This window comes from Monodelphis domestica, chromosome 8 (assembly GCF_027887165.1).
Source record: "Monodelphis domestica isolate mMonDom1 chromosome 8, mMonDom1.pri, whole genome shotgun sequence".
NCBI lineage: Eukaryota > Metazoa > Chordata > Mammalia > Didelphimorphia > Didelphidae > Monodelphis > Monodelphis domestica.
Window position 1 is genome coordinate 53,323,615 of NC_077234.1, and position 72,089 is coordinate 53,395,703.

The 72,089-nt window shown below is 35.4% G+C and overlaps 1 long non-coding RNA gene across 1 annotated transcript; it reads left to right on the top strand.

Annotated features, from left to right (window-relative positions):
* The first annotated feature begins 21,354 nt into the window (after nucleotides 1-21,354).
* On the top strand, nucleotides 21,355-28,188 carry LOC107649777 (uncharacterized). The gene is made up of 3 exons (XR_001624002.2): nucleotides 21,355-21,673; nucleotides 24,307-24,457; nucleotides 26,648-28,188. It is a non-coding gene; the product is annotated as an uncharacterized LOC107649777 (long non-coding RNA).
* Nucleotides 28,189-72,089: the final 43,901 nt, after the last annotated feature.

The window sequence follows — 72,089 nt, forward strand, 5'->3', positions numbered from 1 at the left end:
ACCCTGATTGGCATTACTTTATATCTAAATTGTCTTTTTCTGGCTTCTTGCAGGATTTTTTCTTTTGTTTGAGAGTTTTGGAGTTTGGCAATTACATTCCTGGGAGTTGTCTTTTGGGGGTTTAATGTAGAGGGTGTTCTATGAGCTCTGTCAGTGGCTGTATTGCCCCCTTGTTCTAGAATCTCTGGGCAATTTTCTTTGATTATATCTTGTATCGCGATGTTGAGTTTGGTGTTTATTTCTGGCTTTTCTGGAAGTCCAATTATTCTTAAATTTTCTCTTCTCCCTTTATTTTCAAGATCTGTCACCTTGTTGGTGAGATATTTTATGTCCTCTTCTATTTTCTTTGTATTTTGGCTTTGCTTTATTAATTCTTGCTCTTTTACACGATTGTTGTCTTCCAGTTGCCTGATTCTTGCCTTTAAAGCCTAGTTTTCCTTTTCAGTTTGGTCACACCGGTTTTGTGGATGCGTGAATTTCTTTTGCATTATTTCCCACTTTTTCTCCCAAAAGGCTTCCATCTTTTTGGTCATTTCTGATTCAAATTCTTGATGGGTTTGTGGAGAGTTTCCATTTCCTTTGGAATGTTTCGGAGCATTTTCTTGTGTATCGTCTTCTATCTCCTCTGTATTTTGTATTTTGGCTCTGTAGAATGTGTCCAAACTCGCCCCTTTCTTCTTATTTTTCTTGGGATTTGGGGGCTTCTGTGCTTCTGTGGAGTTTGCCATCTCTGAATGGGGAAGATTAGCTTTTCTTATCTCTGTCTGGTGTTCAGAGGCTTTAGTCCTGGGCAGATTGTACATTCTATGATCTTTCCCTGAATTGAACTGAGTATGCCTTAAGGCAGTGACTTTCACTGGAACTGGAATGGAAGAATCCGGCCAGGGGGTTACATTCGCCCCCAGCTCTCTCTGTTTCCCTGCTGTTTGGGTGCCCCCTCCACTGGGTCGGGTTGCTTTCCGGAAGTTGCCTTCGGAATAGCTGGCCCTGAGGCTCTCTTGCCACCCGGAGGGTTTCTGTTGTTTCAGACGACCCTCCTCTCTGAGGGGGGAGGGGCCGTGGCTTCCTGGAGCTCCAAGGGCAGTGCCTTTCACTGAGACTTGGTTAGAGGGATCCAGCCCGTGAGGCTGTCTTGCCAGCCCTGAGGGTTACTGTTGTTTCAGAAGACCCTGCTCTTTGAGGGGGGAGGGGCTGTGGCTTCCCAGAGCCTTGGACTCTGAGCTCCTACCCCTTAGGTCCGAGTGTTCTCGTGTTCTGGCTTTTGAGGGGGGGCCTACCTTTTGATCCAGGTCCAGGTCCAGGAGGAGGATTCCCAGGGTCTATGCTGTTGATCATTTTGGATTTCAGCATCCTAGGAGCCTATAGTTTGAGATCAGTCAGGAAGGGTTTCCGGAGATCTGAACTTTAGCTTTCTCTAAGCCACCATCTTGACCAGAAGTCTCTCACTATATCACAACTTCAATTTAATAAAAAAGTACCAATTGCTTACTTTATAGAAGTCACTATATAAGATTTGTGCCACAGAAGGTGAAAACAAATAAATGATTTGACCTTTAAGACATATTCTAAATGAGATGTGGAACATGAATCTTGATACATATAATGGCAGCTAATGTGAATAGGGAAAGAAAGCAGTAACTATTGGAACTGAGAAAGGCTTCATGGAGGAGATGATTCCTGAGCTAAGTATGGAAGAAAGAGAATGATTTTAAGAGGCAAGGATGATAACTGAATGCATGATTGCAAAGGAGGGACAGATGAATGAATCCATAGAGATAGAAATTGGAAGATGGATTTGGGGGAATAACTTTTAGTTCACTTTGGCTGAACATGGAATGCATGAATGTTAGTGTGTTGGAAGATTGATCAGGCAATCCCTTTTGTTATATTCTTTTAAATCAATGGTTTGCTTTTAATCAGTCTTCCAATCCCCACCCTTAATATGCTTCCATTTCTGCCCCCTTCCTTTTTGTTCCTTTCTTATTTTTTTGGGGGGGGTCTGTTAAGTTCCCTCCCCCTCTCTTTCCCTATCTTTTTGTACTCCCATAGTTTTCCCTTCTCACTTTCCCTGTATAGTAAGATAGAATTCAATACCCCAATGGATCTAGATGCTCTTCCCTCTCAGAATTGATTTCAATGAGAGTAAGGTTAAAGTATTACCTATTTGCACTCTCTTCCTCTCCTTTTTATAATAGTATTCTTCCCCTCCCCTTCCCATGTGCCCCTTCTTGTGATAAAAATTATCCTATTTATCTTATTTCTTCAAGTTACTCTTGGTGCCATCTTCGATTCCCCCCTCCCTTTTTCTTTTTTTGTATATCATCTTATACTACTTATTTCTCCAATCTCTTCCTGTGAATGATTCTTCTAATTACTATAATAATGAATAGAAATTTTGATAGTTACAAATAACATTTTCCATATATTGATATAAAAAATTTGATCTTATTGAAGCCCTTAAAGAAGAAAGTTAAAATTTAAAAAAAAAAAACATTTTCCCCCTTTCCCTCTCTTTCTTATTTACCTTTTCTTGTTTCTCTTGATTTTTGTGTTTGGATCTCAAACTTTCCACTTAGTTCTGGCCTTTTCTTTACAAATACTTGGAAATCTTCTATTTTTTTGAATTCCCATGCTTTGCCTTGGAAGTATATAGTCAGTTTTCATGGGTAGGTGATCCTTGGTTGAAGATCCAATTTGCTTGCCTTTCTGGATATCATATTCCAAGCCTTGAAGTCTTTAGTGAGGAAGCTGTCAGATATTGTGTAATCCTGATTGGTGCTCCTTGATATCCAAATTGTCTCTTTTTGGCTTCTTGTAAAATTTTATTAGCTTGGAAGCTCTTGAATTTGACAATTAAATTCCTGGGAGTTGTCTTTGAGAATTTATTGTAGAGGGAGTTCTATGAAATCTTTCAATGTGTATTTTCCTCCCTTGTTGAAGAACATCATAGCAGTTTTCTTGGATAATTTCTTGTATTATGATGTCAAAATTTCTGTTTATTTCTGGCTTTTCAGATAGACCAATGATTCTCAAATTGTCTCTTTGAGATGGGTTTTCCTAATTTGTCATCTTGTCAGTGAGATATTTTATGTTTTCTTTTATTTTGTCATTATTTTGACTTTGCTTTTGTTGTGAAAATAGAAACCCACGCCTGTCAAGATGGCGTCTTAGAGAAAGCTAAAGTTCAGATCTCCGGAAACCCTTCCCTACCGATCTCAAACTATATGTTCCTAGGGCACCAAAATTCAAAACAATCAACAGCATAGACCCCGGGAATCCTCCTCCTGGACCAGGATCAAAAGGTACGCCCCCCCCCCCAACAGCCAGAACCCAAGATCACTCAGACCTAAGGGGTAGGCAGAAGGAAGGTCCCAGGACCCATCTCCCCCAATCCAGAGCACCGAGTCTAAGGCAGCAGAGGGAACCTCAGAACCTCAGGGCTGGCTATTCTGAAGTCCACTTCCTGAAAACAACCTCAGACGAGGGGGCACCCAACACAGACAGCAGGGAAACAGAGAGAGGCAGGGGGTGTGGGGGGAGAGCCTGTAACCCCCTGGCTGGATCCTTCCATCCAAGTCTCATGGAAGATCCCTGCCTCAGGGCATAATCAGTTCAACCCAGGGAAAGCTAATCCTATCAGGAGCCATCCAAGCTCCAGGAAGCTGCAGAGCTAAATCAACTGTACAAAAAATCAAGCCATTCTCCAATTGATAAATGGGCAAGGGATATGGATAGGCAGTTCTCAGATAAAGAAATCAAAACTATTAATAAACACATGAAGAAGTTTTCTAAATCTCTTATAATCAGAGTGTGGGGTTTTCCTTAATGGACTTCCCTGACCAGCAGGGTCCCACAAGGGAAGGGGCTCACCTTTGTGATGGGACCCAAGGAGAGGTAGGAACCAAGAACCAGGGTGGAAATGAAAGACACGGACAAGTCAGTGGTTGGATAGGGCAGGCAATCCCTATGATACTCCCTTTGATAGGAAAGTAAGAGTACAAAGGAACAGGAGGAGGAGATTAAGATAGGGAATGCAGGCTGAGATGGTTACAGCCTCGGGGAAGGAGAAGGTCAAGAGGAGAGAGAGACATAGTCATTGAGGAGCCCAGTGGAGCTCCATGGAAGGGGAGAGAAAGCCAAGAGGAAGTTCATGGGTTTGCCTCTGAATTTATTCCTGTCCTGCTTGGGCAGTACTCCCAAGGACGTAGTATCCACATCACAAAGTATAGACAATTAAGATTGGGTGGCAAGGTAGAGGGAAGACCTTTGGGCGTGTAGATTGCAAACCACGCTTTCCCGGGGAATTGAGTCCGAGCATGTTAATGAGTTTGTCTTAGCCAAGGGCCGCATGGCCAGTTCAAGGTTACATTCACAAGCCTCATTGGTATAACCTTATGCTTGGAGACACAGTAATCATACAGTCATTTATATTTCATAGATGTGAATATGCTTGGGATGCTACACAGAGAGATGCAAATTAAAACAACTCTGAGGTATCACCTCACACCTAGCAGATTGGCTAACATGATAGCAAAGGAAAGTAATGAATGCTGGAGGGGATGTGGCAAAGTAGGGACATTAATTCATTGCTGGTGGAGCTGTGAACTGATCCAACCATTCTGGAGGGCAATTTGGAACTATGCCCAAAGGGCGACAAAAGAATATCTACCCTTTGATCCAGTCATAGCACTGCTTGGTCTGTACCCCAAAAGAGATAATGGACAAAAAGGCTTGTACAAGAATATTCATAGCTGCGCTCTTTGTGGTGGCCAAAAACTGGAAAACAAGGGGATCCCCCTTCAATTGGGGAATGGCTGAACAAATTGTGGTATATGTTGGTGATGGAATACTATTGTGCCCAAAGGAATGATAAAGTGGAGGAATTCCATGGAGACTGGAACAACCTCCAGGAAGTGATGCAGAGCGAGAGGAGCAGAACCAGGAAAACATTGTACACAGAGACTAATACACTGTGGTATAATAGAACCTAATGGACTTCTCCATTAGTGGTGGTGTAATGTCCCTGAACAATCTGCAGGGATCTAGGAGAAAAAAACACCATTCATAAGCAAAGGATAAACTATGGGAGTGGAAAAACGGAGGAAAAGCAACTGCCTGAATACAGAGGTTGAGGGGACATGACAGAGGAGAGACTCTAAATGAACACTCTAATGCAAATATCAACAACATGGCAATGGGTTCTAATCAAGAACACATGTGATACCCAGTGGAGTCACGCGTCGGCTATGGGGGGTGGGAGGGGAGGAAAAGAAAATGATCTTTGTCTTTAATGAATAATGCTTGGAAATGATCAAATAAAATATTATAAAATTAAAAAAAAATGAAAAAATGAAAATAGAAACCCAGAGACTCCATATACACAATTTAGGTAAATAAAGTCAAAAAACCAAATTTTTCCAAGTCAAGATAGAAAGTTAGATTTTATTGGAAGAGGGCCAAGTCATCCAATAAAAGTGTTCTCTTGCAGGTATTACATTGTTGGACTCTGGCAAGAGACAACACTCAGAGGCTACAAAATGAATACTTCTGTACAAGATCACAAGAATAACATCATATAGACCTTATTTTAGAAACAGTTACCCAATTACAAAGCTGATTGGTTAGTTCACTTCAGAAAGTCCATATTATTCTTTTGAATAATGACTTAGTCAAGTCAAATGACTGTTACCTCTCTCTCATGTGATCTGGGGCAAGAGATGACTAATTCCAAACAGGAAAAGGTGTGTGTTGTTTGTGCCATATTGGGGCATGAGATTCAGATAGTCATCATTTTATGATAAAGGGAAGTACAAATTTAGGGAGGCATTAGATATCCCTTTAGAAGCAGTTTTTATGCTTCAGTTAGAAATCCTTCTAAAAATTATGAATTTTACTGATTGCATTAATATTATGATGGAATTTATACTAATCACTTTAGAATCACAATACTGATTATCTTAAACATATCACTACCACTAAAATCCAATCAAGTATAATGGAATACGGGTCTTTTTTCCCCACACTTTATTAATTATTGCTGTTTTACAAAATCATTGGCTTCCAATTGCCCAATTCTTGTCTTTAAGGCTTGATTTTCTGCTACAATATTTTAATTTTCCTTTTTAGTTTGGTCTATCCTGCTTTTCATGGCTTCAAGCTATTTCTCCAATTGGGAGTTCTTGTCCTTTAAACTGTTATTTTCTTTTTGAACTATTTCCCACTTTTCTTGCCATCTTTTTGATAAACTCCAATTTAAATTCTTCAAGAGCTTGTGGCCAATTTCCATTTTTTGGAAGATTCTGGTGCCACCATATTTACCTGGAAGTTTCTGCTCAGGTAATCCCTAATCAATTGAGACCACCTAGTTTAGTTGATGAAATTACAGAAAGCAATGGAAAGAAATAAAATATAGTATTGTACACCTCCTCTACACTTGACTAGTTTCATTCACAAGATGGAAGGATATTATTCTTTCATTACTTGAGTGAGACATTTGTATGTTAAATAGCTAGAAAAATTGGCAAAATCAGCCATTACTAGAATCCTTTCCTCAGATTAGTCATTGATATGGTAATGCCAAATAGACTAAGAGTTTAATGTTGGAGTAGTGCACCATTCTAAAAGTCAGATTGGAATTGAATTGTTGGCAAGGAGATGGAGGGAACATTTATAGATGTGTAATCATAAGAAACACAAAAACAAAATATTTTCCCCATGAACCTTGTCTTTATTCTTCCATAAATAAACACTGTAATAATGAGAGGAGTAGATGCTCATAAATGTCTTTTTTTCCTTTAGTAATATTTTATTTTTTCCAGTTACATATAAGAACAATTCTTGTCATTCATTTTTTCTAAGATTTTAGAGTTCCACATTCTGTCTTCTCCTCCTCCTTGAAATGATAAACAATTTAATATTGGTTATACATGTGCTATCATACAAATATTTCTGTATTTATAGCTTTGTAGAAGAAGATGCATATTAAAAACCATGAAGAAAATAAAATGAAGAATGGTCTGCTTTGAACTGCACTCGGATTTTTCATCATAAGTCTTCAGGAACTATTTTAGGTCATTGTATTGATGAGAACAGCTAAATCAGTCACCACTGTTCATGGTTTTGTATTGTTGTTGTTGTTGTATACAATATACACAATGTACAGCAATACAATCCTATGCCACAACTTATTCAGCCATTCTCTAATTGATGGGATGCTCATAGATTCCATGAGTAGAGTAACATTCAATCACATACATAGGAAATCCATGTGATCATGGCATGAACCAAATGGTGAAGGCAATGCAACTGATGATCCTTAGTGTTATCTCACATTCCTGCTGACTTTGTCTTCTCAGTCTCAGGTCTATGAACCTTTATTATTGGGCTGCAAATGCCACTGCCTAAAGCTTCTGACTCCACTGAAATTCTAGCATAGAACATCACTATTCTCTCCTTCAGAATAATCTGCCTGCCTGACCCTGGCATCCATATGAGACTCTGTGATTCCCTTTCCTTCCTACAAAGGCTGCTTATCCCAAGAAACAGGGGCTTGGATGAAGGTGCCAAGTATTCTTTCCCCTCACCTCTGCTGTAAGACATCATTTTCTTTTCTTTCTTTTTCAAATATTTAACTTCCATCTTAGAATCAATACAGTGTATTGGTTATATAGCAGGAGAGTGGTGAGGGTTAGGCAATGGAGGCTAAGTTGCTTGCCAAAGATCACCCAGGTAGGAAGTGTCTGAGGCCTTATTTGAACCTAGCACCTCCTGGCTCTTGGTCCTCAAGCTACTGAGCCACCTAGATATCACTGTAAGCCATCATTTTCAATAGGGATGAAAACCTTTCCCCGTCTGTAGTCCTGTGTTTTGCAAGGGACACAAAGCGGGAAAAGCAAAGAATAAAACCTAGAAAGCCAAGTGCTTACTACTCATTTGCTAGAAGAATCAACTTCACCAATTCAGAGAGAAATTGAATATTTTGCCTAAGATCACACAGATACTCAGTACCTCAGATGGAATTTGAATTCATACTTTCCTTATTACAAATCCATTAATTTATCATCTACAACAATCTGGAAACATAGTGGAAGATAGGTTTTATAAGGCCTTGAATGCGAACTTAAGAAATTTTAATTTATCCTACAGACAACAGGGAATCGCTTAAGGTCATTATCTTGGAATTGACATGTCAGCAACTATGCCTTAAAATTAACCTCAGTAAAACTCAGTTTCCTCAACCCAGGAGGATGGTATTAAGCCATTTCAAGTCTGTTGAGTTAAAAATATTGTATGATTCTAAGAAGTGACTACTGATGAAAAACGTGATTAATGGCAATATTTTTTATTGACCCTGCCTAAGGGAATTTACATTTAGATTCAGCAGCATTTCACCCCTTTCAGTCTTATCAATTGTTTGAATCACCAATCCTGACTGCATGCTTTTCTTTTCCTCCCCTCCTCCTCCTTGTTTTCTTCTTCCTCCTCCCAATCCTCATCATCACCATATTCATTCATTGTCTAAGTCAAAATAATAATCAATTAATAATCATTTTATCCCCTAACCTCTGCACTGACCATTGCCTTCTTATGGTCACTTTAGATCAGTCTTTTGACATCCGCCATCCAGACTAGTTTCACTCTCTCTTAATTGACTATTGATTTACAGACTTTTCCTTCTGAAATCTATTCTCCACATACCTGCCAGAACAAAATTCCTTAAGAAACTTCAGTGGTTTCTTATTGACTGTACAAATAAAACATAATTTTCTCAGCTTGACATTTAAAATCATTTAAATTTGTTTCCAGGAATACTGAATTTTTATCTCTTTATACATTCTCTATTAAAGACGAAGTGACCTGGTTGCCAACTTTCTCCTTCTGACTTTTGAATAGGCTGTCCCCATTTCTGTGCTGTACTCTCTCCCCAGTCCTCAAAACTGCCACATGGCATCTTTGGGTTCCTTCAAGTCTTGGCTCATGGGCCATTTCCTAAAGCAGTTTTTTTTTAAATTATGACAAACTCTTATTTTCTGACTTAGAATCAATAATATATTGGCATTTTTTATAACCATTAATTGTATGTCTATTCTTTTCCACTGATCTACTTTTCTATTCCTTTCTACAAGATAGTTTTGATAATTACTGCTTTATAATATAATTTAAAATCTGGAACTACTAGACCTCCTTCTTTTACATTTTTTCATTAATTCCTTTGATATTATAGACCTTTTGTTTTGCCAAATGTATTTTGTTATTATTTTTTCTAATATAATGATTTTGGTCATTTATTTCATATGATGTTGAATAAATAGATTAGTTTATGTAGGATTATCATTTTAATTATATTGGCTCTGCCAAACCATGAACAATCAATATTTTTCCAATTATATAAATCTAACTTTATTTGTTCTAAAACAGAAGAGTAGTAAGAGATAGGGAGGAGGTAAGTGAATTGTCCAGGCTCACACAACTAGGAAGTGTCTGAGGTTAGATTTAAACCCAGGTTCCCTGACTCCAGATCTGGTACTTTATGAACTGTGCTACATAACTGCCCCTAAAGGCAGGAATTTTTAAATGTAGGCTCATTAACTTAGTTTTAAATATAGATGACTAGAAAACTGACTATTTCATTATTATGCTATTTTCTTTATAATCCTATATATTTTAAAATTATTTAAATATTTAATATATTATCTATAATTTCAAATATTTTTCTGATAAGGGGTCCCTAGGTGCCACCAGACTATGAATGGAATCTGTCCATGTTGATGATGATGACAATAACAAAACCTTGTTCTTTTTCTCTTTCCCCTTGTTTCTAACTCTGTCACTCCTCAAATTTTGATAAATGTATGTAATACATTTTGTTCCCAAAGTAGAATATAGCTAAATTTTATTCATTTTCTCTGTAAATCTTTAGCTACCAAATGAATGTCATGCACATAATAGTTGCTTAAAAATACACTTGTTGGGTGGAGTTCACTGGAAATATAATAAATATACTTTCTCTTGGACTTAAGTATTTACAGTAACTAAAATCCCTCGAAGTTATATTGGTCACTCACTTGTTCATAACTACAAAATTATTCTTCAAAGAGAGGACTTGAACCCAGTATTTTTATATCCTAATTTCATCATCTATTAGTCAAGAAGTGCTTCCCATGTTTCATTATTGGTCCTTTGGAATCGTAGAGGGCAGTTGCACATAGTCCTTTCACCTTTCAAAGTTGTTTAACTAAAATATCTTCATAATATAAATTTTTCTCTAGATTATGATTTTTCTTAAATTCTTAGTTCATTAAAGTCATAAAATTTTTTCATTTTCTTGGCAAAATTGAAGTTATAGTATAAATTATCCTACTGCTAACTTCACTCTGTATCAGGTCATATAGGACTCTGAAATCTCCTATTTCATTATGTATTAAAAGCCTGATAATATTCAGTTATATACATGAAGTAAAATGTATTCCACCATTCCTAGACTAATGGGCATACCTTTAGTTTCATGTTTTCTACACATCATAAAAAGAACAGCTATACATATTTTTGTATATATATTACCCTTTTCTATTTATTTTAGTTTTTTTTTCTACCCAGTAGTATAGCTGTGTAAAAGGGCATGATCTGTTTAGTAACTGTTTTTGGAATATTCCTAAAGGCTTTACAGAAGGGTTGTGCCCATTCACATGTCAAACAACAGTGTATCAAACCTGGGTTTCCCAAAGTACTTCCAACATTTGTAATTTTTATTCTTATTTTTTGGTCATTATTGACAGTCTACTGGGTATGAGTTGAAATCTCAGAACTATATTAATTTGCATTTCTCTAATGATAATAATAATAATCTGTAAATTTTTCATATGATTATAAATAGCCTTAATTTCTTTTTTGGAAAATTTGCTGTTTCTATGCCTAGGACATTATCAATTATAAAATGTTTCTTGCTCTTATAAATTTGAATCCATCTCTTGTATAACTTGAGAGATCTTTCTGCCTAAACTTGTTATAAAGATTTTCCCAATTAATTGTTCATTTTTCCACTTTAGTCTTGTTTGATTTGCTCATGAAAATAATTTAACTTTTATGTAATGAAAGTAAATTAACTTTACCATTTAGGGTTCTTTCTATCTCTTGTTTGGTCATAAAACAGGACTTTAAGTCCTATTTTATTATATGTTATTATATATAATAAAATATATAACATAAGTACTAGTACTTATGTCAATAATTATAGTCTTTGTATTTATCAAACACTAGTCTACTATAATAATTTTCTTCTGTATATTGTATAATCTGTTCCACCAACTGATTTCTGTATTTTAAAAAGTCCCCAACTCTTCTGATAACTACTGCTTTGTATTAGAGTTTGAAATATGGTACTATTGTTCCTTCTTCATTCCCATTTGTTTTCATTATTTCCCTTGAGATTCTTGACCTTTTTTTACCTCTGTATAGATTTCATGATTATTTTTTCTAGTTCTATAAAGTAACCCCTCTGTACTTTGATTATTATGGCAGTGAATGAGAAGATAAATTTAGGCAATATTGTCTTTTTTATTGTATTTACTCATCCTACCAGTAAGTATTAATATTTTTAAAATAATTAAATCTATCTTTATTTCTATAAACAGTAGATTGTATTTATATTCACAGAATTTTTAAATATATCTTGGTAAGAAGAATGCTAAGAATTTTATATATATTACATGGTTCTCTTACATTGAATTTCACTGTTTATGACTTCTTGCTGGATTTTATTAGCTCTTTTACTTCCCTTCTCCCACAAGCTATTGAAACATTTTGTGAGCATCTGTCATGATCACTGTACACACATAATACCTTGAACACATGTATATGCCTCTATACATTCATATCAATCATTATCTTCGTACTTGTTAATCAGAGTTCAAAAAGTCTGTTCAGCTGATTCAATAAATCATGGAATGATAAATATATAATGATAGCAATTGAACTGATTGGTAAATTCTCCCAAAAGAAAGGCTAAATGTGCTCATGGTCTTTCTGTCTACATATTCCCCTTTCATTCCCCTCTCTCACATTTGTAATCCTGTAATGAACTCATATGTCTTTATCTTTTAGTGCCACCCCTGCTATATTCCTGAAACTGAACCCCTGGGTTTCTGGTTATCCATTTTCAGGAAATAAAAAGACAGGGAGAGACTTCTAATTCATTTGTCATCAGAAAGGTTCCATCTCTTTTGTAAAAGGTCAGTAATGTCCTATCTGGTGTATGATTGCTCTAGAAAATGAGGTTTATTGCAACTCTATGTTCTTTTCACTTTTAGGAGCTACTTTCAAAGAAAGCCTTGTTCATGTTGTCAGTCCCTACCTTCAAAATATGGCATGGACACATTAGGAAATCTTGGTGGCTGTTGTAATCATTAAAGCAGATTAGGGGATGTAGGATATCTAGGAAGAAACTGGAGTGAATGATAGATAAGGGGACTGAAAGACAGGACTCTTAAAAGTTTCCTGAATGAAGAAAAAGTGGCCTCCAGAGTCGATTATAGATCAGTAGAATCTGTGCAGGAATAAACTATGGAGAGCAGAGAGATTAAGAAAAAAACTAAATTTCCAATCCCTCCAGGTATTCTGAAAGGAGATTACAGAAAACAAACAAAAACAAACAAACAAATAAATAAATAAGGAGTGCCCACTACAAGTGAATATAAAAGGGAGAGAAAATCAGGTTTCTGTGAAAAGTAAAAAAGCAAGAATTGATCTTGCCCTAATCTTAGTCACATAATTAGAACATGTTTTCTTGGTCACTTATTTGCTTTCACAGGGGTGATAAATTATGCTGAGAAAAGGACAACTTTAAACAAAACTTGAAAAATGGAGAATATTTCTATTTGAAGAAGCATTTTATTCATCTAAATTTATTCTAAGGAAAATAATCATTGCAGGTAATGAAATAAGTTGATGCTAATTTTCTACAATTTTTTGTGAGGGGGGGGGAATATCTTTTATTTCCTTGGTAGACAGAAACCTTGATTAAAAAAACAACCACCACCAAATGGAGGTCAAAATTTGCACTATAACTCAGTCTTAGTAAGTTAAACAGAGCATTGAGAAATTTAATGATTTGCTTAAGTTTATGTAACTGATATTATAATGAGTAAGACAAAGGCATTAACTACATAGAATGGGAAAGAAATACTGACCGATTTCAATTATTTTTCTAGCAGACTCTAAAGGGAGCTCTGTTGTCTTATATATGCATAGATCTTTGCAGAATGAGGTTTTTTTGGGTTTAAGAAATATTTAACAATTAAAAAAAGATAATATTCTAAAACAAAAGTTAATATTCTCCTTTATTATAGTTTTTTTTCATGTGGAGTGTCTGATCCTTTTTTCATTTATAATATTTTATTTTTCCCAATTACTTGCAAAAAACAATTTTTAGCATTCTTTTTTAAAATTCTGAGTCCCAAATTCTCTCTCCCTTTCTCCAATACTCTTTTCCTCTCACTTCTTCCCTATCCGTGAGCTAAGTAATGTGATATAGATTTTATGTTTTTAATCCTGTAAAACATATTTCCAAATTAATCATCAAGGGTGTCTAATTCTAAAGTAGAAAGGATTAAAAATAATACATATCACCACATCAAAAGGCCTCCTCTGCCTGCCTGTCCCATCAAAAATCAGCTGTTTGCCAACTGCCCCCACTAATGCCATTTCTATGCTGGCCACCATAACAATCAGAGGGGAACAACCATTGAGGTTTCTCCTTTGATGTAGTCTATTTCGTTCAGTGCCAGGGAAAGGAAGCGTGTGGCATCTAGATTGCAGCCATGATTACCTGGAAGTCCTTTATTCCTTGATTTCTAATGATCATCAATAAATCTCCAGAAATGTGACATGTTTATTATTTAAATTAATTTTAATTTTTACAGTATTTATGGGCACATATGGGCTACTACATGTTAGATGCAAGATTCGCACCTAAGGCAGTCAATCAGTCAATAAATAGAATCTGCTACATTCCAGGCATTGTACTATTGAGGATACAAGGGAAAGCATAAACCAAAAACCAGAAAGCAACACAATCCTTGATGAACTCACCATCTAATGATTGTGAGATTCTTCTGTCTCCAGAGGGTTCCTTCTCTCTAGTATATAGTATTGTCTTGATGTCACCAACCCTGTTAAGGAGAAATGGCTAAAAAGTAAAACCAAAAGTGAACTTTACCTATTGGAAATTGTTTCAAATCATGAAAAAAAAAGTCAAATGTCTTTTCCTATTTGATATAGACAGGCAGAGAGAGAAGGATAAATTGGTAGAATATTTTAGATTATTCATCTTGGAGGTAAATAATGAAGATTCTTTTTAACTATTTAAATATATTTATATATATTTATAATATATTTAAGATATTTGTAATAAACACATGAATGAATCAAAACTGGTTTGTGTTTGATATGGAATGGAGTAAATCAAAACACCCTGACCTTTCTGGTGACATAATCCAGGTGCAAATTAATCAAAGAATAACTTTCTCAAATCGAAATAAAGAAGACTTTTCCCTTGGGAATGGCCTACTAAATTAAACAAATCCAGCATTAATTTTGATAATAATCTGAAAATCATAAATAATATATAAAGAAAAAATAGGGAAAAGCATATGAACCTTTGAATCAGAGCTTTGGATACCATTTATGGTGGCTAAAACATGTAAGAGCAAAAAAGGCAACTTTTGCACAGAGGGATGTGGAACTATTACACTATAATGAGACTTGTATTTTTAAAAGTTTCAGCGATCTTAAATGTGCTAGTAGAATCAGAATCTATTATACATGTGTTTCAAAAAGAAAGTATTTATAGTTCTTTTATTGCAAGGTAAAATGCAAAACGTGAAAACTATTGAAAAAGATAACAAGAATAGCTGAAATTCTTTAATTAGGTTCTCATTCTCTTCCATGTATTATAGAAATTTATCGTAGCAGGAGAGATATGGGGTAGGAGGCTCAATATAAGGCAAAAGATGGCTTAGTGGGCATTAGATTCCAATATTTTATGATGTGCATTCATTTGTATAGTGAAAATCCATGCAATTAACACTTGATAATGTCCAGCACAGCATAGAGAAGATTGAATATAATTTATTTGGGGACACCTTGGTAACCCAGTAGATAGAGCACCAGGCCAGGAGTTGGGAAGATCTGGGTTCAAATGTGACCTCAGACACTTCCTAGCTGTGTAACTCTGGGCAAGTCATTTAACGCCATTTGCCTAGCTCTTTCCACTCATCTATCCCTAGAACTGATACTAAAACAGAAGGTTAGAAAAAAAAATTTTAAATCATATAATTATAGCTTGAATTTATCTCTAAGATCATCCAATTTTTTCATCTTACTAGGGTGAAAATTTCACAACTCTAATTCTAATTAATGAAAAAAAGATGCTAAAAATCCTACATATTTTTCAGTTGAGAAACTATTTTTACTTATTTATAGAAAAAAACAAATGTGTACATTAGGTATGAACAATCTCCAGACATTTCTCCTAAATCATTTAGCTTATCAAAAGCATAAACTCATTGCTAACAACCTAATTAATGAAGGTTGGAAGGAGCAAAATGTTTTCAGTCACTGGAAAAAATGAGCTGATGCTATGCACATGAAATGCTTTGAGATTAAAATAATTAGACTTTCAAGTGAGCATCATCAGTATTTAAGAGAATTTCCTAGCAGAAGAATTTCAGCAACTACTTTGGGTCAAGATGTGAGAATGCCTTGGAAAGGCAAACTCCTTTCTCCTCTACCAGAAGTTAGGAAGAGAGTTTGGGGGGGGGAGGTAGTGAGTAGAGAATAAAAGACATACTCCACACTCTCTCACCTCCACTAACCATATTATCATAAAGACTGAGCCAGCAACAAACAGGGAAAAGCTGAAAGAGGACCTCCTGGACACACCCAATAGGGACAGCTTTAGGGGAACTCCCTGAGGATTCCAGTGAATGGAAACAACTTCTTTCTTACAAGGTACTAGGAATTAACATTTTATAATTGCTTGCTAACTAACCTTGAGGCCAGGTTCCCTTGGACTTTGTATACGAGTGGGGAGAATGTGTTCTGTGCTTCTGTGGAGATATTTTTATAACTAGTTTTACTCTGATAACTTAATAAATGTCCCTTTACAAAAGCTAATTAATATTAATTGGTTAATAGATTTAGCTAAATAAATTTTAGAATATATCAAATAAAATCTTATGAATGACAACACTAGAATCACTCTCCATCCTATTCCTCAGGGTAACTACTAAAATCCCTAGGAAGAAATATTTATACTCTTTCTGGGGTCCTTTCCCACCACTATGAGTGGGGAATAGGTAGAATAAACCCAGAGCCATAATTACATATAGATAAGAATATTGAAGCATATAGAACTGAAATGACTTATCCAAAATAAAATGACAAGTGGAATTTGAGACTCTGTGGGAAAAAAATTTTGAAAGATAAGAGAGTGAGACAGAGACAGAGATGGAAAGAAAAGGAAAGGAAGGAAAAAAATGAATAGAAAGCCAGCCTGGGAGTCAATAAGATGGCTTCACTCCTTGAACTCAAACCCATGCTAGTTAGGTCATCATGGACTAATTACTTTGCCTCCTAATACTCTAGGAAAATGTCTAAAACTTGATTAGAGATGGATTGTCATCCTACATGGAAGAGAATTGTTTCTACAATGTGAATTCTCTATACCTATAAAGACGCCAGTCTAAGGTCTCCTCTTCTCTCCGACCCCCAAACTATCCAATTCCTTGAATCTTGTCAAGATTTTTTTTGTTTCATTATTTTAATTATTTACATTTTTCAATTGCAGTCTCTCCCTTTGAAGTTTCCATCCCATAGTTTCTAACTCCCTTGAAAACAATTCTGATAATATATTTCTTTTCTATTACACTGGTTTCAGCTGTGAATTTTCTTTAAAACATTTACTCTGCCTATGAAATATGCCACTGATTTTGGAATACATTTACTTAAACTTGTGGTGTAAAATAACAGATAATTCCCAGAACTTCAGGCGGCATGTTACATTAGGTACCTGCTGAACACCTACCTGTGCCCATGAAGATAATACTTAGTAAGTAGTGGAATGGAATCAACAACCATGAATGCATTCTTTATATGCATTATAGGAGAAAGAGTAAATGTTCTCTTACTTGGGAAAATATCTTTAAGTGTATTTTTAAAAAAGAAATCCTACACTTCTATTCTAATTTCCATTTATATAGAATCACAGGTGTTAGGACAAGAAAGGACTTTAGAAATCATCTTGATTGGTCAACTAATTTTGCAGATGGGGAAACTGAGGACCAAATGGAGGACTATCAACTATATAGAATTTACTCCAATATTTCAAAATTACCTCTTTAGTCAATATTCAGAGGCAAAGATATAACTCCTTTATTCCTTAATAGATGGTCTTGGGGAATTGGTGACTGGGAAAATCATCTCTTTGTCTCTGTGTCTCCCTCTTTACGATTTGATATTTCTAAAATATAAATTTGGGAATTATGTTTCTTCTTAAAAAGAATTTTGTTTTGGGGGCAGCTGGGTAGCTCAGTGGATTGAGAGACAGGCCTACAGATGGTTCTAGGTTCAAATCTGGCCTCAGACACTTCCTAGCTATGTGACCCTGGGCAAGTCACTTAACCCCCACTGCCTAGCCCTTACCACTCTTCTGCATTGAACCAATACAGAGTATTGATTCCAAGATGGAAGGTAAGGGCTTAAAAAAACACACACACACACACAATTTTGTTTTATATCACCTATGCATCTAAAAATGAAGTAGAGGAATTAGAACTATATTGTTCTTTAAAAGCCAGAATTTTAAACAATGGATGAAAATTATAAGAAAACACATCTAGTTCCTTAGAAGGTGATACTTTGAAACAATTAAGCAATCCAAAATCAGAATATTCAACTACATGGCATAGGTACTTCCTTTATCACTGAAAGTGTTAGAGATCAGATCATTAGGGTGTAGGAAGGAAGAAGGAACTACTGTTAAGACATAATTTGGACTAGATGATTTCTCGAAATTCTAAAGGAGAACTTGACTATTCATCAAATGGTAATCAATAGTGGATACAGTACCAAGAGATGAACCCCTTAGGTTGCTATCAGGCAATTATTCCTTTATCTTTAGTAAGTAGTGTCCTGTCATTAAACACCTCCAAATATATTGGTACCCCATCCATTTTGGTTGTACTTGTAAGAGTCCATGATAGTGTTTGTATATTGTTTCTTTTCATCATATGTACTGTTGTCACATGCCTCTTTAGTGAGGGGATATGATTTACTTTTAATCAGCACTTTCCTCATCACTTAAATAAAATTTAGGGAAAATGAAGAATGTGAAGGGTTTTTTTTATGTCAATATTGTTTTTTTCTCAGAAGAGTAATTGTAATTTCATTAATGTTGCTTGCTAATCTGTTCATTATAATGTCCCAAACAAGTAATCACAGCTCAATAGACGAGGAACTGAGTAGACAGAGGACGCCAAAGATTTATTCATGACACAGTTTTCCCTTTCATTGCTCGTGGTGTTGGCATTCGATATGACCTTACTGCCTGGAGTCCCATCCTATGATGTTGCTGGGGGAGCTAATTTGAACACCCATAAATACCAAGAGACTGAAAATATGGCAGAGCAATGCAGATGTTACAGCTGCCGCTATGGCTGGCCTTTAAGTAATAACAATACGACCTTTTGCTTTAGTAGGCATCGACAATATGAAAATCTTCTCCTGGTTCGTCAGTAAACGTGAATGATTAAAGTCCCATAAAATAACCAGGTCAGCTGTGCTCATCAGGCCATTTTTAATACTACCACACTGAACGGGAGATGACTTAAATTTGATTTGATGGCCTTGAATGGCAAGAAGCATTACTGGCATTTTTTAAAAGAAGGCTTTTCAAATATAATATGAATAGCTTCATTAAATCCCAAGCTGCTCGGCAGGTTAAACTTTTCAAAGCTGACTGAATGGCTTTATCACCATTTAGTGGCAAGTGGAGTCATTTTGGAATCTTCACAAAAAGGATGTCACAGCAAATAGTGGATCTCTCCCACGGGCTGACCTTATACCCGGCAATGTGGAACTATGGATTAAAGAGTCAGGAGGCACCTACAAGGGCAGATGTGTGGGGAAGCCCAGGCAGATTTACACATAAGTCACATTGAGTGTATTCATCTTATTTGCCATTTTTTGAATCTGTAATTGCTATAGGAAACTTGTGCTTAGAGAATTAAAAGCAGTTTTCAAACTTTCATCTTCCCATACTTCTTGTATTAATGGCTTATTTAGGTAGGCCATGCAGAGCCTAATCTGGAAAATATGATGTTATAATTAAGACTAGGAACAATCTCTATTTAAGTAAGAAGAAAATAATAATAAAACAATAATAATTTGAAAATGGCCATTTATATGGCACATTAGTTTGCAAAGTGCTTGATACATATTTTAATGAATTTATATAAAAGTCCATTGAGACAAAGGTTATTATTATTGTTATTTCATAGATGAATATACTGAGGATGACACCTTCAATAGTTTTCCCAAGAATATATAGCTAGTAAGTGTCCAAAGTTGAACTGAATCACAGTTTCCCTAACTCCAAGTCTATAATGTCATTCACTAAGTCAGACATTTATGTAAGGACAACATAAACAGATAGTTTTCATGGCACCACTATTTTTCATGTGATTTCTTAGTTTTTTTTAATAATCTGACACAATAGAATCATTGAATACTGACTTCAGAAATGAAGTCAGTAATTAAAATTCATTGAGATTCATGTTTCTAGATTAAATAAATTAGAACATCAAAGCCAAATGGAAGACTAAGGGTATTTATTTGATTATTTGTATGCAATTATCTTTAAAAATATCTAAGAAATTACTTATTAAGCATGAATTGAATCAATCAGTAAGGTTTTATTAAGTACCTACTGTGTTTGAGCCATTGTTTTAGACTGTGGGGAGAGAAGCGCAATAAAAAAACCATCTACTCTCAGGGATCTTATGGGAAAATTATTAGATACCCATTTAAAAAATCCATTTCAGAATGTTTATTAAATACCTATGATGTATAAGGTACTTTGTATTCTAAAATTTAGTATAAAAATTAAATCTCTGGTGATCTAACAAAATGGTCTCTCATCAATCTATTATACATTCAATTTCATCATATTTAATTCAGAAATAATAATAAATAATTATTAGAGGCTACTTTATTGAAATTAAAGGCATGTTTTCTGCCTTTTGAAAGTTATCACATTAAATTATTCCACAAAAATTTATCAAGTATCTATTTTGTGCTTATAGATAAGAATAAAAACTCAAAGAATGAAAAAAAATCCAACTCAGCAGGAATGTACTCTTTAGAGGAAAGATTATATATTTAATATTTATGGCAGGAATATAAAGTCAATAAATGCAAAAAAATACAAAATGATTAGATACAAGTTAGGTTGGGAGGGAAGGCAAAGTTGGCAGGAAAACTTAATACTGAAGACCATATTTGAACTATATGTAGAGAAGAATTCCTTGTGGTAGAGGTGAAGATTCATCACAGATATGAAAGAAGGAATGTCAAGCATCAAGAGCAGAGAGAAGGGAAAGAGCAGACTCAGGGAGAGTCAATAGTTGAACCTCAGAGAATTCCAGGAGAATACTATTTCCTTTGTGTTAGTGGATTTAATCCATACATCCTCTTTAACTCTTTGCAAAATGTTGCATAATATCTATTCCACTTTCCTTTACCAAATCTCTTTTTACTTTCTTCTTGTTGGCAAATTTCTTCCCCTTAAACATACTTCTTTATTCCAAAATAGCAGCAGAGCCTTACCAAAGCCCCTAGCAATACTTGAATATATATATATATATATATATATATATATATATATATTAAGGCTTATTGTGCTTTTATACCTAAGGGTCAGATGGAGAGACCAATTCCTTCACCACATTTACTTACTGTCTATTTCAAAGTAACCTTGAATCTGTAGGAGCAGGCAGTATCTTTTCTTTTAGGTGACAAATGTCTCTTTATATCAGATAAATTTAGTGACCAAAATCTCTCAGTCAACGAAGTGGATAACAATTTTTAGAATTTACATTAGTTATATTTAGAAAAAAAGTTTTCACCAGTGACATATCTCAATAAGTGATTCCAGCATATATATGGACTCTGATATGATCTCATAAAAGAAATGATAAAGCATATTTCCTTACATTTGATGAAAAAATAGAAGGACTACAGTGAAATACCATGAAATCTCACCTAAGCTGTGTACTCTTGCTATGTCTAGCACTGGGAATTTCTGTATTTAAAATATAATAATATTAATAAAAGGACAAAATGTAAGTGTGAGGCTATCAGATAATTTGGTTGTTCTGTAACCAACCTGTAAGTTCTGCTAGTAGCATCATGTACATAGCTGACTGTATTAGAAAAAAGTGAAAAATTGATATACTTTGAGTGACTAAGGAAATTTTAACTGTTGGCAGGGAAAACAAAGGTTCTTAATTCTCATTTTGCTTCTATTTTTTCTCTCAAAAGGAGAAGGAATTTGGGATTGGCGTGTCCAAAAGAAAAAAGCTATTAATAAGATATATACATAATACATGTACTGAAATAGGTGAGTGAGATGACTAAAAGAGTTTGTATAGTTGTTAAGTTGTGTATACTCAGAGGAACTAACTCTACAGGCCTAGGTAGGCCTCAGAGTAAACTTTTAGGCCAAAATGCTTTCTGACTTTTCTTTAAAATCAGTAACATAGTTTATGAATAGTCAAGTAAAATGAAATGATCCAGGACGAGGGAAATAGGAGTCACTGAATCTAAAAATATATATTCTCCACCCAACTTCTATGGGTTCCTCACGGAACCTTCTTCAGGTCTTCAAGCTCTTTAAATCTGCTCTCTATAACTAAAATTTCTACTCTGTATAATCTACACTAACCTACTTGTCCTCTAATTAAATTATAGACACAGTGAAGACTCATTAGACTAGAAAGAGGGTTTGAACTCTTTCGATGAGCTCAGCCTCCTAGACTGAGGCCAAGATGGCTACAAGCCTCTTCTTTAAAGACAGGACTTTATCTGGGTTCTGGCTCTCACTCACACATTCAGTCAGGAAAACTCTCAGGAAGCAGGAGCTTACAAGTCTCTGGGAGATGGCAACTGGAGACAAGGATGGACAGAATCTCAGGAGTCTCTTAATAGCTGGATTATTAGGAAAGGCAAGCCAGCTCCTTTAGGCATAGATAAACAGTCAACAGAAAGTGATCTTTCCTCAACAGTCTTTGGTCCTTGGTTTTATCCCTTCCCCAGATTCTGGAACTTCTCTTTCAGTTCTGTGCAGGTGACCAGACCGTTCTTCAAACCTTTGCTTTGCTGCTTCCTACTTGCAAAAGTCTTTCTTTCGTTATTTCTCTCTCTCAGTACTCACATCTCTCTCTTTCTCTCTCTCTCTCTCTATATATATATATGTCTATATATCTATAACTATTATATTTATAACATATATGTTATCACAGTATAGCAGAAATCTGATTCTGAGTTCAGTTACCAACTAAATCACACTCTATGAATGTCATTGACTTCTACTCGGTCAGTTTCCTCAAATGAAAAATGAAGTAATTGAAACAGGGGAAACATTTTGATAAAGTTTCTCATGATATTATGCTATTCTTGTGGGTTAAATGCAGAAATGTGGGTGAGAATATAATACAATTAGATGGGCTGGAGCTAATTTAAACGTAGTCACTAATAGTTTGATGACAAGGTGAAAATAATTTCCCATGATATTGCCATGAGATTTCTGTGTTGATTCTGAAATATTTAGTATTTTCATCGGTTATTTTGATGTAGATATAGGTTATACATATAAAATTTAAAGATGATACATTGCTGGCAGGGATCACTAATATACTTTTATACTTTCTCTCAAATGAGATCACTAATCTTGATTCCCTATTGTGCAATTCAAATATGCCTTCATTGACTATTAGCTCCATAAAAAGAACATATTTGGTTGTATAATTTTATTCATTTGCAAGATATTTTCTTCGATAGACAAATTATGTGGAATTAGCCTTAAGCTATCAACCTCTTCCTCCTACAGGTAATAACTAAGAATCATATTCTATCTGCAAAAATGATGTATTTGCATATTCATTTGTTGGTCCTGATTTCACTTCTATTTGCATTTATTATATAATTATTTTCTTTTGTTAATGGTCTCCTATCTTGATGTCTATCAGTAACATCATCTTTTATTCACCTAAGTTGGTAGCTTTAAAAATAATTATATAAACTAAAATTAAAAATAATATTCATTAAATGTAAAACACTTTAAATATCTTCATCCAATCCTTACAACTCTGTGATGTAGGTAGTTCAAGTATTATTATTCCTATTTACTTAACTGATGAAAAAAACTAAGTCTCAAAAGAGTTTTAAGTAACTGAACATCAAGGATAAGCATCTAATTACTAGGAGAGCAAAAGTTGAATTTTAGTCTTCTGAATGCAAATTCAGTTTTGTGTTATTCTAAAACCCTACTATCCCTTTGATTTCTTTAGTCATTTGTGCAAAAATTCTCGAAAATTCTGCACTGTTACTTTACTTATTAAGGGAAGAATGTCTATGTTTCATTTACCAAAAAACCAAACCCTTACCTTCTAGAATCTATACTATGTATTGGTTCCAAGGCAGAGGGTGATAAGGGCTAGGCAATGGATATTAAGTGACTTTCCTGGGATCACACTAGGAAGTATCTAAGACCAGAATTGAACCAAGGATATCCCTTCTGTAGACCTGGCTTTCCATCCACTGAGATACCTAGATTTGCCACTAGTGTCTCAATAAAAAAAATGTGCCATTATAAAATAAGAATATGATTGGTATCATTCTTACTTGACAAAGATACTAGCTTCTATCTCTCATGTATCTTTGGCAAATATGACAAAGAACAATATTAACCAGACCAAGGGATAACCAATCTCAATTAAAGAATTTGGAACAGATCATATTGTGTCTTTTGACAAATAGGAAATCCAAGAAATTGGTTTGGTCATTCTGTATCACAAAGTAGATAAGGTCACTCTGAAGGTGGAACAGAACTACATCTTTGACAATTAACTGACTTATTCTTTGGAGCCAAACAGAAGGTTAATTTAAAACTGAAAAACATATCCTTTAAAAATAAGGAATTCAGAAAAAAAATATTTTAAAGTCCATTTTATTGTTATTCCACTTATATCTTAGACTGATACTGCCTTATGGACCCTCCGTTTTTGAAGATACCACAGGCTACCACAGATGGTACTAAGGTAGAAAGGTCTCAACTTTGGGCCCAGAGATGTCTGTCCAGATATGGAACAATCTACTTACATTTGGAGAATCTCATCAAATCAAGGTTGGTTGTCACGTGATATATTTTTTTACCCATAACAAGTCATAAATTTACTTTCTTGAAATGTGGATGAGTCACAAAATGCTTTCTTTTTCTCGGGGTGCATTCCAAAAGAAGCAATCATATTTCTTGACATTATCTCAAGCAAAATTGTGAAGTAGGTGAAAACTCATTAGTTTCCTTTTATGTATACTTTCCCTTCTTTTTCTAGCCCCTTTATTCCTCTTATAGGAACCCTGGGTCCTGATGATATCTTCATCATTGTTTCCCTCCTGGTCTCAAGCCAAATATGTTCCAAATAGATTTCAGTTTGAAAAGGATCTGATCAATAAATTGCTACTAAGAACTAGATGACTAATAATATCAACCATATTATTCCCTCCATGTATTTTGTAAATTGGAAATAGTAATGCCATTAACTAAGGGTCTAATAATGGAGTTTCTCACAAAAATAATTGTCTGATCAGAGGTACAAAAAGGGTAAATGATTTCTCAAGAGGCTTCTCAAATTCCCTCCAATAGGCACCTGTCTTATTTGTCACATATGATTTTATCTAAGTATGAATTGCAAATCTATCTACATTGAATTAAAATGAAATCTTTGTAATATTTATTGTAAATAGTAAATCTTTCCCAGTAAAATGGTGCTAAGGTGACAAATCAAAGTATTTTACATACAACAGAGTGAATACAAATGTTTCAAAGTTATGTCAAATATTTATCAGATGTGTAGTGATAAAGACAATGACTGCTTTAGAAATAATAATTTTATGGAGATTATGAGACCCATTCTGGTTTGGTTATTTTAAGAAAACTCTTAATCTGCACTCATCAAGACACCTGAAAAATTGATTTTTAAACTGTCCACAAGGAGGCATAACAGTATTCTTTGAAAATACAGCTCTTTCAAACAAATCACTGAGGACAAAGCAGTGAAGAAATTCCAAAAGAATGGATTCCTTGGTAGATATATCACAGTAGACCAGATAATTAGGAAGAATTTATTAAGGACCTAGTATATTTCAAATGAAAATAAAATCTTAAGGGAAAGAAAATGACATACATATGAAGGTATTTGAGAAAGAAAGAAAGGAAGGAAGGAAAGAAGGAAGGAAGAAGGAAGGAAGGAAGGAAGGAAGGAAGGAAGGAAGGAAGGAAGGAAGGAAGGAAGGAAGGAAGGAAGGGAGGGAGGGAAAGAGGGAGGAAGGGAAAGGAGGGAGGGAGGGAGGGAGGAAGGAAGGAAAAGAAAGAGAAAGAAGGGAGGGATGAAAGAAATAAAAAAATGGAGGGATGAAGAGGAAAGGGGAAGAGAAAAAGGGATGGAGGGGGAAAGGAAGGATTCTCTTGATTAAAAAGTATAATTAACATTCATGGGAGAGAGATTTCATGGTTTTAATTTAGCCTGTATTTTATTTTCCCAATCAGTGGTTCAATGTGTTATGGAATTTTTAACACTTGTTTCATGACTCGTGACATATGACTTTTAATTAGTCATTATCACAGCAAGACTCATGTTCTGTTTTAGATACATAAAATTTCAGTTTCAAGCTTTAAGGAAAAGGAAATGCTGGATATCAGGATCATGTAGATCATACCAAAGTTAAGAAATCTAATCAATTGATGACACACATTGCACATAGTCCTATATGTATTTTTTTGGGAGGGGAATGAGAGATCTATACAAATATAATGCTATTTATTTTGCATAGATTATTGTTCAAATTGTGGGCTCTGGTTTTAGTTTCTATGGTATCTATTCAAAAAGCCCTTTTGGTCATCTTCAATCAATTGGTATTTGTTGCTCCATTACTTTCCACCAGTTCCACTGTATTTTTGGTTGTCTATAATGACAGCTGAAATAAGAACAATAGGATAAAGCCTTGTGTCTGAATTTTTAAAAATCAACCTAAATATTAAATCATTGGTGAAAAACCAATCCATACAAAAAATAAAAGCTTGTAAGATTTAATAAATTACAAATTGAACATGAGTCAATTGTGAAATATGACAGCTAAAAGAATGAATGAGAAATTAGGTTTCATTAAAATAGAAAAAAAGATCAATGAAGGTAGTCATTGGACAAGAATTTATTAAGTTTTTACTATGCACAAATGTCTTGTTATTGGGGAGGGGAGTATGAATATAAATAGAAAGCTAAATGCCATTGCCCTCAAGAAGCTCACATTCTTTTAGGGGAAGATAACACATAAAAAAGAAGCTGAAAAGTCCAAAAGCCAAAAGAGGAGGAAAATATACTGGCCCAGGTGCTGCCCTTCAGTGGAATTTCTAGGAGGAGCCATTGGATGACTGAGATAAACTATGGAGACAAAGGTAACTTCTAATGTGTGAATTCCAGAACAAGAATGAGATTTTAAGGATATAGAGATGAGCTGTGATAGAGGAAGTGGGTAATGAAGAAGAGAAATACTGCTCCATTGTTGTGGCAAAGTACACAACAAATCCATCACATACAACACAAGGGTGATAATGGCCACAATCCAGACATGCTTCATAGAGAGGCATTTAAAAATCTGACATTTTCTCCACTTTCAGGATATCATTTATATACCTAAAAGCCTTCTGACTGTGGATCTGTGGTCGTTTCTTTAAATTGGATTAATTCCTGATATGTAGGATCTTGATCAAACTTTGATAGATAGATAATGAATTTCTGACTTAGACTGGAAAATATTGAAGGTGAGAGATCCATGATATTTTGTACTATTCATACCACATGTGGAATCTTATGTTCACTGCATTTTGGGAAACAGAAACAAGTTGGAAAAGGAATGGGACCAGTGTATAGTGGAACAGGAAATAGTTTTTATATATTATATATTTATATATTATATACATTTATATCATATATTTTTGTTAATTACTTGTATGTATATGTATTTATATTATACATATTTATATATTATTTATAGTTTGCTGAATTTCTCCAAGCCGGATTATGACAGGGATATCTTTGGAGGAATTCCCTTTTAGATATGGTTTAGGGTAGAGAACCTTTGAGGGCTTTTCCAGCACTGATTTTGTAACTCTGAAACTAACCAATTGCATGGAGGTCCATCAATTTCTATCAGTTTACTTCCCTTATACTGTAAATGTGCCTATAATTCCAGCATCAATGGATTCTTGGGTTGTCCATCAGACCACTCAAAGTTAATGCTTCATTTCAATCAATTCCATAAATCAGGTCTTTTCATCTGTATGGATAAGATTCATTTTTATGTTAATGTAAGCATACCTTATACAATTTTACAGATATAAAAATGCCTCGGACCATAGTGTTCCCTCTCTTTCTAAGCTCCTTTTATACTTGTCTCTGTTACAAATTTTTGTACTTCGGTATTTTGTCACCAATTGTTTTCTCTCATTTCTCATGGCTGATAGATCAACAAATCACTGATTTAAGACTGGAGGGGACATTAGAGACCATTTAGTCCAACATTCTCATTTTTCATATGAAGACGTTTTAGACACAAAGTACTTAAGTGACTTGTTCAGTATCACAGAGCCAGTAAACATTAGAAATAAGATTTGATTCTAGGTTTTCCCTTATTCTAATTCTACAATTCTATCCATTACTCCATGATGGGACCTTTCATATATGATTCATATATACCATAGTGTTTCCTTCTCTAGATAGTCTATAACCTTCTTAAGGGCTTAGGCCATATCATAGACTCACACATATACATAATGCATTGTACTTATGTAAATGCACATACACACACACACACACACACACACACACACACACACACACACACATATATATATATAAGCTAAAGTGTATCCATATATTTGATTACATATATGATGGTCATCAATTATATATGACTCGTATGACATAGGCTTGGGTATATGTCACTCATCATCCTCTAGTCGCCCATTTCTTCTTCCCTAGCACAATATGATAGGGTAAAATCTTAAGCTTTTTGAGGACAGGAATTATTTTATATTTTTTTGGTACTCTGGAAGCAAGCACTCATCCCAGTGCCTTACATTACAAATAGTAGTTAATGAGTATTTGTTAAATACCTCCCATTTATTTACTAGGAACCGTGCTAAGAACTAGTGGAAACAATTCATGTTCATAGAGTTTAACTAAAAATGTTTTTTTCACTTGAAAATAGAAAGTGAATATGATATTGCTCATAGTACTGACTCAACAGTGATTTGGGGGATTATACCTCCCCAAATAGGCTCAACAAAACAATGTACTGGAAGTCATTGCTGCTTTTTTCCCCAAAGTATCCATCAATTCACCCCTTCCTCTACATGATGACTAACTTAGTTTTCATAGAGGATCTATTAATCTCTCATGTACCTTTTTATCCATCATCCATATACAATTGTTTAGGTGGCATCCAATCAAGAAATCTTTATTAAATACCTCCTTTGTGCTAAGTACTGTGTGAAATGCTGGGAATACAAGTAGGAGAAAGAACCACAGTCTCCTCCCTCTACAGTTTAATGAGGTAGATAAACAAAAAATGTTGAAATGATATCAGTCATGATGTCATGATGAAGTCTAAAGTAGTGTAGTCAACTGAGGAATGAAGAAATGAATGTTCTGGAGGGCTTCTATAAATATAGGTTTGGGGATTAGTTCCTTGCTCTCCCCTCCACTCAGAGTGACTTTTGGGATGGAAGTCTAAGTACCAAGGCTAATTTGATTTGACAGATTGATGCTGGTGTTCTCCTATAATATACTTAATTTCCCACACTGACATTCTTTTTCTTAGGCTGTATCCATGGGGGGGGGGAGTATTTTTTTTTCATTTTAAGGATTTATTTTTTCTCCCCCAGATTACATGTTAATATGATTTTTCAACAATAGTTTGTTTTTTTTTGTAATCCATGTTCTCTCCCTCCTACTCCTTCCTCTCCCTGAGACAGCAAATATTAAGTTATAGGTTGTACATACGTCATTATATAAAAATACTTCCATATTCAACAGGTTGTAAAAGATGCCAAACCATTTTTACTAGAGAAAAATTCATGGAGAAAGTAAAATGAAGAATGCTTTTTTCTCTGTGCATTCAGACTCCTCCAGTTACATCTATCTCAGTAGAGAACCTTTTTCATCATAAGTCCCTTGGAATTATCCTGGATCCTTGAATTATTGACAATAGTCAAGCCATTTACAGTGGATCATCATACTTAATTGTTGTTGCTGTATATAAAGTTCAAGAAAAAATTTTTTGTAGAACCCTTGGTATCCCATTAAAAAGTTGGGAGGAATATTGAATGCTGATCATGGAGTGAATGATGTAGCCACATAACAAGAAGTCCATTCTTAGGACCATAAGTTTAAAACCAAAAAGATCCTTAAAATTCACCTGGTCTACCCTCATTTACCAGAAGAGAAAACTGAGATTCATGGATTTGGATTGATTTGCCCATTAGTAAATATCAGAAAAAGACACACATCTAGATCCTTTTAAACCTAAACCATTGCTTCCACTTAATCCTCCATAATGGTACTCCATTGAAATCTCTTCTTGACTTTACATTCATGCCTGATAATTATAATATATTAAAGAGCAATATTGTATTGGTTGCTAGATTTAGATTTAGGAGACTAAGATTCAGTCCTGCCACAGACAGTTACTAGCTACATGATCAAAGGCAAACCCTATATCCTGTCAAAATCTCAGCTTTCTCATCTGTAAAATGAGGGCAATTTTAATTGTGCTGCTTATCTTATAGTATTGTTTTGAGAAAAATGGTTAGAAAAATGCATAGGAATACTAAACTTTTTATTACCCCAAGTTCTGGAAAACATACACAGTAGATGTTACATAGAAAATTATCGAAATTAAGTCCCTAGCAATAATGCTATTCAGTATACTTATCTGTATACATATACATATATGTATAATATATAATTAGCAACCAATATTCTTTAGGATTTAAGTTAAATAAAACGTTATTAAATAGGTAGTGCAATTTGAATCAGTTTGGCAAACGATGATAGCATGCTAACTGTATACCAGGTATTGTGTGAGGCACTAGAGAAATAAAGGTCAAAATAAAGTAGTTCCGGTCTTCAGAAAGCTTACATTGTATTAGAGGGAAGTGACAACACAAGAAAATAAGTATGAATTAGGTAAAAAAATATTTCAAGAATAACTGAGTGGGAAAGGGAAAGGGAAAATAGAGAAATACTCATGTAAGAGGTGGCAAGTGAGTATTGTAAAGGAAGCCAGGGATTTCAAAACGTGTAAGTGAGAAGAGATTGAATTCCAGATATGGGGTGTTATTTATTCAAAGGCCTTAGAGACAAGAAATAGAGCATCATTTTCCAGAAATATGTGATAGGTTATGTGACAGAGGCTGGCACTAGAGAAAAAGTGCCAGGCTGAGAGTATGTGAAATTGATCACCTTGATGGCGAGGGGCAGCAGGAGTTTGGAATCTTGGAGGAGGAGACTCTGGCTGGAGGAAAGAGCAGTGAGGCCCTCTGTCAGGAGAGGTGGATAAAGACTTTCTCCTGAGGGTTACCCACTTTTCCTGCTGGTGACTGGAAATCCTTCCCCCCAACACTTCCCAATTGAAGGGTCTTCTGAAGAGAAACCTGAGCAGACTTTACCTCAGTTGCTGTTGCCCTGAGTCTGAACTGTGGCCAAGGGGCCAAACCCAGAGTTAGTCAACCTGACTTTCTCTCAGGGGGCTCAGGCTGCCAAGGCCTGAGTTCCCCCCCAAACTCGAGGAGGGAGGAAAAGGGTTTAGATAGAGACAGGGATACCTCCCCTTTCCTCACATTCTTTTTCCCATTCTTCCATGCCCGTTATTCCTTTTGTATTACCTGATTGAGTTAACATTAAAAGTTATCTGTTCCCTAAGCTGAGCGCAAGTGAACAGATCAAAGGGAGACCCTTTGGTCTCTAGTAGTGGAGGGGGGACAAGAGGGACAAGAGGGAATGGGGAGAGCAGCTTTAGCTAAGAAGGGAAGGCAGGAGGGGGAAAATCTTCAAACCCCCTCTCCTCTCTCTGAGCCAACCCTAATTATCAGCTATCTCCCTTGTACCCTGCTTTGAGAAGGGGGAGGGTCTCTGCTCTTTTCCCCTCTCATCTGAAAGTCTTAATCTTTTTTTAATAGAGTTAGGGTCCTCTAGAAAAGAAAATACCTAAAAGGGAGTAGCATGAAATGAAAATTAAGACTGGTTGAATCCAGTTTATGAAGAGTTTAACATTTAAGAGAATGGGCACAGGGTATTCATATTTTATATATTAGATAGCATAGAGAATTGGCCTGTTTAGATGACCTACCTTTGACAATGGATAAATTATTGAATCTCTGAGTACCCTAGTACTTATAACTTTAAGTTAACACTATAAGTTGCAGAAAGTGTTTTAGCTTATTTTTGAAGGGATAATTCTCACTTGGGTGTTCCCTATAGGAATGAAATCACAAGTTCAATCATGTCTTTCATAAATAGGGAAACACCAGAGATTTTGGAATAAAGAAATGACATTATCAGATAGATTTCTTTCTTTTTATCACTCATTATTCCTAAACAGTACATACAATTTCAAATATTACTGTGCCTCTTAAAAAAAAAAATATGATCAACCCCTAGGATCAGAACTTTAGCTACTGTAGCAAGGGAATTTAGCAAGGCTGGCTGACAGCCTTCAAACCAAGATTCCACAGAGGAAGGATTGGGTTAGCATTCTAAGGTGGTTGAAAAACTGGCAACTGAGACTTTCTCTCTGGAAAGCAGACACAGAGGGTGTGTGGAAGTGTCTTTCTGAAAGAAACCAACTTTGGAGCTGCCTGGGAATTGGATCATATTTAAGGAGAGGTTGAGTGAGTGATCCACCCTCCCTCACTGGTGGACAGTGTGTTATGGGGGTCCATCCAGCGGCTTCTCTGGGTATCCAAGGTCCCTCTGTCCAGATGTGATGTCACGGTTGGAATAAGGAGATGAGACACACCATGCATTCAATCCACCTATGCAGGAATCTCACACAGTGCTCTGCCATAGTATCGTGGTTTGTTTATTATATAGGTTTTCAGATACATACACACAATCAATTCTCTATGTATGTGACATTCTACAATTTGATTGGATATTATCAAATCACCTAAACAACACTCTTGTGATGTTACTACAACAAAGAATTCTGTCATCATTTACTAGGTTTCTACAATACTCTGTGATAGATATGATTAATGTGAATAAAGCCATTTGTAGATTAGTACCCCTTGACCTGCTGAGAGGATCATTGTGCTTTTGGTCAGCTTTTCTATCCATCATAATTGTTTGGGAGATGAACAACAAAACATATTTGTATCTAGGCGTGAGGACTTAAGTTTTGAGGTTTTCCTCAATTTACAAGTTCTGTTTTTCTTGTATTACTTTGAAGTGCCTAGCAATGCAGCTTGCCTTCTGTTCCAACAAATTCATTGGAGTGTGGTAACTGTAGGAAAAGATTCATTATAGTACTCAAGCTTTTGGCCAGTGTTTATTGTAGGGCCTTGGATCTTGTCTTGTGCTTGAAAAAGGAGGGGTCATGGGCAGTAATCTTTGGGCTGTAATTCTGCAAAAGATTGCAATCTTTTGGGGGTAATAACCTAGGGGGCTTAAAGTAGGGTATATATTTATTGATCCTATAAGTATTTGCTCTCATATTATTTCTCCTGTATTGGGTAAAGAATAATAATCATAACAAGTTCATTAGTGGGGGAAAATTGGGAAGAAAAGTCACAGAGGAGGATCAGCGGGGGGCCCTCATTCTGGGGTCTCCTTTGCTGACCTTCCTTCGTCAGACCATGACCTTGTCAACCTGTCAGGGTATGATCACTTCCGGCAGTGTGTGTGTGTGTGCATGTGTGCGTGTATGTGTGTGTGTGTGTGTGTGTGTGTGTGTGTGTGTGTGTAAAATACTCCTCCCTTCCTGAACCTTGTGAGGATTCATGTTGAGACTGCTCTGTGACCCAACCAAGGTCTCTGGTCTTGTGAGAGTCTGGTCCCTATGGACTATACTAATCTCTTTTATCTTTAATTATCTTTTTATTTGGTTAGGTTAAGGTTATTTAGAAAGGCTAAGATTTTAATAGCTGGGTGGTTAGAAATAAGTTACTCCCTTGTGTATATATATATATATATATATATATATATTCATTTGTTCTGTTTTAACTTCCCTATAACACTACTGCCAGGTGACAAAGAATGGAACCTAATTCTATATTGGGGAATCAAAGGCCACCAGTCAGAGAAGGAAGTTTCAAGTGTTCTTTTAGGCAAAATTCAGGCACAACATGTATGTAAGAGTTTCTGCTGTAGCCTCTGCAAGCAAACTATGAGACTGAAACAATCAGAGTTCATCCTTGGTTCCCTTAGAACTTCTACTCCCCTACAGCAGGGAGAAGAGTCTCCAAATAGTGACAGACCCCCAGGGCAGTGGCAGATCATCATTCCAGGGAGAGATAAAACATGACATACAACCCAATTTCAAGAGCCTCTTTGGGATGCATCAGTCACTTGTCAACATCTTTGCTTTCAAAGAGCTGGCGATGTCACAATTACCCTGGCCTGTGCTAAACTAGCAGTGACTTTACATGGAATAGCTGCATTTGCTAGAATCTATACTTTGGAGCTGTCAGTTTGGAAGTTCTCCAGGCAGCCATCTATGTGGAGTTTTCACCTATTCTGGGACAAATGCATCTCCTTCCCTGCCTTGCCATCTTGTATTAGAGGAGGACTAGGCTATATAGGTTTCTGTGTATAAATAATAGTATTTCACCAACAACATTAAGTCCTTCATGATTTTTTGTGATCATTATGGGTTATTCCTCTTGAATTCAGTTTATGTTATTTGGTATATAATTTATATTTACTTATTGTTATATACCTTTTAGGTCACCCTCGTAGAACACAACCTCCTTGAGGTCAGAAATTGTTTCATGTTTTATTTTCATTATTAGTGGTTTTTGCTTTTACTTTGTTTATTTTTACTGGGCAATATCACACATCCTTTACCCAAACCTAGCATGTATTATGTATCATGTACAAAGGGAAAGAGATAGGTAGTAGACTTGTAATTTCATTCGTATGGAAAGCTTGTGAGTGAGAAAACTCCATTCAAGAAAGGAAAACATCCCCTTCCTCTGCCCCTTACAATTTTAGAGAGCTACATAGACCACAGAGAAGTTAATTGATTTGTCTAAGATCACATAGCCAGAAATGAATCAAATAAAGATTTGTAACTTGGGTCTTCCTGGTTCTACAGTCTATTCTCTATCCATTATACATCACTGTCTTTCAAGGTAAGTAGAATCCTTTGAACCCAGTAGGCTTTTAATAAATGCCTTGAAGTCAAATCAAATTCCACAGGATTTCATTTTTTTTCCTCTTTTCTTTTCTTTTTGGCTAGAAGTTCTCTCAAGTTATGTAGTATAACTTCCTGCTTTTAGGAAAACCAGCTCCTCCAGCCATTGAAGACAGATGGCTTACTTGGGTCATTATACTGTTCAGAAACTCCATCTGAGGTGGAAATCTGTCTTCCACTAAGTCACACAAACTCCTGTAGATGAGAGTTAATGGGCCTCTCTTAAGGGGAGTAAAGTATCCTCGTTGAAGTAAGGCACCTACCAATTTGAGGTAAATGGACTCTATAGAAAGAGCATTTGATTTTCAGAGAGAAGTAATTTACCTTAGATGAGTGCATGAAGAAGCTAGAAGCAGTAATTATTAACTGCTCAGGTATTTTCAAATAAAAGGTTGCCTTCTATGAAGTGAATCCTGAACTTTCTAAGCACTTAGCCCCCTTTCTCTTCAGTCTCTGAAATCACTTCATTCTTTTTTTAATTTTTTTTTTGAATGGTGAATAGAGGTGTAGCTACTGTTACTAGAGAAGCCTCATTCAGATAACTTTGAAATTACTTTGCATTTATTTATTTTGTATATATTTTGTAATGATGTCTCTGTTCCCTCTCCACTCTAATTGAAAATATAAGCACCCTTAGGCTAAAGATTCTTTTTCTTTTTTTTTTTTTAATTGTATCTATACTTAACCCATAGAATAGTATCTGGAATATGGTTGGTTGTTTATACATTCTTGCACAATGTATGACTAAGGAATGAATGAAATGCCTGACATTTGTGACAGAGGCTGGCACATAAGAAAAGTGCCAGGATGAGGAGTATGTGAAACTGATCACCTTGATAGGGGAGGGGTCCCAAGGGATTGGAATCTTGAAGAGGAGAAGACTTTGACTGGTAGAAGAGTTGGGCTCTCCGTCTTGAGAAGCCAAAGAGAGAAGGTGGAAAAAGACTTTCTCCTGAGGGTATCCTACCTTTCCTACTGGTGACTGGAAATCTTTCCACCCAACATTTACCAATTGAAAAGACTATTGAAAAGGAAACCTGAGAAAGACATTTTAAATCTCTGTCTGACTTTACTTAAGCTCCTGTTGCCCTGAGTCTGAACTGTGGCTAAGGGGCCAAACCCAGGGTAAGCCAACCTGACTTTCTCTCAGGGGGCTCAGGCTTCCAAGGCCTGAGTTCCCCCTGAACTCGAGGAGGGAGAAAAGGGTTTTAGAGAGAGACAGGGATCCCCTTTTCCCCACTTTCCTTTCCCATTCTTTCTGTGCTAGTTATTCCTTTGTATTACCCTGATTGAGTTGACATTAAAATAGTTATCTTTTCCCCAAGCTGAGTATGAGTGAACAGATCAAGGGGAGACCTTTTGGTCTCAAGTAGTGGAAGGGGGACAAGAAGGACAAGAGCAAATCAGGGAGAGCAGTCTTAGCTAAGGAGGAAGGGCAGAAAGGAGAAAATCTTCAAACCCCCTCTCCTTTCTCTGAGCCATTCTTAAATATCAGCTGTCTCCCCTGAACCCTGCTTTGAGAAGGGGGGTCTCCACTCTTTCCCTCTCTCTATACTTAAAGTTTTAACCCCTCAGAATACATAGACAGATAAAGAATTATCTCTATTCATTCTCTACAAACCATCTTTACTTGCTAGGTAGTGGTAAACTTGTCAGGGGATAGATAAGCTTTATAGATATTGGCTTAGAAAACAGGAATTTGATCCTTAGCCATTTATTATTTTCTTTTGCTTATCTTCAAATCAGAGAATAGTCTTTCAAACAGGCCTCCTAGAGGTACAGGTTGAAAAATTTTTTTAAATGATCACCACCGAGCCAACAACATATATCAATTCAATTATCACACATTTTATTAAATCAGGCATCATAGTAGGTTGAGACAAAACATTAAATGTCTAATCTCAAAAAAGATTGATTTTAATCAATTAAAGGTTATAATGTGTAATACTATGACCATACACCTTATAACCTCTAATTGATGAAAACAAAGCTCTTTGAGACTAGAGATATGTTAGTGTATTCATGCATGTACTTATACACACAAATACACATACACATATATATGCATGTGTATATATATATATATATATATATATATATATATATATATATATATATACACAGTATGTTATCGTGGGATGTTTAAGGGGAAGAGACAAGAGGTAAACATCTAAATATTTTAAGTTTATTGATGGGTATATGGGTTAGGAATAAGGGTAACAAAGGAGAAGGAAAATTTCTTAATCTTATCCCCAAACTAATTTCCCTTAATACTATCCTATTGGCTAACTTATCTAAGCTATATAAGTTAATTTTCCCGCAAACATAACCTCACAAACTGAGTCCAGAAATGGGCCAAGATCCCAGAGGTAAAGTCTAAATTAGGTCCAGAAGAGATTTGATGGTTCTTTGTTCTTCAATCTAGCTGCCAGCAGCCAGTTCAAGCCTCTCACTCTCCTCAAGCTGGTATCTCACAAAGTGACCGAAATCTTGTAGATAGGTGGAAACTGTAATATTTATAGGGAAAATGGGTGGGATATGAGGAACAGGGGGATTTAGAAGTTTTTTAACAGGGAATGGAGGAGTTGAAGGGAAAGAGGGAATATGGCTGTTGGTGAGGTAAAAGGAGAGATATACCCTCTGCCGAGAGGCTATATTTTCAAAAATGGGAATCCCAAGAAATAGGCCACTTATGATAACTTGAGGGGATGTCTTCTCTAATAGATTGATGTTGCAGATATCCCAGAGCAGGTAAGCACCACAGACCTGCTTGAGGGACAAGCCTTTCCCCAGACCAAAGTTGCCCAGCAGGGGTCCAATAAGGACTGTTTGTAATTGAATGGCTGTTCAGCTCCCTCTATGCCCCCTGATATGTTAGACCTCTTATCTCACTGTGGTTATGTAAATAAAGATAAATTTTAATGACAAGTTTGGATTGGGGAGGTATCAGGGAAGAGGGAATCGGGATTTCCCTAGATTGATTTGAGTCTCTCTCAGCTTTTGAGCTGAGGCCAGACCTCACAGGCTGGTGGAGGGTTTCTTTGATTCCTGTCTATTCTAATCTGTGCTAGTTTTCTTAAGTTCAAAGTCTTAGCAGTAGACAGCAAGAAGAAGAAAAGTTCTGAATTTGAGAGCTGGTTGAGCCTGTCTCTTTGGGCTGAGGCCCTAAAGACTGGCCTTACAGTCCAAACTGCTTCCCTTAAGTCCTTTTTTCCAATGAACAGGATCACAGGGATCAGGTAGAGTACACAGTTGGGAAATTCATCAATAGAGATACTTCTATCCATATAAGGGAGAGAGACTTCCTTCTAGTTCCAGGGTCAGGAAGGGAGTGCAAGTCACAATACCAACTGCCACTCCCAGTTACCCCTTCCCCCACCAACTGTAAGTCTTGTCAATATCTTCTCTCTAACACTCCAACTGCTGTTTGTTCCAACTCAGTGGCAGAAAGTCCAGAAATTGCTTTACTTTTCCTTTCCACAAAATCACAGCTACCTCCAAAAGCTACAGCAAGAAGTCTGGTTTCAGTTGGTACAACAATCCCCTTGGAATCTTGACCCAGGCTCTCATGTGATTCTGTGTCACATGATCCCTGCCAATCAAATTGTAATAATTAAAATAGTTGAAGCCATAAACTGTAGTGATTAAAATAGTGGAAGACTTAAATTGTAGTAGATAAAAGAGTGGATGAGTGAATTGTGACCATAGAAAATATATTTTCAAGACAGTGTCTTGTTTTAATTCAAATATAAGGTGGTCGCCAGGGAAAAATTCCCAATTATTAAAGTATGCCCAAGTCAGCTGGGTTTTATAGAGATTTTAATTAATACAAATGAGGAATTAAAGAAAAGGAGAGAAAGAAAGAAAAGGGGAATAATGAGAAAAGGATAGGCTAGCCCAGGGAAGCTCTGGCCAACCCAGGCCAAAGCCCTAAAAGAAAGATCAGTCAGTCCTTATTCACTCACCACAAGATCTGTTCAAGCAAGGATTCTAGTGATACCAGGCCAGCTTCATTTTAGCTGACTCCACCAGCTCAATCCTGAATCTGAATGTGAATGTGTCTCTGAATCTGAATGTCCATCTGAATGAATCTGAGCTCCTATTTAAAGGGAATTTTCTCCTCTGTCACCTCCCCTAAGTTCTTATATCTACCAATCACAGTAGACATTTTTCAAATGACAGACCATTCTTAGTTCATACCTAAGAAGTCCAAACTTTTGAGTAATTGACACCTGAGTCTACTAGAATCTCTGAGTAAGTTCTCACCTCTTTGCTCCTTGTAAGTTCACAAGTTGCCTGACCTTTATAGGTACTTAGCACCCCTTTGTATTAGTTCTAAAAATAGGCACAGCTTAAGAGCTTTTTGTCTTACTATAAGTATGGGTTTAAGTATATTTCATTGTTTAGAAAGGAGTTTCTTCCCCTAAAGCAGATAAGTAAGGGTGGAGTAGAAGTCTTACATTCCTGATCTAAGTTCCTTCATTGTTTAAAGTGGGGAATGGTCTTAACCCAACCTTATGAAGTAGGGTCTGAGAAATTTTAAGGTTTACAATCCTAACCTTATGAAGTAGGGTCTGAGAATTTTTAAGGTTCACAAAATGCAGCATTTCTTTGCTTACTACAAGTAGAAGGCATTACCACTGGTACTCTTACCATTGATAGAGATCATAATCACTTAATGAATTGAAGAGTGTTTTTTAATAATTAAAGTGGCTGAAAAATTCATCCCATGACCAATTCAGTGCTATTTCTCTGAATAAATGCAAACTAGTCCTAGTTAATTTAAAAAACAAATCAGACTGAAGAGATCAAGCCAAGATAGTAAAGTAAGAAACCATCCTATAAATAACCATAGAAGCAGAAAAACACCTCAGTATGAATACTGGAGTGGCAGAACCAACAGAAGAAAGGGCAAAGCAAAGCTCTGACCCAGAACAATGAGTAGAGACAGCAAGATGGACTCATCTCCCCGGGATATGAGTGATATATATATATATATATATATATATATATATATATATATATATATAGTGGTAGTCTCTCGGTGACCGAGAATGACGATTGTCTTTGTGCAGTTTCATCTATGGTGTACCCTCATGTGGCTTTGGAGTCCAAAGGCTGAGGAGCACAGTTTGTGGCACACGGGGCATGGAATGTCAGTTGTTACGGGAGGTGTGGTTGTGGCCTGGTGTCGGTGTTCACGCGCGGCAAGACGTCGACGTTGCTCATCTTCAAAGGAGATGGCGGCATGGTGAATGTGGGTTTGCCAGCTGCTTCTGTCAGAGGCAGCGAGTTCGAGGAGAGAGTGCTAAACAAGCATCAGGAGAACATTGACTCAATGGAGCACAAGTGGCAGGGGAAAGAGTACAACTGGTTCAGTCCAACCCCAGCCCAATAAGGTGCAACTTTGGCAGGATTGGAAAGAATGCAACTCCAACCAGTTGAACTGAATAGCTGCAAATCACCCTACATTCCAGGATCAGTGTGGTATAACAAAAAGAACAACAGCAATAATTCTTCTGAACTTGTATTTTGGTCATCTCGTTGAAATATTTTTTTCTACTACCAGGCTCTCCCTCCCTTCCCCTCCTCTCCTGTCTGTCTGTCTCTTTTATTTGGGGGTTACTTTCCGCTTCATTTTGTCTAGTGAAGCTTTGCTTTATTCCTGAAGTGGAAGTCATGCTGTCCAGCACCTGTACTGTACCTTGGATTGGCTCAGCTGTCTGAAGCTCACATTGAGCACTCTGCAGAGGCCCACTGCTTGGTCTATAGTGTCCATGTTTGCAGCTGCGCAGTTCAGCTGGTTCAAATTGAGTTCTGCCTAATCCTGCTGAAGCTGGTCTTCCTTGAGCTGAGTTCCTCCCACTGCTGCCTGCAATGAATCCTGTCTTTCTTTTTGCTCATTCCCAATGCCTGGCATGTAGTAAGAGCTTAATATTTGTTGACTTGACGTTTGCTTTCTAAAACAAGTCTGGCATGGCAGATCATGGAACCTCACTCACTATTTTTAACCCTCTTATCCCTCCCCTAACCAAGAGGAAACACTTTTCAGAGACAGACTGGTGGTGACTAGCTAACAGTTGAGTGAGAAGCAAACAGACGGCCTGAGGTAATATTCCAAATGAATGGGATAGAAAGGGAGTATATCCTTTCAAGCTTTTGTCCTTCTACTTCCAAATACTTCCAAAAATCTATTCTCCAAAGACACCGGTAGAGAAGGCTACTGATTGTGGTACAGATATAGAGAATACAAATATGTACAAAAAGAAAGACAGTCTGGCATGTAAGGTACTTTCATTCTTATTGGAGAGACCACATATAGAAGGAAATTGAAAAGCTGATAGGGATAAGATGGGATGGATGTGAACATGAGAGGAAAAATGTGTGGAGCGTCATGAGCAGAACCAGAAGAGGAATTAAGATGAGAATAGAGCTGTCTGAGGTGACTCCTTTAATTTGAAGGTTCTGGGAGGAACTGACTAACTGGAAGGAATAGTCAGAAGAAAATGGCATTCAGATGCTTTTAGCCTAGCAGTCAGAAGGGGAAAAAAATCCCTGTGTTCAGTTCAGCTACACACGCACACACACAGATTATTGTTATTCAATTGCTTAATTATGTTGACCCCAGTTGAAGTTTTCTTGGTAGATACTCAAATAGTTTGCCATTTCCTTCTCCAGTTCATTTTATAAATGAGAAAACTCAAGCAAACAGGCAAACCCTACCCCAGGTCATACAGCTAATAAGTTCCTGATGCTAGGTTTGAACTCAGGGCTTTCTGACTCCAGGCGCAGCCCTTTATCCCCTTCTCCATGTGGCTGCCTGGTAGTAATACCATCAGTCTATCTCTTTATATGCTGTTTTATAATTATTTTTGTTGTTCATTTCTTTTGCTTCAAGAGGTTTTCCTTTTTTTCCAAAGTGTTAGAGACCCATCATTCACTATTTTAAAAAAAATAGTATTTCATCAAATGCTTTACTGATGAATTAACTTCACCAACCTGATGGATAAAATTATAGAACATAGATTTATGTAAGAAAATATAACTTCTCACAGAGCTGAATGTACATTCTGGCTCCAAACTAAGGAACATGTGCTTATCTGAGATGACACAATAGTTCCTAAATGTTCTTCATTTCTGAGGAAAGGAGGTGACTGGGACATTTGTATTGGGTTATAAATCTTTGCTGATTGAGTCAGGAGGCATCACTGACTCTGTGGTGTAAAAGCAAAGAATAGAGATAACCCTTCCTTTCTAGGACCCCTTCTCTTTTTAATATTAATTTTTCATTGCCTTCTCTGCCTTGGACACCACTTTTTCTGGACCCTGTTGGCAAGAACAGATGACAACTTCCTTGAAAAGCACAAGATTTTGGAAATCAGCCTGTACATGTTTGAGATGAAACTGCAAATCCCTGACTGCCTTTTTTCTGCCTGGCTATTTGCTTCCCTGTTACATGTTAGCAGCCAGAAATCCTGAGAAGCAGATTATTTCCAGCCTTGGTGATGACCTAATGAGTTGAGATTTCTGATTTGGATGCTAGCTGAACAGGGAAGGTAATTTCCCTACCACTAAGCCTCTCAGAGAAGGAAAGGACCATTCCTGCATAGGGAAGATTAAAGAAGGACATGTACCAAGATTGAGAGATACTTGTAACTGTGAGTTACTTAGACAATTCAGGTTCAAGCTAACTGGGAATGAAGAGTTTGCCACTTAATTGCACAAAATTCCCCTTGCCTTCTTAAGAAAGTAAAATAAGGAGAGTGATCAAATATTTGTTGTTTTCTGCATTTGTTTTAGCTTTAGATTTGACTTATATTGTATCGTAAATAGTTTATTATTTGAAGAAATACAATATTCTATCTGGATCTCCTATTTCACTTTCTTATTTTTTAATTGTACATTTTCGAGAAGAGATCTTGTCTGTGTTTTGAGGAGATCCTTGTATCCTTGTCTTAGTGAAACCCAAGTTTTAGTTTAGAGATTTCCTCTTAGTTTTACTCAAAGATTATAGAAGAGTCAGAGAGCAAAAAAATCGCTTTTTTGGTGGGAGTCAGGGCCACTAGCAGCTTGGGTCTGTATATCATCTCTCTGAGCTATAACATCTACATTTTATTTATACGTCCTTGTAGCTCATTGAGGACTGGACCTTGAGACTCAGTTTTTGTATTTTTTTCCACATCACCTAGCACAGTGTCCAGATTTAAAAGACATTTAATAAATACTACTTATTCATTTGATTAATTTTAGCACATCCAAATGAACATATTAAAACAGAATCCTAAGAGGACCTTTTAATGCTTATTTTAAAGTAGAGAAAATATTGAAATCTTCTGTTTTTTCATCTGTAAAATTAAAGTATTAGAAGATATGATCTTTAAAACTTTTTATCTCTAGAGTTAGATGATCTATAGTCTGAGTAGAAGCATGTATTTTCTGAGTATCTATTGAAGGAAAAAGAAAATTAAAAGTTCTACCCTGAAATGTCTATAATATATGGATACTGTTCAAATGTCCTTGTGTATAATAAAAGAAACATTTCTAGTTATCCCAAGCATCGAATTTCAGAGTTGGACTCAAATATCAGAAAAATAAAGTTTTACTCCAGAGAGAATGTATATATAAACATGTATGGAACATGTATGCATATATGCATACATATGTATGTCTATACACGTAAATGCATGCATATATGTGCATATAACATATGCAGGCAACTGGATAACAGAGAAATGGAACACAGATCAAGAGACTGATTACCAAAAACTCTGCAGAAAGATTATTTTTCCCCTTAGAGTAGCAAAGCATAAATAAAAATAATGGAAACTCAGCCTAACAAAGAGCATGAAACATCCTTGTGTTAAGCGGGAAGGGGTGAATTTTAAATAGGTCTCTTTTGCCTCTGACAGGTCGTGAAACTAAACTCTCTCATAACATAGCTGTGCAATAATAATATGCCTTGATCAACTCTAGGCAAGCTTCTGTAGCACAGATGCATTTTCCAATCATATCAGTGTGATTGTGTTTTGTGTAATATTGTTATTGACAAAATATTTCTGACATAGAACTTTACTATAAGAGCATAATCCAAGTCGACTATAAATCATGGCAATAGACCTGCCAGCATAAGTATTTCAGATTTTATTTATTCTGGGGCTTTATTTATTGCCTGAGGAAGTCAGAGGAAGGAAAAAAAAATAGATCTAAATCTTAGGAAAATTTGTGCATGGAAGGAAAATATTTCAGAAGCCACAGTAAGCAATGGCACAGGGGAGGGGATGTGGTAGTAGAATTGCCACCTTTCTAAGAAAGGAGGCAGGGCTTTTTTGACTTTGTAGTACTGCCAAGGAGATTATGAATTTAATGGCAAAATATAAAATTTAGCATTATTTTAATATCTATAACCAATCTGCAATCAATTCAGCAAATAGTTACTAAATTCTTGCCATGTGAAATTTAATATTGTCAGCTGGCCTCTATATTTGCAAAAGATTTTAGATCTATTTTCTCTTTCTCTGTGTCTTTCTTTGTCTCTGTCTCTCTCCATATATATGTATATGTATATATGAGATAGGTATTATGCATATTATTAATACTCTTCAGAGACAAAAAATACTAAGGTTTGAAGTGGCTAATTTACTTGCCTGTGGTCACATCGTGATATATGTCTCAGGCAGGATTGAAATATGTCTTTTTTTTTTAACTTTTTCCTTCTGTCTTAGAATCAGTACTATGTATTGGTTCCAAGGCAGAAGAGTGGTAAGGGTTAGGTAATAGGGGTGAAATGACTTACCCAGGGTCACACAACTAAGAGGTATGTGAGGTAAGATTTGAACCCAGGATCTCTGATCTCCAGGCTTGGTCCTCTATGCATTAGCCACCTAAATGGCCCCTAAACCCATAACTTCTTGGCTTGAAGTTAAATACTCTTTCTACCATGCTGTGCTGACCATCTTCCAAACCATGTTGTTGGCTCTGAGGAGGAAAAGAGGAGAAATAACACAATTCATAATTTCAAAGAGTTTACAATCTGCCAGGGCAACTAAAATCAATGATTGTACAAAATTCACAGAATGTAGAGTTAGAGCTGGAAAAAACTTTCGTGTTATATTTTTACTTCCAGTCTTACTCAGTGCTTTGTCCATAGTAGGGAATTATGGGTAATGACTGAACCTTTGTTTTCATTGGTGTAGGCCAAAAAGAATTTTCTTTACAGGAAGTATGTGATGGAGGTGGGTTGGATGAGTGTGGGACATTTTTTCGTCTTTATTTCTCAAAGGGAAGCATAGTACCCAAAACCTTACAAGTGGGTGCATTAAGAAGTTTTGTTTAGATAAATGGCTTAAATGGCTCTTAAGGTAGCTTAAAAGGAAAAAAAAAAACAGAGAAGATTTTTGTATTTGGTCATGAAAGTAGAAAGCAGGAAATTATCGTGCAGTGTGAATGCCATAATGAACCTGTACACATGCAGATGTAATAGACATTGGAATCAATTTGATGTGATATTGAACAGGAAGAGCTGCTTCCTGACCTGACACTTTCACGGCTTTCATTCTTGCCTAGAATGTTCTTCCTTTCTCAACTATACCTTGTGCCTTCGCTGGATACCTTCAAGCTGCACCTAAAATCCATCTTCTACAGACATCCACAACCAAAACCCAGTATTTCTAGAGGCTTCTAACTTTCTTTTTATCTTAAATTTATCTGACATACAATTTATTTGTGTATCATTGTTCCTTTGTGCCTGTGGTAGAGACTTCTGAGTTTGTATTGATCTGATCAGGCACAGTTGCACACACTATACATTAATTTCAACTTAGCCTTGTCATTTTGGTCCTCATTGACTAAGGACAACAACCTTATACTATTGTTGCATGACGTCTTCCCCTGTCTAAACTAGATAGGCAGGTAAAAGAAGGCAGACAATATATTAGATAACAGCTGTTCAAATGGTTGAGCATTAAAGGAGCCATGGTAGGAAATATTTTTTTGTTTACAAATCAAAATCCATGTTCTGATTTGAAGAATGTATTTGTTATTTGGCACTTCTACATTCTCTGCCTATCTAGTTTAGACATTATTGATTATTTCCTTTAATATTCTTTTTTAAAATATATTTCTTGGATAACACAGGACAGATATCCTTTCCACATCATAGACTTTAGGGGCACAGGGTTCCTAAGATGGAAAATTTGCACAAAATATTAATTTTTGCCTTCTTTCCAAAAGCTTTAATTTTTTACTTTTTTATCTTTAAAAAAGAAATTGTGTGTGTGTGTGTGTGTATATACATATATATATGTATATATATATATGGTATTAAGAGATAAAATATATTTGTATTTTACAATAATATACATATATCTTATGCATTTCTGAGTTTCTAAATTTTTTCTATGTCATCTATTGGCCTTCACATGTCTTCTGTAGCACCCACAACTCCCCACCAATTCCCATTTAATTTCTTATGCTGACTTATCATATATCAAAACCATTATCAGGAAAATTACAATTTGGGAGGGATACCTGTACCATATTAAAATAATACCTCATGTGACATTCTGAAATATAGGCAATGAGGTTCACCTAAAATATGTCCATGAAGGAAAACATGCAGTTATCAAGAGAAGCTATAAAAGGTTAGATATCAATATAGTAACATGGGAGAGAACCATCAATACACTGCAGAAAATCAATGATTTTTGCTTTTGTTTCTCCAGTTTTTAATTGGGCTTTGCTAAGAGTATCATTTTAAAATTTTACTCTCAAGAGTGCAATGCAAAAAGTTACTTCCTTCTAGCTTATATGGTCCCACTTCTGAATATAAATGTAATAGCTATTGTAGACATTAGAAAATAATATATTTAAGCAGACTTGTTAAAAGAGAAAAAATTCAGAAATAGAAAACTAACTCCGAATGTGACTCTCAGTCTTATATCTGATATTCTTCCAATAGTGAAGACATTGATAGATATTTGCATAATTTCACAATTATGTTATGCATAAGTTTAATGTACCCTTTAAAATAAAGCAATTTTGAAGCTACAGACATGAATATATTTTAATCATTTAAAATATTTTTTCATATTAGGGTGTGATTTGAATCATTTCTGTTCACTATCCTCATTTCAATGGCAGCTTGATTTATGTCATGCTGAGCATTTTACCATCAAATACCTTACTCAATTTCTCATCCCCATGGCTTTTGTTTCATTCATCCTTAATTGAAACCCTATATCTTGATTCTTCAGGGGTTACTATAGTAACCTATCTTTTTTTCCCCCCGTAAGACAAGGTGATAAATTGGCCTATTATTTTTTCATGCAAATTTTTTGTTGTTGTTGATTTCCATGAAACAGGAATACCTCATTGCTCTCTTGTCAAAGCCAAGATCAACTTGCTCAAAACAGAGGTCACAATAATATGATTGTGAATGGTTTTTAATCCATATTTTCAACTGAAGAGTAGACAGATTATAGATGAATATTTTCAGCTGGAAAGCCACTGCTTCTCCCCCATCCTTTTTCCTTAAGCACTAACATCAGTAAAATTGCTTCCATTAGATGCTTCCTGACAGATATAGATGATTTTTCAAAACAAAGTTGAGATACAAGAATGATGTCTACTACAGAGTATTTGAGCAAGTCCATGTAGTGTGTCCATATTCTTTCACAGAGAAGATGGATAATCACTATAGAAAGCAGATTCCTAGAGCAACATAAACTAAGCTAATGTTGGGCATATGGGAAGAAAGACTTTATTTTTTTAGGCAAAATTTCCAGAAATCAAATAATAGAAATTACACATTCTTTTAGAAAATAAATCTGGAATAATACAAGCCATTTAAAAAAGTGAAATTCAGGCTAACATTTTAAATTGTTTTATACTAGACAATTCTTTGATTTTTATTATTGATACCATAAAATATGAGGATCATAATATGTAGATTTAGAGTTGGAATAGAACCTAAGGGTCAATGATTCCCACATCTCATAGTTTATAGACAGAAAACCTGAGGCCATAGAAATGAAAGATTTGCCCTATGTCACATAAGTAGTAAATGGGAGAGTCAGAAATCATCCCAGGTCCTTTGACTCCAAATCCAGTATTATTTACACTGTTAACAATGAAGATGAACACAAAACAACTATTTGACTTATCCAAAGATCTTTGTATTTAAATTTATAAATACTTTTCTCCTTACTTGGAATTCTGAACTTTTCATTGCAGTCAACCCGATTTTCTAATCTTATTTTCCCCTCTTCCTGATTAAGCTATGTTTTAGCCAATCTGGACCACTTGGTAACCAACAATAATACCTTGAATTTTTTTCCTGCTTTTGCTGATTCTTCTTCTTCTGTCTAGATTTCTCATTTCTCTCACCAGTATTTATGTGATTTCAATCCATCCTACATCTGATGAAATGTATCATCCATGGAGCTTTCTTGAATTACTCCAATTGAAAACCATCACTCCTTCTGCTGATTTTCCACAATACTTTGTTCACCTAAAATGGACACTTTAATATTCTACCTTACGTCATTGTTACATGCTTCATGTTTCCACATTTTTAGCCTTTTCTGATACATTATCTAATGGTGCCATGTTCTTTTCTGTATCTTTGCCAGGTGAAATACTAGCTGCCTTTATACTACTGATCAAATTCTCTTCCTCCAACTACTTAGCCATAAGTGATCCATCTTTTCTGTTAGCAATTATAATATATCATTTATACCTATCAATTGCTTTTCCATGATTTTTTGTCACTTCCTACACCCTAATATACTTCAAGTGTCCTGAGAGAAGAGCTATAGAAAGGAAATATTGTATTTCATCTGTGTCCCAGTTCCACACATGGCCAAACAGTGACATACCTATAGTTGACATGATGCATTTTTGTAAATATAAATTAAGTCTTTTGCCATCTTTTAATCTCTCATAAAAGAATGCTTAACTGGGGATAGAGATCTTTTCTTTGGTTTCTCTGGGATTCTAAAAATGTTTATTGATTAGATGTTATATTGAATCAAGGTAATTTGAATTAACAATAAAGAGGTTCAGTGAACAATGGCCAAAGAGAGAATTTAGCTCTCTAGGTAGTAGGGCCAGCTCATTATTATAGTACCTCTGGAAATCACACATATCAGTTTCAGAAAAGAAAATTTATATATATATATATATATATATATAAACAGATACTGCTCATTAGTGGGATTTTCACCATGAATACTTTATGGTGTTATCCTAATGTGTAATATATTACATACCACATGACTTCTATATCTATCTATGATTTTAAAAATGTTTTACATGTGATATGTTTACTAGTCTATATGCAACTGAAGTTGTTAAACTAAGAATGGTGTACCACTAGGTAATTTCTGTATTTTGGATAATCTTTATGTAACCTTCTTTATTTAAATTAATTTATAGCTGATAATGTACTTGGAAGCTCTATCGGTTTACCCAGTATAACTTTCAAGAAGTGAAGACTGGGTAGAGATTATTAGTGTGATAGAGCTCTTTGTAGTTGTGGCAAAATAACAAGGTCTACACATCCCTCCCAGGGTTGTTTTCATTTTGATATGGGATTATGATTCCATCCTTCCTTTCCCCCACCTCCTTCTTGACAGAAGAAACTCTAGAAGACAATAACAGAAAAAAGTAATGTCTGGTTCCTTACTGTTGTCTCTCCACTCCAATTCCAAAACAGCTCTAAAGATTATTTCCTGCCAAGGAAGCCAGGAGAGTTGAAGTGGAGAAAAAAATACCATATAGCAAGCTTAGAGAGAAGTAATATTTTGTATATGAGGCATTGATGCAAGTTACATTTGTTGTATCCTCTCTACCCTAGACATAAGAAGGAGTCTATTGGAGTTTGTGGATTTGATTTATATATGTTTTTGCTTTATTTTTTGTTATTATTATTTCCTATATAGTGATTTCACTTTCATTTCATTTTTTCACATAAAAATACTGGATAGGGGCTCAGACCCCTTTTATATTAATATGATTACCCCAAATAATCCACACAAAATCTGGAATAATGAAGGATTCCACAACTCTTTTGGGCCCCTTGCTTTTTTGAACAGTGAAGTATATATAACATACTTCCTCCAAGCTTCCCAGAGTTGAACATAATGTCTCAAATGAGATAGTTACTTAAGAAACTATTATATATGTAAAGATATTCTCTTTCAGCCTTTGGCAAAAGGACACCTCCTAAGGGGAAAATCCTGAAAAAAAAAGAGATGTAATTGTGAATCCCTTTGGGACAGGGATCCCCAACCTTTTTACACAGGGGTCCAGTTCACTGTCCCTCAGACTGTTGGAGGACCGGACTATGTAAAAACAAACCAAAACAAAACAAACAAAAATAAAAAACTATGTACAAATCCCTATGTACACTGCACTAATTTTTAAGTTAAAAAAAAACTGGGCCAAAAGCAACATTTAAAATAAAGAACAAGTAAATTTAAATCAACAAACTGACCAGTATTTCAATGGGAACTTTGGTCCTGCTTTTGTCTAATGAGATGGTCAATGTCCGGTTCCATATTTGTCACTGCTAGCTGTAACAGGTGATTCAGGTGTGTATCAGTTAGTCTAGATCTGGTTGGAGATTTCAGATATTTCATTCTGGAAAAAGTCTGTTCACAGACATAAGTGGTGGCAAAGATGGTTGCCATTTTGAGTGCATGGTTCCTGAAATTAGGATATGTCGCAGAGGGGGGAGATGCATAGAAATTAGACAAGCTGCTTGACTTGAATGCATCTTTCAGAGAATCACAATTCTGCAGTTCAGCCAGTTCCATTTGGTAAATTATATCCACATTTTCAATGTCAATAGAAAATGGGTTATGGAAAAGCTGTATGTCCTGTTCATGGAGATGAAGCTTTTAAAATCTGAATTGGAGCTCCTTTTGCAACTTTTCCAGTGAATCCTCACATGTTTCTTTTGGGAATGTAATCTAGGATTTTTCCGCTAATAGATTTTGAGTTAAGGGGAGATGGCAGAAATTTTATTCCTTCACTATTTAATAAGGAGGCCTACTTATAGGACCCATGCAATCAGATTCCACAGCAGGAAAAAAGAAGTGTGTGTCCTAGTGTTTGTCCTCTTGAGGTCTGTATTTATGGATCTGTAATTATAGACCATAATATGAAAAACACATGCCTCACTTCCCCCACATAGTACAATGGTCCCCTTACTCCCCCAGATGCTCAACATAATGGCCCCTATAATAGTGTTGTGCAACTAGGGGAGTATGAGGGCCATTGTACCACCGTGTTTCCCCCAAAATAAGACACTGTCTTATATTAATTTGACTCCAAAAAACAAGTGGTGTATTATAAAACACCCGGTGGCAGTGGTGGGCTTCTCACAGTAGAGTCCACCGCTGATATTACAGGCCAGATCACCACTATCTGATGCCTGTATACAGTACTGGAGGCAATGCTGGGCCTGTGACACTGCATATCACTGTCTGGGATAGCGGAGACAGCGCTGGCTGTGATGGGCCTGTCACACCTTGCAGAGGCCCATCACCACCACCACTATACTGGGCAGCAGTATTCACAGCGCGGAATCCCCTCCCCCAGATCGCCACTCACCATGCTGATATCTTCCACTGTGCAGCCACATAATCCTCTGTGCGGCAACTTGTTCTCATTCAGTTACTCTCAGAAAAGGATTATGTCACCGGAAGTAGTACTGTACATGAGCAACGCCACACTTTGCGGCACCGCCACATACAGTACTCCAGGAGCACAGGATCACTGACCACCAATGAAAGAGGTGCCCCTTCCGGAAGCGGGGTGGGAGCTGGATAAATGGCCTCGTTGGGCTGCATGTGGCTTATGGGCCATAGTTTGGGGACCCCTGCTTTGGGACATAAGTGAAACATTTTAGGCTCCACTCATGCAGCACATGCAGATATCAATCAATCTATTGATAAGTATTATTAAGCCACAATTTTGCGACAGGTATTAAATACTATGTTTACATGTGAAAAGAATGAAACTATCCCTACCGATATGTAAGACAATGAGACCATAGAGATATATGCACAGTATAAATATAATGTGAATAAATACAAATGCAGACAAAGTAGCCAAATATCATGTAGTTTGGAAGGAGGGACCTAGTAGTTAGAGGAGGGAGAATTAGAAAAGATTGTATTTAGAAAACTGAACTGTCTCACCTGTTAGAGAATGAAGACTTTTCAGTCATGAATGAATCATTCCATTCCTTATAAGAGATCTGAGGCTTTAAGTGACTGAGTGCTCCAAAACTCAGCCCAACAATTGAGTGACCTATATTTAGAATTTACACAATGCCCAGTGTGAATTTCTTGAGAACTTTCTGAACAAAATACATTGAGGCTCTAGATTTCTGACAGTATAAGTCAAGTTGGCCAAATATGTTCCTCACACTATTTCTTTAGTAAGACCATATTTTTAAATCTATAACTACTTTCTGTACAGACATTACATATTCATCAAAGGACGTGTGCAAGATTTATGGGGGGGGGGGTTTGGGGAATGATTTGTGACCATCTTTCTCGTGTTTCCATTTGTGTAAATGCCTTTGACAACAGGGATTTGTGTCTATTGGCTGCTGTTAATAGGATACCTGCCAGGGGATGCTCATGAATTATAAGAGGAGTAGCCAACCACAGAAATAAACCCCAGAGGCCTGTGGATAAATTTACGGGTGTCTGTGCATTCTAATAGAAAATATATCTTTATTTTCACTTATCTTTATTTTCTTTCATATTCTCACATTATTTATTTTATGTTTAAAAATATTGTTCTGAGAATTGCATCTCCTTTGCTAGCCAAATGAATCCATCTGATGCACCCAGTTAAGAACTTCTCCCCTAGAACCTAAAGGTAGCAGCTTATCTTTGGTGACCAAACTCCTAGAAGAGAGGGAAAATCTGGAGAGTATCCCAGAAGATAACTTTGCATATTGTTGAATTATTTATTCACTCTATAGGCTGGTGTTTCCTATTTCTCTCTTAGGCTAATGATTTAACTTCAGTTTCCTAACTGACATAGAGTGCTGCCTCACAATAGTATTCTGTGGGGAATGAGGAAGGGGTGAGCTAATTAATACAGTTTTATCCTAAACTATAATTTTTGTTTTAATTTTTTTTAGTTAGCTAGTGACCCAGACAGTACCAAGTTTAAAGAGAGGTGGAGGAAAATAACTAAAGAACATTAATCAGTTCTTCCAGTTTTTCAGTTTAGAAATCATCTATTATGCTCTTACAATAAAACTGTCATTCATTTTTCTTTAGTTGTAACGATTTTAAATTTGCATTTGTTGTGTTTAAATAAAAAGAGAAACTTGCCTTTGAATATTTTACTTGATATCAGAAGAGACTTATTATTGCTCAACTAAATCTTTCTGTGTGATATCAATTTAATATGAGTTATAAAACTTACTTATTTTATATCTTATAATCTATCATTTACCCTTCATGTTACTCTCATTTGATAGGCAGCATGTTATTGTTGTGTGCCGTAATTTATATCTTAACATACCTTGTATCACTCAATTATATCATTGCTCTGATATATTTTTGGTGGTGGGGTGATATTTAGGTGCTGTTAGTGGATGATCTTCAATAACAAATGTGTTCCGTAATATTTACTATTAGCAAGCTTAATGTTGTTCTGTGCATATTTAGAAGTACTAAATAATCTAAAATTGATCTTAAAGGATTTCAGGCTACATTAGATAAAGCATTTAAAATTTATTTTGATTTTTTTCTATATCATCTTTGAGCTTTCCACAATAATCATTCCCTCTTGTTTCTCTCATCTTCAATTTCTCCTTATCTACTATTTCACTCCTTGCTTCCTACAAGCATACTTAACTATTTCCCAGTGCCTTATCTAATGCCCTAAGTTGACCCTCTCAGTATCACAAGTTACAATCCTATTACTTTTACATTTTTTACAATCAATGTTTGGAGGTATTGAGAACATTAAGACTTTTTTTTAAACTAAGAGATGAGTGAATAAAGAATTCTGACCATGTTTTAGGCATCCTGGTGAACAGATTATATTCATTTTCTCCTTTAGCATTTCATTCGTTGTATGAAGTTTATCTTAATTATTTCCCTCAATTCCTTAATTCAATTAATTTGAATTCAACAATAATTTTTAAATGCTTATGATATTTTGGTCACCATGCTAGCCTCTGAGGAAAAAAGAAAAACACAAAATGGTCAATTGCCTTCAAATAGCCAATGATCTAATGTGTGTATGTATTAATATGTGTGTATTTTAGAGGGAAAAGTAGACAATAAGTACACATTTAATTTAATTCAAAATATATACAGCATAGAGATGTGTGAGGGGACAAAGTTGTCATTGCTCAATCATGTTTCAGGCCTTTCTAAATTTTTGTGACTACATTTGGATTTTTCTTGGCACAGATTACTGAAGTGGTTGTCATTTCCTTCTCCAACTCATTTTCCAAATGAGATAACTGAGGCAAACAGGATTAATTGATTTGCCCAGAGTCACATAGCTAGTAAATCTGATGCCTGATTTTAACTCAGGAAGATGAATATAATATTAATAATAAAAAGGCTCATGCACTCATTGTTGTAATAAAAAAATTGGAAAATGAGAGGATGCCCTTCAATTGGGGAATAGCTGAATAAATTGTGGTGTCTATTGGTGATGAAATACTGTTGTGCCAAAGGAATAATGAACTGGAGGAATTCCATGTGAACTAGAAAGACCTCCAGAAATTGATGCAGAGTAAAAGGAGCTTAAGTAGGAGAACATTGTACACAGAGACTGATACACTGTGGCACAATCGAATATAATGGACTTCTCTACTAACAGCAATGCAATGATCCAGGACAATTCTGATGGAATTATGAGAAAGAACACTATCCACATTCAGAGGAAGAACTGTGGGAGCAGAAAGACAGAAGAAAAACAACTGCTTGATCACATGGGTTGATGGGAAAATGATTGGGGATGTAGACTCTAAAGGATGTCTTTAAAAAAAGATAAAAGAGGGAAGTTCCTATACCTGATGGGAAATTTGGACTTTTGGTATAGAGAGGGGGAAAGAGAGGAGACCCACCTTTCCACAAAGTGGAGTTCAAGGGAGATAACAGATGTAACAGGTTGGCTCAGTGAGGAGAGGGGGTTTGAAGATTTTCCCCCTTCTGCCTTCCCTCTTTAGCTAAAGCTGCTCTCCCCAATTCACTCTTGTCTCTCTTGTTCCCCCTCCACTACTTGAGACCAAAAGGTCTCCCCTTAATCAATTCACTCACACTCAGCTTGGGGAACAGATAACTTTTAAGGTTAATTCAATCAGGTAATACAAAAGGAATAACAGGCAGGGAAGAATGGGAAAAGGAAAGTGGGAAAGGAGGTCCCTGTCTCTATCTAAACCCTTTTCCCTCCCTCTTTGATTTTGGGGGAAACTCAGGCCTTGGCAGCCTGAATTGCCTGAGAGAAAGTCAGGTTGACTTATACCTGGGTAACAGGAACTGAGGTAAAGTCGGCTCAGGTTTTTCTTCAGAAAATCCCTTTAATTGGAAAGTGTTGAGGGGAAATATTTCCAGTCACCAGAAAGAAAAGTGGGTAACCAGCAGGAGAAAGTCTTTTTTCCCACCTACTCTCTTCAGCCTCTCAAAACTGAGAGACCCTCACTTCTCTCCCAGGCAGAGTCTTCTCTCCTCAGGATTCCCCTCCTACGGCCCCTCCCCCATCGAGATGATCAATTTCATATACTCTTCAGTCTGACATTTTTTCTCTAGTGCCAGCCTCTGTCACAACAATCACCCTAGTGCAAACATCAATAATATGGAAAAAGTTCTTGATCAATATCACATGTAAAACCCAGTGGAATTGCAAGTCAGCTTTAGGAGGAGGGTTGGGGGAGGGGAGGAAAAGAACATGAATTTTGTAAACATGGAAAAATATTCTAAATTCATTATATACAATTTTCCATATTATAAAAAATAATGAAGAGGCTCAGATGTGGCCCATGTAAGAAGTGGTACTTGAGCTCAGGCATAACAAAAGTTCAATACTCTATGAAATAGTGCTGAGGAAGAAATGTGTTCCAGCAATGTTGTGTAGCACAGAGACTCCCACATGTTGGAAATCCTCACTGCTTTTTACTATTATCTCAGGTGTAGATTCCTAAAACAACTCACTCCTCCCCTAGCCAGTTGTTAATGCTTTCTCACTCCTAAAAATTGATTTACTTATTTCCATTGGAATGTAGTTTCTGGGTAGACAGGATTTATTTTGAGTGGTTTTGCTTTGAAACCTCAGGCTATAAAAGAGTATCCAACAAAAAAGGTATTTCAAGAAGGATTCTCCTCCTCACTCCATCCCCCTTCCCACATTGGAGCTGATCCAAAGTAGGATAAGAAAGATGGTGGCAAAATGTTACTGTATCAACTGATGAACAGTTAGAGGTTTTATATTTAGTCTCCTAAAGAGACACAAGAAGAACATGTTTATTAAATTGTAGTGAAGAATTATCTATAGGAAGAGGACTAGAAATATTAAGCTCTTAATTAACAACATTTTTGAAACACTTAATCATAAGAAAATATCCCAACTAATGAATTGACTTGGTAAGTGAAATTTTAAGTATTATACAAATTTCAGAAACCTGGATAACTGGAAGAAAGATGGTGCCATTGTCATCATCCTTTCCATCAGGAAGTTTAGAAAAGGAGAGTGAGGGAGAAAATAATGAGTTCTCTTTGCAACAGGATGAGTTTGAGGTGCCTATTAGAAAACCAGTTTGCAATGTAGAAATGCTAGTTTATGATGCAGGACTATGGCATATCAGAGAGAGTAGGACTGTTTGAATAGATCCCTGAATAGGTGTAATAATTGAACTCATGGGAACTGATAAAAAATCACCAAATGAGAATAGAAATTAAAAATAAGAGCTAGTACTCATAGAGTGATTTGTGATTTGAAAAAGTTTTTATGTAGAGAAAAGGAAATTTCACAGATGTGGATTTTTAGTCTGAGAGAGATTAAGTGGAGACAGAGACAGAAACAAAGAGACAGAGAGTCAGAATGAGGAAAGAAAAGAAGATGAACAACAGGCCACATCATTTACTAATACCCACAGCTAGTGGATATGTCATGGATAAAGATCCAGATAGACAGACAGAGAATCCCATAATCTAGAATCCCAGATTGCTCTTACTTTTATTTCTCATATACAGCTCTCTTACTTTGTCTTTGTACTGACTATCCCTTATACCTTAGCTTCCTCTTAAATCCTTCCCTTCCTTTAAAATGTAGCTCAAACATCATCTACATGAAGCTGTTCCTTCATTCCCTTAACTGAGTGTGAGCCCTCTTTTAAACATCTTTGTATTTAATTATGTTAATTCTATGAAGTCATATATAAATTCTTACCCTCTTTGTTAGAATCTTGATTTTGAGTCAGGGTTGTTCCATTACTGTATCCCCATTTTCCAAAACAGTGTATCCAGCACGAAGTAAGCACTTACTAAATGCTTATTGATTGAAACCGAAGAATCGGCCTTAGCAAAAAAGACCATCATGCCATTTACAACAAGACTAAAGGAGGAGATAGAAGGTTATATGTCTGAGAGATATGATGATGAGGAGAAGAAAAGCGGAACTCTTAGTGAATGACCTTAATACTTTTTTTTAGTAAAATATATTGTGAGGTCCTCAGCTGAGAGAATAGGAGGAGGGTTGACTCTTGGAGGCTTGACAGGAAATGAGAAGGTTTAGAATAGCCATAGTGGAAAAGTGATAAAGACAAAGTAGAACAGCCTTGCTGCTGTGAGGGCCCATTTGAGATTATATAGTATGTATTTGTAGAGGAACCCAACAGCATGGTTTTGACTTTTTCCCTCATCTCTGTTCATGAGAATGTAGATAAAGCATAAAAGATGAAGATGATGAGAATGATTTTAGTGAAGTGCAATTGGTAATAGGATAAGGAAACGAGATTCAAGACTGGAAGATAGTATACGCTTAAATTGTTTCAACAAGGAATTAATAGAGGAATGGGCTGTTGTAGGAATAGGTGGAAAAAGATCTAGTAAGTCCAAAAACATGTACAGATGGCAGCATTTGCCAAAGTTAGATGGCTTCTATTGGAGAAGACTATATGTAGGAGATGGATAGCATTGTCTGGTCTCAGAAGGAATATTTGAAGCTGAGAAATAAGAGTATTGTCCAATCCCTCTTCAGGTATGTGCTTGATTATTTAAAACTCTAGAACAAGCTTGATTATAATTACGATTTCAAGTGAGGGGAATGAAATAATTCAAATAATGTCTTCCCTGTAATCTTCTGCCTTTTTTCTCCCTCTATCTTTAAGCTGCTTCTACCTTTATATGATGCACATACTCTGTGTTTTTCTCAGAATGTTTATTGGGAAGAAGAAGTAAGGCAAATTGGAAAATGAAGAATGGAGGTAAAAAGTAGTAGAAATGGAATGGAATGATATCTTATGTGAATTGACAGCCTCTTTTTTGTTTAGTCATGGTTAAGAGTTACAGTTATCAGCTGACAGTTATTAATTTTTGAAGGGAAAAAGCTAATACCATATTTTTCTTATTAAAATTGTATTGAGAAATATCATTCCTTCTACATAGGACACAAATATTAGTTGTTGTTTTTAATCTTCTTTTGGAGGAAGGGTCTCTTGGTTTAACACTTCTCTCTCAAAAAGGGATAGTTTTTTACTTTTAAAGCTGGACCTCAGAGATAGGAATATTGAAGATAAGTTTTGCCCCTTATCCTTAAAAAAAAGAAAGTGGGCAAAATCAGACATTCCAGCATATGATATTTCCTGCCAGTTCATATCATGTGTTAGAATCTCTAGTTTAACTGTGCCAACAAGGGTTAATTGTATGTCACCCTCTTATTCAGAAATGATTATTTATCTCACATTTTCAACTTATTGTTAATTTATATGCTATAATTATAAAAGAGTCACTTTTAAAATATATATGAGTTTTTACTGAGATAGAATCTTTTTTCCCAAATAGGCCATAGAAGTTCTATTTCCCAATAAGCTCTTTCAATGAAATACTTTGTAATTTAATGATATCTGACCAGTGAAGCACTTGATTGGCAGCTTAAGTATATCTTTAGGGGAAAATCTTGGCACTCAAAAGATGTAGGTCATTATTAACGGTTTCTATGAGTAGACAGTCAATTGATAAGTGCTAGGTGGTAAGGACACAAGGTAAGGTAAAAAAAAAAGTCCCTGTTCTGAAACTTATTATCTAATAATAGAAACAGTACACATCCAAGTATGTATAAGCATCAGATATATGGGATAAATAGGAGATAATTAACAAAAGGAATGTACTAGAGTTAAGAAGGGATTGAAAAGGCTTCTCATAGAAAGTTGGGGAAGAAAATTTAAAAAAATCATTTAAAAGGTGTTATGAATAAAAATTAATCTTGGAAAATTTATACTAAATTTATAAGTATTTATTAGTAAAGAAAAAGAAAGTGATGAATAAGGTTTCCAGTCTTCTTGACTTAAAGTAAGATCATGTCCCATATTCTAGATGCACTGGTCCCTTCCACAAGCTTGCCATAAATCACAAGATAGATAAAAGCCACTGGAAGGGCACAGAGAATGACCAAGGGAGTGAGGGATCAGGGAGAGGGACAGGAGCCAAGAGACCTCCAGAGCTTCCCATGATAGCTTTTTGAACCTTGTCTAAGCCCCTTCACCCCTAGATGCTTAATTGCCTTACTTGGCACCAGATCTGCTGACAATACAGACACCTGGCTCTGTGATTCCTGTTTCAAGTCTTTCTGGGACTAGACTGGGTTGGAGGTTCCTAGATATTTAATACACACAAGTGTGAGGGAGATGAATCAGTCATTGTGGAAATTTGAGATCTTCTTGGGAATGGGGAAATTAAATGAAAAAGATCAAAAGGCTTTAAGGTACAAACTGATTTTATTTTTCTTGGCTTCAGTTTCTTCACTTTATGCCCAGGGGGTTATATTTTAATATCTCTAAAGCATCTTCCAGTAGTAAATCCTATGAGCTTATGATTCTCATGTCCACAGTGAAAACTAGCTTAGGTTCCTAAAGGAGTGAAAAAAAGCTTCCTTCAGAGATATCTATATCTATATCTATATCTATATCTTTATCTATATCTATATCTATATCTATATCTATATCTATATCTATATCTATATCTATATATCTACATCTATATCTATATAGAGAGGAAAGAGAGAGAGAGAGAGAGAGAGAGAGAGAGAGAGAGAGAGAGAGAGAGAGAGAGAGAGAGAGAGAGAGAATTAGAACAGCTTCAGTCTTCCCATCACACTGCTAATTTGATACTGATGTTGGAGTTTTGGGAGATTAGGCAATGTCTACTTGTACTTTCATATGAATTTAATTGCCATCCTGTGGGACTGCATAAGGATGTGTCTTTTTCTCTAAAAATAAATTTCTAGTTTGAGAAGCCTTGGGAATATATTAAAGGTTTTTTGTGTTGGAACTCTCCATTGCTATTTGAAAGTTCATTTAAAATTGGGATTTAAAGCTGTTTGGGGAGAGGTTAAGAAAGGAGGGTTTTCATTCATGCCTTTAACACTTCTGGGGCAATTAAAAAATAAGTTCAACATAGATTTTTCATTCTGAAGCAATGACTATTCCATATTAAATATTTACATAAATATTCCCTGTTTATGACACAGCACAAATTATCTGCAGGCTCAAGTATATTTTTCTCATTCTCTGTGCATCCCTAAAGAGAATGAGTTATTTTTAAAGGGGTATTACAAGAACTTTCCCGATATTTAATTTAAATTTCTGTGTAACAGTGAATAATCTTGTTTGTTATATCTACTATACATCTTTGTCTATGGAATGATAAATTATCTTACATATATTTGAAAAAGGAAAATTCCATTTAGATTTTTTTGCTGGCTCCCAATACACAACATTAATATTCTATTCCATCTACATTTGGATGGGATAAGAATGAGCTACAATAAACAATGAAAAAGAGTACCATAAAAGAATCTGGCCTAATATATTCCTGAGAGTACATGTTGGCTATTGGTACTTTTAGTGAATTGTGTTTTTCCTCCTTGTGGATATTCTGTTCATGTAAAAATATCCTAAATCTATCACCTTTTTCCATCCTGTATGAACCTCGCCTATGCTCTCCATAGATTCTTTCATAGATAATCTCTAAAAATGCAGAGACCTTCCTTTTGATTAAAAGAAAAAAATTCTCTCTGGGGCCCATTGTAATTGAAATGTTTTCCATACATTGTCTCTCATTCTTATAAATAACAAGTCTGACTTCTTTCTGGCTATACTTATACCTGATAAAAGTTTTTATTGCATTCTTTATATTTAGCATCCAGGCTATGACAATATAACCTGCTTACACCCAACTTGTATTATTCAAGTTCCATTGATGTTTGTAATTTCAGTTATCCTGAGTTTATATTCATAGCGCACAGAAAAAATGTTTTCATACAGTACTTTGTATATTTCATAGACATCTATTCCATTTCCATACAAGCCATTTGAGATTGGTGATGTGGTCCCAAACATGTAAAGAACATTTAAGTAAGTCTCCGAAGTGCCCCTTTCATATAAATAACAAATTCACCACCCAAAGCAATAACACTAATGTGGTCACAAGTGATCTAGAATTTAGAGAAGCAAAACAATAATAGATCTGGAGAAGCAAGAGGACTCTTATCTATTTATGTCATTGCAATGGTCTCTTCTAAGAAAACCATATTGATATGGTCTGGAGAGTTTCTTCTGTATGTTCTTAAATGAAAAGAAATAAATCACATTTATTATATATGCATATATGTAAATATATGTATACATGCACACACATGCACGTCTTCAAAGCCTAAGAACAATTTTTAAATTTTAAAAATTTTAAATTATACAAAACTTTTAATATATTCTGTTTTGTTCCCTATTTGTGGCACAAAATAAAGGCATACAGACATACTCAGAGATTCACAGACATAGAGACACAAGTACTATACACCCATATTCATAGACATATGAATGTAATCAAATATGTCTGTATATAGCTAGATAGAATTATTATTATTATTAGCTCTAGTCAGTCAAATGAAGAATCATTTCTAGTCAGGCTGACCTCTCTCTTTCTCTGTCTCTGTCTCTCTTGGTCTCTCTTCCCCCCCCTAACCCCCCCCCTCTCTCTCAAATTAATAAACGCTTATGACTCTGGCCTGAGCCTACAGATCATCTTTTAATTGTTACAGGTCAATAATCCTGCCTTCAGGTGTTGTATTGTTGATTCTGTGTTATTTACTTGGTTCCTGCCCCCTGATGGGACTGAGGCTCTCAAAGGCAGAAACCTTTCCACATAGTTGTTGGCTATTTAGCTTCACTGTGGACTCTTGTCTGCTTGTGTTGCTTTTAGAATTGATTTTGGGGATTATTTTTTGTTGCTTATGGGAGTATTAGAAAGGCAGGGAAGCTTCACATCCACTCTGCCATCTTTCCACAATGCATCTTTATCTAATTTTCCAAATAGATTATATAGTATTATAATTGTTTTTTTTTTTTTAAGTTTGGTGAAATTTACTTGTCCATCCATATGCTTCTGGGAATTTTTCCTTAGTGAGTTCATTTATGGCTTGTTAAATTTTCTAGGATAGAGTTATTTAAATACGCTATTTCTTCTTCTGTTAAACTGAATGGTATACTTGTTAATATTCATCCTATTCACTTACCTTATCAGTTTTATTATCATATAATTAGTAAAATTGATTTAATTTTATAAACCTTAGTGTTGAATTCATAATTTTATTTTAGACTGGTAATGTTTTTCTTCTTTTAATTAAATTACCCAGTAGTTATCTAACTTTGTTTTTTTCTCCATAAAACTAGCTCATAGCTCCTAATTTTATTAATTTGTTTTTTTTTATTTTAATCTAATTCATTGTCCCCTTGGATATCAGGATTTCTATTTTTGATATTTAATTGAAGATTATTATTTGTTCTTTTTCTAGTTTTTTTTTTTAAGTAGATGGTTCATTGATTTGCTTTTTCTTTGTTTTTTGTTTTTTTTGACAGCATGTAGAGATACAAACTTTCCCCTAAATATTACTTTGGTTGCATTTAAATTTTAGTGTGTTGTTTCATAGTTGTCATAACTTTAATGCAATTATTTTTTCTAGGATTCGTTCTCTAGGATTTATTTTTTTAGTATTATTTAATTTTAAATCTATCTTTCCATGGCCCTTTATTGAATGTAATTTTTATTGCATTGTGATCTGAAAAGTATCTACTTCGTATTTCATTTTTTTTTGCATTTGGTTATGAGGTTTTTATGTCCTCAAACATTGTAATTTTTTTTGTATATGCCATGTATCACTAAGAAAAGATATATCCATTTCCATTTGGTTTTCTCCAGAGATCTATTATATCTAACTTTTTTACCATACTATTCATCTTCTTAATTTACTTCTTGGTTTTTTGGTTTTTTTTTGGACTTCTCTAGTTCTGGAAAAGGAAAATTGAGGTCACGCATTAGTATAGGTTTACTGTCTATTTCCTCCTATAAATCATTTAGCTTTGCATTTAAGAATTTTGATGCTACACCATTTCCATTTTGTGCATTATCTCTTTTAATCAGATCATTGTGAACAGGGTAATGCTTCCCTCTTCCTTGGTCAGAAGAAGTGTTTATGGGCAAAGAAATTACAAAGCAGCACCTGGACTTACCACTAGTATTGAGGGGGCATAGCTATAATCTATTTCTGACCAATTTTCTTCTTGTCTCTGTGCTGAGTTTTTTTAATCTTCTGCTGATGTTGCTGCTACATATGTTCAAGGCCTGCTCTGACCCCAGTGTTTCTTCTTCCAACCTCCTAAGTTGCTTTAGACTGATAAAAATGTTTTATACTGAAATTTTGTTGACTCCACCACTCTTGAATTCAATCCAACACTGAAAGAGCTCAACTATTGTACTTTTTCTACTGAAATGTCTTGGCTCTTCTTTCTCATTCTGTATTTTTGTGGCATTGACTGCAGATATTTTCAAGATTTTGTCTATTTCTGAGTTTGTGTCTTACTATTCCTTGCCACTATTGAAGATTTTTACAGTGATGTTCTGTTTGATTTTTGTTGTTCATTTTTCTTGCTTATTTATTGATTTTGGACCTTTTGTTTGAATTTTATACCTACTTTCCTCTGAGGATTAGGATATATTTCTTGCTAGGCCTTCTGATTATCGTGCCTTATTGTTTTCTCACCAAGCAATTGGGGGATAAGGGGGTTTCGGTTTCACAGCCAATAGGAGTGACTGACTCAAGGTTGCCCATAATAGAGTTTTAGAATCAAGTCTTCCTGAATCTATGTTCATTGTTCAACCTCTTATGCATCATTTCATTTTGAAGTTTTCTTTGAGATCTGACATTCTAATAAGTATATATTGTAGCCTCCAGTAATGAGAGGAGGTCCCAATAAAATCAGAGCCATCATGTATCTAGAATCAGACACAAAGCTTCCCTACACCCCATAATGAGAACTTAATCCAGTTCCTTCCCAAATTCTAAATGTTCCTCCAAGAAATCACCGGTGCAAGAATTCTATGAGAAACTTAACCAGATGGTTATACATTGACATACTAAATTATTATCCCATATAAAACTGTTTAGAACCACAGAGGTAATCTAAATCCACTGTCTCCATTTTGTAAATCATTACTAAACACTGTCCCTAAAAAAGGTTTGCCTAATATCATAGCCTACATCATTTTCCCTATAAAGCCATTAATCTTTGTCATTGACCAGCAAGAAAAGCTTGTCTACATGTCTTTCTGTCAGTCTGGCAGTTCTGCCCTCTTGTAATTCCAGAATCATTTTTCTCATACCAGTTGATTGACCCACAAGTAATTTGTCAAGCAGATCTTGAATCCCAAACAACATGTTTGTGCAAAAATTAGGAAAGAAAAATAATATTTTAAGGGAAAGAACATAAAATTGGAGCATTCTATTCCTGATTTTCCTGTCAGTATTTGTGTTTCATTTTTTCTTTGTCTCTTGAAGGCCAAAATTAACAGTCTTATACTATGAACTTATAGGAACAGGTTGATGTCATTCTCTTTAGATAATTTATTTTGTTTGGGTAGATTTTTGAGAGTAAAGATATTTTTAGTTGGAATATCCAATGACTTTTTGTAATGATATTTTTTTCTCTTCCATGCTTAATTTACTTTTCATTATAGTATTTGGGAAAGGAAAAGAAAATATTTAATAGAAGGGGCCCATTCATATGCAACTTTGCTTTTATATTGTAGACACTGGTTATACCCATAAATTTGTGACGTCAGCAATGTAGTGGCTATCTCTAGTAGTGAATATCACAACTCTCATTTTTTCATAAAAATTAACATCTTCCTGTAAATTCTTCAGTGGAGTTTCAATTATTACACGGAGGTTCTCTGTCGTTTTTCCTTGACATTATTAGAGTTTTGGTGAAGCAAGTCAACCATCCATCTTTTACTCTTTACTCTCTTACAACTTTACTCTACAACATGATCAATTCATTTTTTTTCTCACTATATTGCATTTACCTAGAGACATTCTTTACTTCCCAACTGTAATTTCTCCTTTGTACTGCATTGTAGCCTGTTCCCACCCACTATACTCCTTTCCATTAAACTTGGGGTGATGTACATTTCCTTTATTCTGAGATTTTAGAGTTCAGTAATTTACTATAAAGCAACAATTCTAATAGCATTACATTAATAATAGTGAATGAAAACCAACATAGGTGAGAGGGAGAAGTGTGCAGAAGAGAAAAGAGAAATAACTTATAATTAAGCCTCCAAAAACATAATTAAACCTGTGATTTCTTTGATATAAAGGACTCCCCGATGAAAAGATTCGGTCTACTTATGTAAATCATCAACTTTATCTGAAATTAGTAGTCTTTGAAGATTAAATTTAACTCTCCTGATTGTGAAAATGAAAATACTTAACTCTCCCCTGATTATTATAATGAAAATACTTAACTCTCTCCCCTGATTGTGGAGATTAAATTATAATCCCTACCTATTTTTTAGAACCCCCTACTTAAAGCTAGGTATGAAGATCTGTCCACTTTAGATTTAATCACCAAAGGTATAAACACTCCAATTCACACTTGAATGGTGGAGGTCTATTATCCACATGTGTGATAGTGGGTGATGAGTCAGAATCGACTGACTGCCTTCTGCGTAGTCCTAAAACAAAGCATCAGCTGTGACTGGTAGACATAAAATAAGGCGAAGATACAGGAAGTGATGCAAAGGAAGAATCATTAAAAGGAGCAGTTACTTCCTGTGAGACACAATTTGTCATTCTTTGATATGTTGACTGGACCTCAGACTCTGTTTCTGACTGGACTGACACATGATGAGTGAAAAGCTGACTCTTAACTGCTGGTTTTTCTCTAAAGAGACTGGCCTCAGGAGAGACCTATCCTCTTGAAAGAGGCTCCCTGTATCCCCAGGGTCTCAGCTATAAGGGCCGAGGTTCCTCCAGCTAAGAATTAACCCTCCCTGCCTTGGCTGAGAGAAGGGTTAGAGATAAATTACTTAGTGCTTAAGTTAGATATATCTTACCTTATCCTCTCTCTGATTTCTTGCTTCATTCTTTCTACATTTGTAAATAAATTATAAATAAAATCTCTTTGGAATTAATTAAATTCCTGATGACCACACTCAAAATATAAAGTCCAATCCTTTAAAAATGAACCCCTTTAACTCCCTACAAGTCTTAGAAAAGTCGCCTAGACTACTAAGAATTTTCCAACCTTTCCAAGATCACACAGCCAGTTGTCTCAGAAGTTAGACTTGAACTTAAATCTTGCTCCATGGCCAGTTCTTGAGTTGCTGGGCCAGATTTTAAGATAAAAGACTATAACTTCATTTCATTTCTACAGCTGAAATAGTGAAGTAGTTCTTTAGCAAAGGCATTTTAAAAAATCTCAAATGCAACAAAACTGAGAAGTGAAATATTTTTCAGCATAATGCCCCAGATTTGCTGTGGGTCAGGTTAAAGTTCAGGTAGCTTCATTTTAGGATTCATTTGACTAATTTTAGAGTTGTCAGTGAAAAGGTCAGTTGGTCTTATAACTCACAAAGGATTCAGGAAGTGTGAAGTATAGGGTTTGCCTTTCACAATGAGTTGGTAACATGGCCTTTAATGAGAAAATCATTTTTCTTTTGGTTACTCAGACCATCCACAAATCATCTCTATTAACTGTGGAGATCTATCCAGAAGGAATTTATCTGAGATAGTAGATATAGTGACCTTTATGTTGAGACTGTTTGACAAGATAAAGTGACCCACAAGAGCTGAGGCTCTGAGATGAAGAAGTTCCATTTCTATTAAAGTTACTTTATTATGAAAAGTGTATTGTCTCTCACTATTTAATTTTTGTGGGAAAGCATTATTTTATGAATCCTATCAAGACATTTTGTATTGAAAAAGATACTTTGCAATTTAACCAACATGTCTTTGATCATGTTGATTTAAATGAAAAAGTTCTTTTCTTAAAAAGACTTATTTTCCCCATTGAAGACAATGCCTTAATAACTGGAGGGAAACAATGATTCTAAGTTTCTGAGAAAAATTCTCTCTTAAATTAACCTTTAAATTTAGTTCTCATGGGTAATTTTTATCCATAGGCACCTTTTTCTTAGAACAAAAAGTTACTGAAGAAAATAGTTTCTAACAAAAGGAAATACAGTGTCTCAAACAGGAAAATAACTCCCTAAGAAAGGAAGTGCAAAACCTTAGAGAAGAAAATAGCTCCCTAAAATCTTGAATTGGACAAAAGGAACTAATGACCTCATGAGAGAGATGGGAACAATAGAAGAAAAAAAAAACATTGAAAATAGAAGAAAATTTGAAATTTCTTCATTAGGAAAAAAAAATAACTGACCTGGAAAATAGATCCCAGAGAGATAATTCTAAAGCCATTATCTAAAAAGAATATGGACATTATATTAAAAGAAATAATCAAAGAAAACTGATCTGATGTTCTTGAACAAGAAGAGAAAATAGAAATTCAAAGTACTCACTAAATACTTCTTGAAAATAAGTACCAAATTAAAAAATTCCAGGACTATTGTAGCCAAATTCCAGAAATTGTGAGTTTTATAATTAATATTCAATACATTATATTTTAAAAGGTTTATTAATAATAACTAGGCCAAAAGAACTGCCTGAATTCATCCTGGTCACAGGTCCAAGAAGAGAGAAAGGGAGGAGTTACATCCATTTAAATACAGTCATGTAAAATGTGGGGACACAGGAAAAGGGAATTTGGGGAAATACTAAGGGACTTCTGAGGGATGAAGTCAAAAGGCTCAAAATCTCCATTTATGCAAGATCCAAAGTCAAGGAGAAAATGTTATAAGCATCCCCCCCAAAAAAATTCAAATATTATGGAACACAACCATGATTGCACAGGACTTAGCAACTTCTACACTTTAGAACTGGAAGACATAGAATGTGATTTTCTGAAAGGCAAAGGATTTAGGCCTATAAGTAAAAAATCACCTACCCAGAAAAAATTGAACATAACTCTAACTCTCCCAGGAAAGAAATAGGTATTTAATTAAATAGACTTCCAGACATTCCTGATGAAATGAACATAGCATAGCTAAAAAGAAAATTCGGTGATCAAATTTGACACTCAAAAGAAGCATAAAATGGTCTAACCGCGGTACCTATTGCTTTCTGAACTTGTTGAATTTGATATTTGATACATTTAAATGAGAAAAAAATTGTTGCATTATTTGATGTTTGCTTGGCACTCAACATGCTTCTTAGAACTTGTTGGAATTCTGATCTTGGGAAGTGTTTACATCCTGTAGCTGAAAAAAAAGAATCATGTGTTAGATTAGGAACATAATGAACAGATCAACAATGAGAGGTTGTAGGAACTTCAGAGGGAGAATTAATAGCTAGTGACCAGGGAAATTTTTTCAGTTGAGGAGGAGGCAAAGGAGGAGGTTCCCACTTCATTAATTAAGGAAATGTGTGCAAAATAGGTGGAAGTACAAAACTTTGTTAAAGAGCATCATTGTGGTAACACTTTAGTAATCAGAATTACAAAATTTTAAATAACCAGACCTTTTCCCACTTTAGAGTAATTTTGAACTGCAGAAAAAAACAACCATCATTGGAGAGATTTCTTGTAAAGCATACACCTGGTGAATCTAAAGAAAGGTTAGTGGTGATAAGCAATAGAAAAGAGAAAAAGAAAGAACTCAAGAAAAGCAGTTGCTATCACATATTATGAAAGGGCCTTCTCTTTCAGACAATAACATTTCTCCTCAACCATCCCTTTAGGCCATGAAGTCCTTTCAATAGACAAGTTAAATTTTATTTTATTCAATGTGATTATTTTTTAAATTTATGTCTATGTATTATATATGTTTATTTCATAAAATACAATTCCATTAATGTATATAATGCCTTATAAAATTTGGGTTTTCTGGGTGTTTGGAATGGATTAATTCAATTTATATCATTCCTCATGGGAAAAATTCACTTGGTATTTGAACTTTTTGGTACTTGACCTACATTCTGGAATAAATTGGTTATAAGTATCAGGGTACTGCTTCAGATTTCTATAGTACAAGGGATATATGAAGTACTTAATATACTTGAAGTGATAATGAATTAAACTGATTACATTCCTTGAATGAGAAAGTGATAGTTAGAATACTCAAGATATTGATGGTTTAAGAGATATTTAAAATAATTTAATGTAATTAAGGGAAAGAATGGGGTTAAACTGTTTACATTACCAGTAAGAAGATGATGACTAAGATGCTTAAGATATGTATGATACTTAATGTACCTTATACCTAAAATACTTAGGATACTTAAGCTACTGAATGTATACTTTATTACTCAACTGGAAAAAACAAACAAACAAAAAACAACAAAACACTGCTTTGAGAAAAATTTGAAACCTGAAAAGGAATATGGGCTCAACTTCTTTCCCCTTAAATCTGGAAATTTCACTGATATGAAAGCAAATAGCAATTTTCTCAAAAATAAAAGTAGTCCTGCACATGACAGAATGCCCAACTAAAGTAAGTTTATCTTGCATGTTTCTTTTTAGAAAACACCGAATTCATAAAAAATAAAAATCTGATAAAACAGTTATGCAAAGGAATTCCAAATGTAGAGAAGAGGATACTATATGTTGTGAGAGTGGGCCCCACATATGAAGCATGCCCATGAGTAGCTAGAGATGCCATTATGTGGCTCAAAGGGAGGCAGGATAGAAATTTCTATCCTCCACTCCCCCTTCCCCAAAACTTAAAAAAGAATTTCTTGCCTTGATGGGAAGCAGGTAGTTGGAGTCAGAGGACACTTAGTTCTCCTCAGAAAGAGGAATACCACACTAGAACAATATAGCTATCTGTCCCATTAAATATTTTTAGTTTTGGTGATATGATCAGGATCAATCTAATTTCTTGTTTATTTGTCATTATTGTGGAATGGAGGAGGACCAAAACTGTATGTCCAAGGCTTGACCCATTTACCAGTTCCACAATGTACAAACATAAAGTATAACAAAGAAAACCAAGTATCCATAAAATAGCAAAACAGAACTCAGAGAAGGTATGCAAAGAAAATATATGCCATACAATACCAAGAAAAATAGACCTTTCATTGGGAATGAGATAACTCAACTTAAATAAGAGACAGTATTTTAGATCTCAACAAAGGATAAATTCCCCAAGTTCCTGCTGCCTCTAGGTGGAAACAGGGAAATGTTGGAGTTTGCTAGCTCTTCCTTCCACATTTATCTAGGTTATTTCCCTTCATCCAGGAAATGATATTGACCATGTTTTCCTTCAAAACTGAAAGCTAGAAACGATCAAAACAACATGTTGCTTAAATAATACTGAATAGTGAGATCCAGGTAATAATTGGAGGAATGAGATTATAGCCAATGACAGGGGGCAAAGAAGAAAAAAATATGAGTAAACAACAGAAAAAGAAAAAAAAGAGAAATTATAGTCGACAGCTTCTATTGAGGTAATGAACAAAGAGAAAATGGAATAGAGCAGGACCAAGGAACATCAAGCAAAAACACAGAAACTCCACTAAATTGAACTCAGGTTTTGGAAGAACTCAAAACACAATTCAAAAAACAATTAAAAGAGGCTGAAGACAATTAGGAAAAGAACTTAAAAAGCAAAATAAGTCATCTGGAAACAAAGGAACATGAGCTAAAACAAGAAAATAGTGTCTGGAAAGCCAGAATTGGCCAGCTTGAAAATGAGGCAAATAAAGTGAAAGATGACTTACAAAGAAAAATAGAGCAGAAGGAGAAGGATGACCAAAAAGCCAGGGATGAAAGTCAGTCTTTAAAAATTAGAATCCAACAACCAGAAGCAAATGACTTTACCAGGCAGCAAGAGTCTATAAAACAAAATCAAAAGAATGAAAAAATTGAGGAAAATATGAAACACCTCATTGAAAAAAGGACAGCCGTGGAAAATAGATCCAAAAGAGACAATTTAAGAATTATTGGGCTATCAGAAAATCATGACCAAAGAAAAAGCCTGGACATCATACTACAGGAAATTATCTGAGAAAACTGCCTTGACATTCTTAAATAAGAGGGAAAAGTAGAGATTGAAAGAATTCACAGATCATCTCTTGCATTTAACCTCCAATTGATATCCCCCAGGAATTTTATAGCCAAATTCAAGAACTACCAGACCAAGGAAAAGATATAAGCTGCTAAGTAGAAACCATTGAGATACCATGGAACCACAGTTAGGATAGCACAGGACCTGGCTGTATCCACACTGAAGGACCAGAAGGCATATTGCAGAAAGCAAGGAAATTGGGTCTACAACCAAGAATCAACTACCTAACAAAATTGACTATATTCTTGCAGGGGAAAGCATGGTAATTTAATAAAATAGAAAACTTCCAAGCATTCCTAAAGAAAGGACCTGACTTAAACAGAACATTTGTTGCCCAAACCAAGAACTCAAGAGAATCACCAAAAGGTAATTAAGAAAAGGGAAAAAAAATGTAAGGGAACCAATAAATTAAATGATTTCTATTCCTATATGAAAGATGAGATTGGTAACTCTTAAAAATTGTTATCATCAGGGTATCTAGAAGAAGTGTGATTAGAAGGTACAGTGACAAACTGTAAAGGATAATATGTCAAAAATAAAAAGTAGGGATAAAAAAGAGGATAA